At 48.7% G+C, this 70892-nt stretch overlaps 1 protein-coding gene and 1 long non-coding RNA gene across 11 annotated transcripts in view; both read right to left on the reverse strand.

Moving 5' to 3' along the window:
• Positions 1 to 9400: 9400 nt before the first annotated feature.
• On the reverse strand, positions 9401 to 32118 carry LOC117087364 (uncharacterized protein C22orf42-like). Of its 9 annotated transcripts, XR_004438782.1 has the most exons (10): positions 31729 to 32118; positions 30190 to 30341; positions 28820 to 29024; positions 27283 to 27434; positions 26227 to 26431; positions 23638 to 23780; positions 21044 to 21186; positions 19507 to 19658; positions 18453 to 18657; positions 17827 to 17974 (listed from the first exon to the last, which is right to left on the reverse strand). XR_004438782.1 is itself a non-coding variant. In XM_033217461.1 (4 exons), the coding sequence occupies exons 1-3, from the start codon at positions 19718 to 19720 to the stop codon at positions 12440 to 12442; spliced, it is 312 nt and encodes a 103-aa protein (XP_033073352.1). In that variant the 5' UTR covers positions 19721 to 19729; the 3' UTR covers positions 9401 to 9848; positions 12422 to 12439. The 9 variants fall into 9 exon arrangements, 1 of the variants encoding a protein (XP_033073352.1); XR_004438785.1 differs by lacking the exon at positions 18453 to 18657; XR_004438779.1 differs by having other exon boundaries at positions 17827 to 18657.
• A 32874-nt stretch (positions 32119 to 64992) lies between these two features.
• Positions 64993 to 70892, reverse strand: part of LOC117087387 — a 6789-nt gene continuing 889 nt past the window's right edge. The window contains exons 2-3 of one of the 2 annotated variants that reach the window (XR_004438797.1): positions 70048 to 70139; positions 64993 to 65031 (exon numbers count right to left, since the gene is read on the reverse strand). This is a non-coding gene — a long non-coding RNA (uncharacterized LOC117087387). Of the gene's footprint in view, positions 65035 to 70047; positions 70140 to 70892 lie in introns of both variants that reach the window. The other variant, XR_004438796.1, reaches the window with a different exon arrangement.

A 70892-nucleotide genomic window follows, 5' to 3' on the forward strand; every position in this document is an offset into this window, starting at 1 on the left:
CTACAGAAGTGTTCAAACATGAAATGTCTGGAGGAATGAGGCAGACATGTAGCAATGGCTGCCTCTAGAGAGGAAGCTTGGATGGCTACAAGTCATGCAATGTGGAAGGTCAGTTTCCAGCCTTTATATGGGCAGGATGCCTTATAGCCTTTCAAGAGGATCTGCTGTCATCTCGTGACCCTCACATGAGCCCTGTGGGGTGGGTAGAGCTGGGCTGTAACTTACATTTTACAGTTGAGGGCACTGAAATTTGGAGGGGTGAAGTGACTTTCCCAGAGCCACAAAACTGAGGAGGGATGGGCCTGAGCTCAGAATGTATTTGATTTCCTGGAGATAGAGATCCCCAAGCCTAGAGTCCTCTAGATCATTCCCTGATCCCCCGAACCAGGGCTTGTCTCACTCCATTTCCCAAATCCTCTTGCCCTAAGATTGCTTTGGGGAAAGGTGATGTCCTGCAGGAGGTGTCTGGCCCAGGTTTCTGCCTCAGTATTTTAATCTCTTGCCCAAAATATGATGCAACTGACCCCAAACAAAGGTCCCTTGAAGAACCAGGCTGTCTAAATCTGTGTCACTCCTCCCCCAGCACCTTCACACCGTGAGCTGCCTCAAGGTGAGGTTTCCAGTGCTCCAGCGACTACCCTGAGTGACTAGTGGCCTGCTTGACTCCCAGCTGGCTCAGAGATCAGGACTCACAAGCCAGACACACCCACAGGACACAGCCTCACAAAGAATAGCTTCACTGCAACTGACAAAGTTATGAGCTGTGAAGGTGAATTAACTGGGGAAGAGGCCTACTGGGCTGGTGCTTGGGTGACTCAGTGACAGAAACCTACAGGCTCTCAAGATTTTATGGACTAAAGGTCTGAGCAGCTGTCTGAGCAGCCCGGACTCGGGCCTGGCTGAAAAGGTATGGTAATGGCTGCTCCAACACAGAGCGGGCGCCTTCCTGCTCACGTCCTTCCTCACCAAAGCTCAGTCTCTACAAACTCCTCTTTCCTACCTAGACCCTGTGGGTGCAGGGGCAGAGTTCATCTCCTCTTAGAGGGATCTGTCCATTGCCATAGCCTAGAGACCCCCACCCCAGGATCCTTCCTGAGGACTACCCAGGGCTGCCTCCTATCTGTCACCAAATGTACACTCCACGAACCCAGTGGCACTGTCCCTCCTCACCGCTCACCCCAGGAGCACCTAAACAGCCAGTGGTCCTGTCCTCATCAACCCCATGCACATTCCACCATGAGATTTCAGTTGCTTGCTCTTCCAGACATCTCTGAATCGAGACTCTGCTGAAGATTGGCATCAGATTTTGGTAGACACACTCAGGAGCCTTTGGCCTGAGGTTCATTCCCCTTCCCCGCAGTGTTCATTGCTGAGGTGGTGTCAAGAGTCTCTTGATCTGTTAAAGGCAGCGTGGATGAGTCCCCGGACATCTACCCTCTGGAAGAGTATGTAGGAGACCTGGCATTCTTTCTACCTCAAACATTGGGTAGAAATCAGAGGAAAGCAACCTGTGCCTAAAGTTGGCTTTGTGGCAAAAAAAAATTTTTGTTCTTGCTATATTTTGTCTTTAAATCGGTGCTGATTTTACCTACGGTACGGTGCACAGATAGGAAGTGTACAGCCTTATGACTTCTATAAACATGTCTGTTGCTAACTCCCAGTTCAACACACAGAATGTCAGCAGCACCCTAGCAGTGTGCTGTGGGTGGGGATGGGAATCACACCTCACATCAGGTTTTAAGAAAGAAACTAGTTACTCCATGTATGTTCTGAGCACAAGACACATGATTAGCACAGAATGAGTGGGGCAGTATCCTCAGAAGGTGGGGGGCAGAGCAGGACAGCTGGGAGAAGCCAACAGAGGTGCGGGGTACTTTCCATAAGGAAGTCTGAGGACAGGGCCAGGAAGCCAGGAGAAACTTACCGGGATCCCTGGGCTTCTACGGAAGGACACACGACCACCGCACCAAGTGTAGTGCCCAGAACAGTCCATCAAGGCCTGCCTTTGTTTAGGCTGCTTTTTATATTTATATATTTTTTATATAAAATGTTGTAAAATAAAGCTACTAGTAGATAAAGCCTCCAGCATTAAAAATAAATGTTTCTAAACACAATCCCAAATCTACCGCCTTTATCTTCCCACTTCCCCGTTTCTATTGGATAACAGCTCTCACCTCCAGTCTCATTAACCTGAAATTCCAACTTTGATGCACAGGCTTCTTAATTAGATGAGTTCAGTGAAGAGACCCCATTCCAGCAGCTTCCCAAGAGTGCGTTCTGTGCAACTGGAAATGCTCTCTCTTTGCTGTTGAATATGGTGGCCAGCGGCACATAACTCTCTGGGGCACCGGAAATGTGGCCAGTGTGACTGATGAATGGAATGTCTCATTTTATTTTAATGAACTGCACTAATTAGTTATAAACAGCACCTCCAGGTAGGGACACTCCCATGCTGGATAGTGCAGCTCTAGAGATACAAAGATGAGGAAGACATGACTCCCCTCCCCAGGTATTTCCTTGCAGAAAAGTTGGCGGTTCTGATCCAATCATTCATGTATGGGCGCTTTCTGGGCCCCTGCACAAGGGCCAGGCACTGTGTGAGGCCTGGCGACACAACAGTGAAGACAGCATGAGGGCCCAGAGGGATCCAGTGGGGGTAAGGGAGTGCACCTGCACACAGAGGGGAGGAGCAGACCCTGTCTAGACCGGATCAAAGCAGAGGCACACCCCTCACCTCCCCTGACCTGGGTCAGACCCTGGGAAAATACCTCTCCCAGTGTGAGGTCTCACAGTCTGGACAGGGTGAGGAGGGAACCTTTGCCCACTCAAGCTTGACTAGAGCCCAGCTAAAGGGTGTGTTCATGAGACCTTCATGGGGCCTAAGACGGGCTGCCCAGGGCCGAGTGCTATGATGAGAGGAAATGCAAGGGCACAGTTCCTGCCCTCACACTGACCAGCCGTGGCCAGAATTCCTCTCCCCATAAGTGGCAGGACACAGTTTGGGCCTGAGGACTCCAAGACCATTTCAGAGAAACTCTTAAATGCATGTCCTCTGGGCCGTAAAAGGGAGGAACAGAGATGACCTGAGGTTCTGGGATCAGCCTCCCTCACTTTGCTGAGCCGGCCCTGCATGGGAGCTGGTGCCCACCCCCCTGCCCAACAGCTATAGTGAGTGCAGACGCCGTGGCCAGGTGGTGCCACACAGCCTTCAGTTTTAATGTGCTTCTGAGCTGGACAATCCTTGGCTAGCACTGTCTACACAAGGGCAGTTGACAGGCAACTTCCGGAAGCAGGTGAAAGAATGTGATCCCTGCCCAGGCCCAGGGAGATCCGGCCTGGGAACCTCTCTGTGTCTGGGCTGACCTTGAGGTTGTCCCTGCTGACCTATGTCCTCCCAGTCTGGCTCAGAGGACTGGAAACCTGATTCCTGCTCTCTGCCCCTCATTAGCTTCCAGGATGGGAAAAGCCTGGTTTGTCACAAAGGAGGATGAAGACCCCAGCCCCCAGCTCCTGTCACAGAGCTTCAGCAGGAAGGAACCCCCTCTCCTGAGAAGTTTCAGAGATGTCCATGCTGAGCTCACTCAAGCCACAACAGCCACTCCTTGCTCTTTCCCACTTAGAAGGAGCAGAGAAATCACTGGACTCAGGATGATGATGTGATAATTATCCCGAGATTAAAATCCTGGGATTCATCTTCCCCCATCCTCATCCTTGCCTGGCCCAGGCAGTGTGTGACATCCATCTGCCACTCTGTATTTTCTCCTCTAAAGGTCGAGCCCGGAGCCCTGAGCCCTGCATTCTCCCGCAGAGCTCACTGGGTGACTGTCTCTGGGTTCTTGGAGCCCTTGGTCTTGGTGTCACTCATTTTAGCATTTGGTCTCTCACCTCAGGTTTTTTTTCTCAAGCACCGCTGGGAAACTGTGTTCTAGAGAAGAAAAATTTCTAGGAGAATCTTGATATGAGAAGCATGTTTCTGTGGAAAAAGTTACCCTTTTGCAATTGAGCGGTCTCATCTTTTTGTTTTGTGGGGAAAAATATTAAGAGCTCAATTGTAGGGCAATGGAATTCTATGAAAATACAAAGCATTTCACATGGTGTTTATGATCCCAAAGGTTCCTCAAGCCATAATTTGCCTCATTTTACCTTTGCTGAAGCCAGAATCCTGTTTCCTTGCAAAGGCCCTCAGAAGCCAGCAGGAACCTATTTCACCCAGAAGGTTTGGCAGAAACTGGAGTAAGGAGTCTTCTGTTGCACGGCCGTGTTTATCTTTCCCCACCTTGCAGTGCACAACCTACCATGTCCTCCTCCTCAGGAGGGAAGCCATGTGCCCACCCTGATGCTCTATCCCTGAAGAAGCCCCTTGTCACTTTACATAGTGTGTGTTGCCCTGCCACACAGAAGCCATGGCTGCCATAGTTGATGGGAGGCAGATTTTCCACATGGGCATGCGATTTCATATTCCTGGCAACATTTTCTTCAGTGAAACATTAGACCTCAATTGAGAAGCTAAAGGAAAATGTACCTGACTCTAGAGGCCTGGAGACCCCTGCTTTCCCAGTTTCCTGCTGGAACTCGTGGTGGTGGATGACTGCACTCGGGGCTCCCTGAAAAAGGAAGGAGCCCTGGCTAGGACTCGTTGCTTTTAACATGGGGTGAAAATTGATTTTGAGGCTTCCCGTAATAATAATGCTTTGGGGAATACGGAGAGAGGTACAGGAGTGAAGCATCCATTTGGAAAATATCCCTTGAAATGCTAAAAGTTATCTGAGGGGACAGGGGCTCTGAGATTCCTCCAGTCTCTGTCCTGGAAAGTGCCCTAGGCCAGGAAACTCAGGAACAAGGATTAAAAATCCGAATGGATGCCAAACTCATAGTAGAAGTCTAGGATCTCTCCCAGGAAGTAAAGGTGGGAAGAAAGTGCATGGGATTGGGAATCACAGGGTGAATCTAAAAGGGACTCCCTTTCCATTTGCTGGATGCGCAACTCTGCATAAGTTGTCCACATTCTCAAGCCTCTTTTTTCTCATAAGTCACCTAAGGAGTTACGGATTCTCTTCTACGATCAATCAAACTTCCACAAGAAACAGTCAGGGCCTACTTGGAAGTGAAATTATTATGAATGGAAGTTGTTGAGCCAGTAATAGGAATCCTGGCACACAGCTTTTCTTCTAGAACGGTGTGAACATTTTCCTGGATGGTGACAGTATTTTTTTCCCTTGTTTATTGATGTATACTTGTGTCAACGACAAGAGTCTCACTCTGTAAAATATTCAAGGAAGTTTATTCTGAGCCAAATATGAGTGACCAAGGCCCATGACACAGCCCGAGGAGGTCCTGAGAACGTGTATCCAAGATGGTTGGGTTATAGCTTTATTTTATTCATTTTAGGAGGATAGAAGTTATAGGCAGATATCAAATCAATACCCGTAAGGTATACATTGATTTGGTCCAGAAAGGCAGGACAGCTCAAAGTAGGGGCTTCCACCTTATAGATGGATTCAGAGGTTTTCTCATTGGCAATTGGTTGAAAGAGCTATTATCTAAAGACCTGGAATCCATAGAAAGGAATGTCGGGGTTAACATAAGGGCTCATGGAGATCATGATTATTGTGCTGCTGAAGCCTCCAGATAGCAGGCTTCAGAGAGAATAGATGATAAACGTGTCTGATCAAACTTAAAAAGGTGCAACACTCTTAAACTCTTCTGGGTTAGGAAAAGACCTGGAAAGGGAAGGGGAGTCTCTATAGGATGTAGATTTTCCCTGCAAGAGACGGCTTTGCCAGGGCCGTTTTTAAATATGTCAGATAAATACACTTTGGAATACTTAGATTGCTTTCAGCACCTGCTGTCTGTCATGTGATGCTATAGTAGTGTCAGGTTGGAATTTAGTATCTTATTGCTACAAAGAGGCTGTTTTTCAGTCTTAAGATTTATGTTTTAATAGTAATGCCGGTCAGTTGTGCCTGATTCCAAAGGGAGGAGGGTAAAATGAGGCACCTCTGACCCCCATCCCCAATCCCATCATGTGTCCGGAGCCCTGAGGCCCGGAATTAGCCGACCTCAGTTGCCTGATCTCCGCAAAGCGGAGACAAGATGGCACATTTCCGGGTTCTTCATTAACAGCCTTTCCCGCGCGCGCCTAAACCTTTCCCGCGCGCGGCTAAACTTTTCCCGCGCGCACCTAAACTGTTCTGCGCGCGCCAACCTTTCCCGCGCGCGCGCCAACTTTTTCCGCGCCCAGGAAGATATGCAGCCTACAGCGCAGGCGCAATTCCGTGCCCGGGAAAAAAAAAAAAAAATTAACAGCGCATGCGCAATTGTAATTTGAGAAAACCCGGCCCTCCGTCACCGCCCCGGCCCAACCGCTTCCCCTGCCAGCCTATATAAGGCATTGCACCGCCACCATTAAACGAGACTTGATCAGGCTATTTGTCTTGTCTCCGTTTCTCCGGTTTTCTTGTCTCCTCCATTCCCACTCCCCCTTCCAGGGTCCGTGTCGACTGTCCTGCAGGTCGGGACAATCATGTCTTGAATTAATTTTTCAGGTTTACTGTTGAATGTCCTTGGCCAAGAAGGGGAATCTCTTCAGTCAGTTGAGAGGCTTAGAATTTTATTTTTGCTTTATACTTGACATACAATAAACTGCACATACTTAAAAGTGTACAATTTGATAAATTTTGTCATACATCCTGAAGTGTAATAATGAATATAGCCAGTCTGTGTCTTCAGTTCTTGTCACAAGATTTTGAAACCCCTTGAAATTTCCTGCATAAGATTGCCTTTGTTATGCCAATGAGGGGGCTCAGTGTGGGCCCTGGACAGCTTATGGATGAGAGTGAAAGACCAACCACGTTATGAGAGGGTTGTTTGGGCCAACCAACCTCCAGGAAGGTGGGGGTGGGGACTAGAGACTGACTTCAGTCATATAGCCAAGTCTTTAATCAATCATGTCTACTTACAATGAAACTCCAATAAAAACCCTGAACACCAAAGCTCAGTGGAACTCCCAGGTTTGTGAACAATTGATGGGCTGAAGGGAAGACACCCTGTGACTCCCAGGAGAAAGGGTGTGGAAGCTATGCTTCTAGGACCCTGCTCCCCACCACCTTCCCCCCATACACCTTGCCCTAGGTGGGTCCTTTATAAGCAAATAGTAAATGTAGTGCTTTCCTAAGTTCTGTGAGGTATTTCTAGTGAATTATTGAGTCTTAGGGTGGCAGTGTTGGTAATCTCTGAAGTCATAGTGGCCTGCACATCAGTAAAGTGCAGCTGGTGTCTCAAGTAAGGGCAGTCAGGTGGAAGGTTTTGTCCTGGACTTGTGGGATCAGATATAGACTGTGTGGTGATCATCAGAACTGAATTGTAGTACACCCAGCTAGAAGACAGATATGCCCAAGGGAGCAATGGTGAAGGGATTATTAATGGAGGAAGCTGACACTTGCAGGTTTGCTGTGTAAGGGAGATATAACTCTAGGGGAAACACAGACATGCACACAATCACACCACTTAAATTCACATATAGACACACCCCACTGTCCATGCACACAAACATGGCATCGAGAGGGAACACAACTGCTTGTCAAAACATGAACATAGTGCTGTGCCTAGAAAATATTTTTTTCCTGTCACACCACCAATCCTCATTCCCCTCAGAAAACTAGAGTCAGGGTGGCTCTCTAGACTAAAGTCAGAAAGAAAGACCCCTCAAGCATATCATCTAGATTTTCCTCAGCAAAATCTGGTCCAGTGACTTTACCAGAATACGCATGATTTTTCTTTTTTGTGTGTGTGTTTTCTTTTTTCTTCTGAGACTACCTGCAATTACAGGAAAACAAACACTGTGAGAATCAGCTCATACTCTGTACTGTTTGTGCAGGCCTTCTTGGTGGCTTTGTAAAAACAAGATGGGAAACGGTGGTCAAGTCAAGGGAATATAAAAGCAAGAGCAGAGAAAACCTACCTGTGCCAAAGGACACACACTTTTTCTGGGGGATGTTTCTCTCACATCTATTTTGGTTGGCAAATGCAAAAATCTTAACCCAAGGGGGAAAAATTGCAACTGAGGAAAAGGCCCCCTATCAACAGCTTAGAACCTGACACTCCCAGATGTAAGTGTCCTCTTGCATCAGGGATCAGTTGGTAAGAGACTCTCCTTCCAGCCCCAAGAGGAAACTGTCACTAACATCTGTAATGTACATGATTGAGTTTTCATATCTGAATTCAACTGATAAAGAAAAAAAGATAAAGCAACACTGCTGTCTCAGACAAAGAAAGGCAATCTTAACTTGGCATTACATGAAAAGTCATGCTGAACTTTAGTAAACCTTTCTGTTTAAGAAACCCTTTGCAGGTTTGATGCTGAACATCAAACACTGTGACACAGGCTCACGGACTGTTGAAATGATGGAATCCTTGGAGGGACACAGGGCATTGGCTCGGCAGAGTGTCCACACCCCTGCCTGCCCTTCTCTAGCTGAGATGGGAGAGTTGCCCTCACACACGTAATGACAGGACATCTGGAAATGCAGAGGCCCAAGGAAGTTCGTGTCTGGATCAGATTTTCCCTTTGACTGTGGCCTAGGAATGGGAATGGGCTCCTGGGAGGGCGTTTGCTTCCCTAAGGAGTGGCATGGAAAGGAACAGGAATTCTCTACACTACAGGGTTATTGTAACCCTGATCTCTTGGTGTGACCACAAAGTAAGAGCAGGGAGGCATCCTCAGGTGTCCCCAATGCCCCAGAGAAGGGGCAGCTTGTCCCAGAGTCTCAGCAGCCATGGGAAGGTCCAATCTGGCCACAACACAGCTCCAGGGTTCTCCCTTCCATCCTCCCTGGTGTTGTCTTAGTTTGGGATGGGTCTCGCCAGCTGTTAGTAAGAAAGTCCAGCCTCAACCTCCAAGGAGAAGTTGGAAGCAAACTCCTATCGCCCTCTCTGGGTCTCGTGTCCCTTTTGGGTGTGTTCGGGGTGTCTGACTCAAAAGGGCTGTGCGAGTAGCAGCCCAAGTGTGATCTCTAAATCCCACTTGCCACTTTAAGAAACCAGTCCACTTGGGGTTAATGACCAACTTCAGGCATGAAGCAGGAGAAAGATGCGCCCAGGACAGAATGTGAACAGAGTGCAGAAAGCCAGGTCTACTGGGTTCTCTCAGGAGGATCCTGGGGCCACCAGAAGAGGCACGGTGGGTCACTGTCATCAGAATCGGGGGCGGGGTGGGGGGGGATTGCAAGATCTGCCTGGCCTGAGCAAGATGCCATGTGGGGCTCCAGGCTACAGTGGAGTATGGAGGGAAGGGGTGACCAGGTGAGGAAGGGCCTCTTTGGATGATGCCTCAGATAGATGAGAGCCTCTCCTGGAGGTTGCAAATTGAACATGAGATAAAAAATAATGAGATGGAACAGGATTTCTAATTGACAATATTTATTGAGGGTTACTTGGATGCAGGGAGAGGGGCTGGATGCCTTGGAATGAGAGAGGAGACCCCTGCCCTGGGATCCTGCAGCTCCAGGACCCTATGGATGGGGTGAGGGTCAGGGGCCTGAGCACATTTTGCAGGGGTCTCTGTCAACTTCACAGTGCTCCTTTTATGCGTGACCTGGCTGCTGTAGCTTCTGTGGGACCTCCACTGGTCAGGCTCAGGTAGCTGCTGCCTGCATACTGCTTGTTGTTCTATTTGGAGGGTTTTGTAGTTTCCATGCCCTGGGTGATGGGGGTGCCGTCTGCCTTCCAGGCCACCATCACAGCACCTGAGGAGAAGTCACTGATGAGACACACCAGTGTGACCTTGTTGTCTTGGAGCTCCTCAGAGGAGGGCAGAAACAGAGTGACTGTGTGGGTGGCCTTCGGCTATCCTGTGGGGCGTAGGAGGGACAGGACATGAGAGGCTGAGCTTCCATGGAGGGAGCCCTGACCTCGGTGTGTGGCAGGGGTCAGGTCCCCGGTTCCAGTGCAGGACACTTCAGATGTGGGTCACAATGTCCCTGAGGAGGGTGCCTCAGAGTGTTCCTGAAACCAATCTGCCAGTCCTGAGAACGCCAGAGCCTGGCCCCTGCCTGCTTTGAGACCCTCCTAGGCCTTGACCTGTCACACACACAGGGGACCTTCAGTCGTCTGCCCCTGCCACCTCCTCACATCCTGGCAGGGAATCTGGGATCCCTTTGCCCCCCGATCTCCTAGATCCTCTGCTGTGGTCTCTGCTGGGCATATTTGTGACCTGACTCCTCCGTTCTGAGGGATTCAGGCCTTTGCCCTTCAGGTCTCTTTTACCCAAATCAGGTCCCGGAGCCTCCCTATGGAGTAAAGGCCTTGGAGCACCAGAGAGTTTGTCCTGGACTTCTCTTACTCTACAGGGTCTTTTCTGCTGTCCTCTCCCTGCTGCCCTCCAGCTACCTGGTCATAGGACAGGGGTCTACACTATGTACCCTGCCCCTTGTCCCCTCTGGGATTCTCATGTGCAAGGGAGCGTGTCCTGCAGACTCAGGAGCCCTGTCCTTAGATGACCCTTCCTGTAGCCTCCTGGAGTCCAGGGCCTTCCCCTCCCTCCTCCCTTCTGCAGGGTTCCTGGCTCAAGGCCTTGTCACATGGGGGCGCTGAGCCACATGAGTGAGGGAGGGAGTAGGGCCTGGTGAGTTGGGGTCTAGGGTAGCCGAGTCTCGTGAAAGCCTGTTCTTGCCTGTAGCCCTCAAGTCACATTCACCCTGCCTTGACCTAGTGTGACCTGGCCCCAATTCCTAACGGAATAGGATTCTGACACAGCCTCCATCAGACCACCAATGGATGCCCATTCTGTGATGGGGATGGCACCTTTCTCATTCGACCCAGTCCACCTGAGTCCTAACTTCACACAGGCTGGCCATGATGGCTCCAGCCATAACCATACACTAACTGTACCCTGCACCCTGTCTTTAGAATTGGATACTCTTCAAGGTTAAAATCTCAGCCCCATGCTCTGTCCCTGGCCTGGCTGGTGTCAACCCTGAGCCTGATCCATTTAATCACAGTGGATCACCTGTGTGCCTTAGCCTCACCCCGCATCCCAGCACTAGCGACATGAACACTAGTGTCTCGAAGGAGCATTCTAGGGCTTGCTAAGTTGGTTGGGACAGTGAATAGAATTACTGACTTTAAAGGTTATATAAAATTAACTGTTTTCCAACTGCAGGACTTGCCAGTAGCTTTTATAGCTAATGCGCATTTTAAAACTGAAAACTACATGGAAGTGTTCCCTTTTCCAGCCTTTTCATGCCCCTTGGTGATGGCATAACCATGGACCCCTCACCGAATAAATGGTCCTCTAACCGAGTTCATGGATGCGACTGGGAGGTTCAGCCCTGTTCCTGGTCTGCTTATGGCCTGGGCTCAAGGGTTTTCTGCCTCTAGCCCACAGCAGGGTTCCTGGAACCCTCCTCATTTTTCCCTGATGCCCCTCTCAGGGCCACTATTGTATCCTCACTAGACTCCACATCCTTCCCAGGTGAGCAAGAACCGCACCCCAGGACCCACTGTCCAGGGAAAACTCCCTACTGCTCAGGCATCAGGCTCAGTTAGCTGTTGGCTGGGTACTTCTCTGACACGTCATCCCACTCTGAACCTTCCCTCCTCCTCAGCAGCCTCCACCTCCTCGGTGGCCTCTCCCGGGGCCAGCACCTCTGTGACTCCCCATACATCTGCTCCTCCACCTCGATTGCCTTTGCTGGGGCCACTGTGGGGCCCTGCTGTGCCTCCAGGCCACAGACCATATCTAAAATAGTCAAGGACAGAAGAAAGAGGCAAAGGTCAGGGAACAGGCAGGCCACGGCACAGGAGGGAAGCCCTTGTAGGGACTCATATCTCATCCTCCTCCAGTGCAGTATGAAGACCCACAGGCTCCCTCCTAATACAAAGGGACAGTCCTCAGCGCCTGGCTAGGGAATGCCTCCAACCCTCCTCAGAAAAACAACAGAGAGTGGGGTGAGGGGCATGGGGAGCACCATGGGATCAGTATGGAGCCGCTGAGCCCTCAAGTGGGTGATGGGAGGTGGTGTCACAGCTGCACAGGCCTCCCTGGGGAGCTGCAGCAATGCCACCCTCGCCTGTCTCCATAGGTCCAGGGCAGGTGGTCGCTGATCCTCTGAGCATGTCCCCTGCATCCCCTTGATCAGGAGGATGGAAGCAGCCCCTTCAGTCGTGGAAATAAACACCACTCTTTTTGGCAACATCTTGGGGAATGTCTTCTCAAGGCAGCTCCCAGTTTCACAGCCTGGTCCGTAGTAAGGCTCGCCCTGGAACCTCACATGCACATTCCTGGGGCGGTCCAGGAGAAAAGCACAGGAAGGTCTCCATCACTTCTCTAGGCCACGTTAGGGAAAATGCTTCACTGTGGGGCTTGAACATTCCTGAGATGTCCCTGTAGCACATGCTGGCCTGCCCGTTGGGGCCTGCTCACCTTGGGTCAGCACTCTGGTCAACTCCTAGAAATGGTTTCCCCTGGATGAGGAGGGGACAACCCCTTTGTTCAGCGTTTTTCAGTTCACCCACACCCTTGTCTCCGTTCTCAAAAGCCCATTTTATCACACCATTATCAGCTTCTGGGACCTAAGAGGCTGCTGGTGGGAGTGGGGCAGCGGGGAGCCGGTCTGGAAAAGGCAACTGGTCATTCAACTGCAGCCCAAAGGCACAACTGCCACCCCAGACAGCCAAGGCTGGACAAGGGCAGTGGGACAGCCAGTAGCTAGGAGCTCACACTGTGGAGGGAGCCTGCTTGTGTTGAGACCCCAGCTCCACCCTGACTGTTTATCTACAGAGCCTGGACAAGTTAACTGCTCAGTGTCTGTTTCCCTAGCTCTAAAATGGGGATAGTAACCGTAATTGTGCCTATCATAAATGGGTGTGGATTTGTCAGTGTTTAGTGCATTATACTGAGAGCAAGTGCCTTGCCCATTGTGGGTACCCAGCGAGCCAATTTACACCCCCTCAGAGGAGAGCCATCAACAGGCATCCGAGGGACCCTGGAGCCCTGCATCCTGCAGGTGCCTGAGGTCCTGTACCTAGGAGAAGCCACTCCCCAACCCCACAGCAGTCTATAGAGCACTGTCTGGCCAGACTACACTTCTTTGTGCAGGTGTCAGGAGGGAGCTCGGGGCCTCCCTGGGCTCTGTCCTTCCCAGGCTGGACTGTCGAGAGCCCGGGACCCTGCCTTCCTTTCAGCCAGGCCCTTTTTTCCCTCCCTACCCCAAACTCACAGCCTCCTCATCACTCTCTGCCTCAGATTCCGGACTAATCTCATATGTCCTTTATCCCTGTTTACATCAGGGGCTGCAAGAAGCTCAGGGCACCCACCCACTAAACTGGAATTATTTGCTTAAGTGAACTTAATGATTTAATTTCCACACTACCTTTATTTCCTGCACAACAAATTCTACTCCATTTCCATAGTTTTGTGGTCCAGTGCTTGGGACGGATAGCCAAACCTGCAAGGTAGAGCAGACTTCTTATAGATTCTCGGAAATGTATTATAATAAAGACAGTGCTTGACATGTTGCTGGCAGAGGACAGCAGAAAAATTAGTAAAAACTTATTCCCAGATGAAACTTTTGATCCCAGTTTTTACCGTCAGTTTTTCAAGTCTACCTGAATTAGATTTGGGTTCTAGGAGGATTTTGCAAGGTTCATTGCACTTAAAATGGACTGTTTGTGCAGGCAGATACCTTTATTTAGATGAGACAATATAGAAAAGCAGCAGATCCAAGTCACCAAGAATGGCCTGGATTCAAATCCTACTTAGAATCTGCACATACCTGGGAGAGTGAAATGAACCCCTCTGTGCCTCAGTTCCCTATTCTGAGATGTGGGAATGTTAGTAGATCTATGCTATAGACCTACTAAGATCTATTGGGCTAAAAACAATGAGATACAGATAAAGGCTTAAGAAGACTCATGCTTTGCAAATGCCCAGAAGTGTTCAATCATTCAATGTCTGGAAGAATAGTCCAGATACTTGGTAGTGGTTGGATACACAGAGGGAGCGTGTATGGCTCCCAGGCAGGGGAGGGTGGAAAGTGACTTCACTGTTTCCATGGGCATGATGCTTTCCAGCTCATGAAAGAGATCTGTCATTTCCTTGATCCCCAAATTATCCCCGAGGGACGGGCAGAGCAGTGGCTACAAGCCGTGTTTTCCAAGTCAATGAATTAAAACTTAAGACGTTTTGAGTGACTTGCCCAGAGTTACCACAGTGAGACATGAGGATCTGGGGCAAAAATGTAATTGTTTCCCTGGGGACAGAGGTCCCTCAACACCTGAGTCCTCTAGATCATGCCTTGGACCCTGAACTGAGAGCTCTTCTCACAAGGTTTGTCAAATCCTGCTGCCCCAATATTTCTTTGGGATGGTTGATGCCCTGGAGAGGTGGCAGGTGGCTTACTGCATTTACTCACCTGCTCTATTATCCCTGTGTTGTCACTTTGATTAGTGTTATGACCCATCAGACAAACACATACATTCTCTCAGTTGCGATGCACAGTCTGAGATTTTGCCTAAATCCACTCTTTCCACCCATCAGGTGATTCTCATCTGCTGGCCTGGAGGTGGCCTGCCAGGTAAGAGGACACCCAGCATACCATGGAGCTGCTGCGTGCCCCAGTCCTGTGCACACTCACACCTTGCTTCTGCTTTCCCAGCTCTGACAATCCCAATTCTGGCTTCCAAAGCAATCCTGTACTTCCCTCTCAGTTCTCAGACTTCCCTGAACTGTTCTACGTTTGAATCAATGTTATAGTGACCATGACTGAGCTGTGACATTTGACATATCATAGTATATTGTTATCCATTGATAGATTTAACAGCATGTAACTTCATTTTTCAGACTTTTAGGAACATTTGTGGGCTAGGTGTGCTGGCTCATGGCTGTAATCCTGACATTTTTGGAGGCTAAGGCAGGAGGATTGCTTGAGGTCAGAAGTTTGAGGCCAGCCTGGGCAACATCGTGAGGCCTCTTCTCTACAAAATGTATTTTAAAAATTCGCCAGGTGTGGTGGTGAGCTCTTGTGTACCTAGCTCCATGGAAGAATGATGTGGGAGGATCATTTGAGCCAAGGAGTTTGAGGCTGCGGTGAGCTATGATCATGCTACTGCACTCTAGCCTGGGTGACAAAGCAAGACCCTGTCTCTTAAAAATAAAAAGCATTACTGAGTTACAAGTATCTCCATTTTATTTCTCATTATCTAATGTTACTGTTTTAATCCTGAGGCTTAACTACTTTAATAAACTAAAGGAAAGTTTTTTTTTTTAAAGGTAGTATCCAAAGCAGCCCATATGCACCTTTTAATAAATCCTAGTTTTATATGCCCTATGTCTAGAATTTACATTCTTGATCTGACTCTTATTTTTTCAAACTTCAAAAAACTCAATTTATACTTAGAACCAGACTTCTCATGTAACACAAGTAAAATTCCCATATTACACCTAACTTAAATCATTGAGAGGATCAAATAATATGTAAGAGCAGTCTATATACTACATAATGCACAATCAATTACAAAGTAAAGCTTTCTCAAATTAACTCAAAGGTCAAAAGTAAACAGTTAACATCCTTTAGAAAACCACAACAAAATAATATTTTGAGAAAATATGCACTTCAGCTACCCACTGAAGTTAAGGAGAGCACAGTCCCATCATCAAGAATTCCCCAGCGTTGTTTTTTTGTTTGTTTTAATACTCACACATTATTCCCCCTGCTTTCTTTTGTGTATATTACTGCATGTTCTCCCTTTTTCCTTTTCTGTGGAACCTATCTTGGGAATCACTCGGTAGCAGTAAAAAGACATCTTGCCCTTGTTTACAGCTCCGTAGTTCTCCTTTAGGGGGAAGTACCAGTTAATTTTAATAGGCCCTTACTAGACATTTCAGTTATTTCCCATATAGAGCTACGGAAAACAGTGCGACAAGGACTTTCTGCATAGGTTGTTTCATATTTAGGAGCATACCTTCAGGATAAAACGCCTCCAAGTAGGGTTTCCGGTTTAAATGTATTTGCAAGGTTGTGAGATTGTGCCAAATTCCCCTTCATGGAGTCGAGCCATTTTGCATTTTCACCACCACTATATGAATGCAACTTCCCTTGCAGCCAAACCAGAGAATGTATGGCTGTGTTTTTGGAATTTCCCTCAATAGGAGAGACACTGCAGTATAGTTGACATTTGCCTTTCTCTTATGTGTGAAGATGTGTTTAAGGATCATCTGCATTTCTTTTGCGGCGACTTGTCTATTTACCACTTTATTATCTATCAGATTCACTTGAATGTAAAGATTCTCAAGTCAGCCTATTTCAGGTCATTATTATTTGTCTCTTCACTGTTGACTCTCACCTGAACTACCCAACCAGCCTCCTAGCTGGTCTCCCTGCTTCCACCCTTGCCTGCATTACAGTATATTCTCACAGAGCCGCTGGTCTTTTTCTTGGAGAATTAACTGTGATCCCCAGGCTACAATCCTGCAGTGGTTTCCCATCTCAACTAAAGTCCATATTCTTTGTCAACGCTCACTGTGTGCACAAGGCCTTAACCCATCATATTCATTTCACTCTGCTACACCCAAACTAGTGTGGCTGCTAGAGCGGTGCAGTCCATTTCACCCTTGTGTCTCTCTGTTCTTTGCCCAAAATGAATTTGTTCCCATTTCAGGAATTCCATGGAAGATATTCCTCTCTGAAAGCCTCTCCCATCATCCTCACAAGACTCCCCCTCACATTTTTGCTTATTTTTAAAAACAAATAAGATGGGCTCTCTCTCTTGTCTGTGAAGGTGGGGATCTTCTGTCTTATTTCAAAAACAAAGGGATGCAACAAGCTCCAAGGGACAAATAAACAGTCATGAGAGGGTACTCAGAGCTTCTCATTCCACTGCCAGCTACCGACTGAAGGTTGCTGGCCGTGGCTGATGCTTAGTAGCCACAAAGCATCCTATGTCTCCTGGTTACCAGGAAGCAACCAAGTCAGGCTACTGGTTCACGATGCCCCCTCCGCAGACCCACCCAAGGGCCCACAATGCCCATCCCTGCTGCTGCCTACCTTGTGGCCATTCTGCCCGTCTATGGTGACTGCACTATTTGTCCTGGGCTGCCTGAGCTTTCCAGTCCTGAGAAAAGTGCAGCGGAGGGGGGGAGGGGTTGTTATTGGAAGTCACCCTGGGCAATGCACTCGATAGAAAACCCTGGTTACTGAAGTCAGTTCCATTAGCATCTCCGTTGTTCTGAGGCTGGCAGCTTCCATTTGCTTTGGGTAAAACCAAAAACAAAACAACTTTACGGCTCTGGCAGTAACATGTCATAACTTTTGCAGTCATCTGAAGCATGTCCCCTAATTTTTTTTCCTTCTTTTTCAAATTACAATTGGAAGAAACAAAGCAGCTTCTGACAATGTGACTTACTATTAAGAATACCATGTAATCTCTTCCATCGCACACTCTATTTTGAATTTCAGAATTCTCCACATATTTGAGTCTGAATTACCCCAGTTATTAGCTTACCTTAAGGAATGGGAGAAAAAGAACTGGGCCCTTAACTGGCTCGTTCACTTAGGGCCCAGACCAGCTGCATAGGTAAGGATAGAGAATGGCATGGGGACTCCAAAACTGGAGGATTTGAAATTTTACTGAGAAAAGGGAGGGACTAGACCAAAAAGGCCTCCACAGAGAAGGCTCAACAACAAAGACAGAGGCAGAACCAGCCTTTGTCCCTCATGCCGAGCCCTGGGAAAGCCGGCTATGGGCAGGAGGGAGCTGGAAGCTGAGGCAAAGGGGTGGGGGCCAGAGAGATGCCAGAGAGCAAATGGCACCCATGGCTTCTTTACCTTTGGGAATCTTTGGGTTGCTGTGGTAGTGCACGGGATGGACCTCCGTGGCTCCCAAATCCAATTTGGCAGCCTCTGCAGCGGTGGATGCTGGCGCCGCGGCTGCCACAGCCTCAGGAGTCTCAGATTCATCGCAGGGTCCCACGTTCAGCCTGCAGAAGTCACAGATGAGGCCACCGCAGGGGCCCATGGGAGAAGTCCGTTTGTTCTCCATGGGGCACCTTCACTCCACTTCACTCCCACCTGAGCCTTCAATCAGATGGACTGCACTGCCCTAGCAGCCACATTAGTCTTGCAGAAGTGGTGTGACCCCAGGCGTGCCTGGAGCCTCAGCCCATACTCTGCCACCCTCTCAAAGTCGCTGTTGTATGGAGTTGGGGAATTTCCCTGCTATTTAAAAAAAAAACGCTAAGAAGCACAAAAACTGCAGACAGTTGCAATCGGAGCTCCTCCTCCTTCCACTCCAAGCTACCGACTGAAGGCTGCTGGCCCTGGCTGATGCTTTGTACCCACAAAGCCTCCTATGTCACCTGGTTACCAGGAAGCAACCAAGTCAGGCTACTGGCTCACGATGCCCCACCCCGCAGACCCACCCAATGGCTCACAATGCCCATCCCTGCTGCTGCCTACCTTGTGGCCACTCTGCCCGTCTATGGTGACTGCACTATTTGTCCTGGGCTGCCTGAGCTTTCCAGTCCTGAGAAAAGTGCAGCGGAGCGGGAGAGCGGGTTGTTATCGGAAGTCACCCTGGGCAATGAACTCCATAGAAAACCCTGGTTACTGAAGTCAGTTCCATTAGCATCTCCGTTTTTCTGAGTCTGGCAGCTTTCATTTGCTCACCAAATGAAGTTCTATATACATTTCTGACTGCTTTTGTAAGGAAATGCTTCTCTCCTGTCTTACAAGTGTTAGTTTTTGTCTTTAACTTGACCATAGCCACTCCCAGAGCCCTGGTCTCACTGTCAGTAAACAGTGATGACTGTGACTTGCATGAAAGCCTACGACACATCACACTTTCCGTTCCTTGTCTATAAAATAGGGACTAAACTGTAGCAGGGTTGAAAAGACATTCATGTCAAAGTGGGAATTTCACAGTAATCAGAGCTCCATGGCTAAACTCCTTTGGGTAAAACCAAAACATAAACAACTTCTTTAGGGCTCTGGCCGTAACATGTCATAAGTTTTGCAGTCATTTGAAGAATGTCCCCCAATGTTTTTTCTTGTAGTTCCTGTTAATGTGACTTAAAACCGTCTATTAAGAATACCATATAATGTCTTCATGACAAACTCTATTTTGAATTTCAGAATTCTCCACATATTTGAGTCTGAATTACCCCAGTTATTAGCTTACCTTAAGGAATGGGAGAAAAGAAACAATTGGGCCCTTAACTGGCTCGTTCACTTAGGGCCCAGACCAGCTGCATAGGTAAGGATAGAGAATGGCATGGGGACTCCAAAACTGGAGGATTTGAAATTTTACTGAGAAAAGGGAGGGACTAGGCCAAAAAGCCTCCACAGAGAAGGCTCAGCAACAAAGACAGAGACAGAACCAGCCTTTGTCCCCCATGCTGAGCCCTGGGAAAGCCGGCTATGGGCAGGAGGGAGCTGGAAGCTGAGGCAAAGGGGTGGGGGCGTGGGGGCCAGAGAGATGCCAGAGAGCAAATGGCACCCATGGCTTCTTTACCTTTGGGAATCTTTGGGTTGCTGTGGTAGTGCACGGGATGGACCTCCGTGGCTCCCAAATCCAATTTGGCAGCCTCTGCAGCGGTGGATGCTGGCGCCGCGGCTGCCACAGCCTCAGGAGTCTCAGATTCATCGCAGGGTCCCACGTTCAGCCTGCAGAAGTCACAGATGAGGCCACCGCAGGGGCCCATGGGAGAAGTCCGTTTGTTCTCCATGGGGCACCTTCACTCCGCTTCACTCCCACCTGAGCCTTCAATCAGATGGACTGCACTGCCCTAGCAGCCACATTAGTCTTGCAGAAGTGGTGTGACCCCAGGCGTGCCTGGAGCCTCAGCCCATACTCTGCCACCCTCTGAAAGTTGCTGTTGTATGAAGTTGGGGAATTTCCCTGCTATTTAAAGAAAAAACGCTAAGAAGCACAAAAACTGCAGACAGTTGCAGTCAGAGCTCCTCCTCCTTCCACTCCCAGCTACCGACTGAAGGCTGCTGGCCCTGGCTGATGCTTTGTACCCACAAAGCCTCCTATGTCACCTGGTTACCAGGAAGCAACCAAGTCAGGCTACTGGCTCACGATGCCCCACCCCGCAGACCCACCCAATGGCTCACAATGCCCATCCCTGCTGCTGCCCACCTTGTGGCCACCCTGCCCGTCTATGGGCAGTTACTGACTTTCTCTAATACGGGGCACTGGATGAATAAACTGAATTATTTGCTTACATGAACTTAGTGACTTAATTTCCACACTACCTTTATTTTCTATAGGCCAAATGTTCTTCCGTCTGCGTATATTTGTTGCCCAGCACTTGGGATAGGCGGCCAAACCTGGTAGGGTTTGGTAGGTAGGCCTACCCTACCAGCCTCCCAGCTGGTCTCCCTGCTTCCACCCTTGCCTGCATTACAGTATATTCTCACAGAGTCGCTGGTGTTTTTCTTGGAGAATTAACTGTGATCCCCAGGCTACAATCCTCCAGTGGTTTCCCATCTCAACTAAAGTCCATATTCTTTATCAATGTTCACTGTGTGCACAAGGCCTTAACCCATCGTATTCATTTCACTCTGCTACACCCAAACTAGTGTGGCTGTTAGAGCGGTGCACTCCATTTCACCCTTGTATCTCTCTGTTCTTTGCCCAAAACGAGTTTGTTCCCATTTCAGGAATTCCATGGAGATATTCTTTTCTGGAAGCCCCTCCCATCATCCTCACAAGACTCCCCCTCACATTTTTGCTTATTTTTAAAAACAAATAAGATGGGCTCTCTCTCTTGTCTGTGAAGGTGGGGTTCTTCTGTCTTATTTCAAAAACAAAGGGACGCAACAAGCTCCAAGGGAAAATAACAGTCATGAGAGGGTACTCAGAGCTTCTCATTCCACTACCAGCTACCGACCGAAGGTTGCTGGCCCTGGCTGATGCTTTGTACCCACAAAGCCTCCTATGTCTCCTGGTTACCCGGAAGCAACCAAGTCAGGCTACTGGCTCACGATGCCCCCTCCGCAGACCCACCCAAGGGCCCACAATGCCCATCCCTGCTGCTGCCTACCTTGTGGCCACTCTGCCCGTCTATGGTGACTGCACTATTTGTCCTGGGCTGCCTGAGCTTTCCAGTCCTGAGAAAAGTGCAGCGGAGGGGGGGAGCGGGTTGTTATCGGAAGTCACCCTGGGCAATGAACTCCATAGAAAACCCTGGTTACTGAAGTCAGTTCCATTAGCATCTCCGTTTTTTGAGTCTGGCAGCTTTCATTTGCTCACCAAATGTAGTTCTATATACATTTCTGACTGCTTTTGTAAGGAAATGCTTCTCTCCTGTCTTACAAGTGTTAGTTTTTGTCTTTAACTTGACCATAGCCACTCCCAGAGCCCTGGTCTCACTGTCAGTAAACAGTGATGACTGTGACTTGCATGAAAGCCTACGACACATCACACTTTCCGTTCCTTGTCTATAAAATAGGGACTAAACTGTCTCAGGGTTGAAAAGACATTCATGTCAAAGTGGGAATTTCACAGTAATCAGAGCTCCATGGCTAAACTCCTTTGGGTAAAACCAAAACATAAACAACTTCTTTAGGGCTCTGGCCGTAACATGTCATAAGTTTTGCAGTCATTTGAAGAATGTCCCCCAATGTTTTTTCTTGTAGTTCCTGTTAATGTGACTTAAAACCGTCTATTAAGAATACCATATAATGTCTTCCATGACAAACTCTATTTTGAATTTCAGAATTCTCCACATATTTGAGTCTGAATTACCCCAGTTATTAGCTTACCTTAAGGAATGGGAGAAAAGAAACAATTGGGCCCTTAACTGGCTCGTTCACTTAGGGCCCAGACCAGCTGCATAGGTAAGGATAGAGAATGGCATGGGGACTCCAAAACTGGAGGATTTGAAATTTTACTGAGAAAAGGGAGGGACTAGGCCAAAAAGGCCTCCACAGAGAAGGCTCAGCAACAAAGACAGAGACAGAACCAGCCTTTGTCCCCCATGCTGAGCCCTGGGAAAGCCGGCTATGGGCAGGAGGGAGCTGGAAGCTGAGGCAAAGGGGTGGGGGCGGTGGGGGCCAGAGAGATGCCAGAGAGCAAATGGCACCCATGGCTTCTTACCTTTGGGAATCTTTGGGTTGCTGTGGTAGTGCACGGGATGGACCTCCGTGGCTCCCAAATCCAATTTGGCAGCCTCTGCAGCGGTGGATGCTGGCGCCGCGGCTGCCACAGCCTCAGGAGTCTCAGATTCATCGCAGGGTCCCACGTTCAGCCTGCAGAAGTCACAGATGAGGCCACCGCAGGGGCCCATGGGAGAAGTCCGTTTGTTCTCCATGGGGCACCTTCACTCCGCTTCACTCCCACCTGAGCCTTCAATCAGATGGACTGCACTGCCCTAGCAGCCACATTAGTCTTGCAGAAGTGGTGTGACCCCAGGCGTGCCTGGAGCCTCAGCCCATACTCTGCCACCCTCTGAAAGTTGCTGTTGTATGAAGTTGGGGAATTTCCCTGCTATTTAAAGAAAAAACGCTAAGAAGCACAAAAACTGCAGACAGTTGCAGTCAGAGCTCCTCCTCCTTCCACTCCCAGCTACCGACTGAAGGCTGCTGGCCCTGGCTGATGCTTTGTACCCACAAAGCCTCCTATGTCACCTGGTTACCAGGAAGCAACCAAGTCAGGCTACTGGCTCACGATGCCCCACCCCGCAGACCCACCCAATGGCTCACAATGCCCATCCCTGCTGCTGCCCACCTTGTGGCCACCCTGCCCGTCTATGGGCAGTTACTGACTTTCTCTAATACGGGGCACTGGATGAATAAACTGGAATTATTTGCTTACATGAACTTAGTGACTTAATTTCCACACTACCTTTATTTTCTATAGGCCAAATGTTCTTCCGTCTGCGTATATTTGTTGCCCAGCACTTGGGATAGGCGGCCAAACCTGGTAGGGTTTGGTAGGTAGGCCTACCCTACCAGCCTCCCAGCTGGTCTCCCTGCTTCCACCCTTGCCTGCATTACAGTATATTCTCACAGAGTCGCTGGTGTTTTTCTTGGAGAATTAACTGTGATCCCCAGGCTACAATCCTCCAGTGGTTTCCCATCTCAACTAAAGTCCATATTCTTTATCAATGTTCACTGTGTGCACAAGGCCTTAACCCATCGTATTCATTTCACTCTGCTACACCCAAACTAGTGTGGCTGTTAGAGCGGTGCACTCCATTTCACCCTTGTATCTCTCTGTTCTTTGCCCAAAACGAGTTTGTTCCCATTTCAGGAATTCCATGGAAGATATTCTTTTCTGGAAGCCCCTCCCATCATCCTCACAAGACTCCCCCTCACATTTTTGCTTATTTTTAAAAACAAATAAGATGGGCTCTCTCTCTTGTCTGTGAAGGTGGGTTTCTTCTGTCTTATTTCAAAAACAAAGGGACGCAACAAGCTCCAAGGGAAAATAAACAGTCATGAGAGGGTACTCAGAGCTTCTCATTCCACTACCAGCTACCGACCGAAGGTTGCTGGCCCTGGCTGATGCTTTGTACCCACAAAGCCTCCTATGTCTCCTGGTTACCCGGAAGCAACAAGTCAGGCTACTGGCTCACGATGCCCCCTCCGCAGACCCACCCAAGGGCCCACAATGCCCATCCCTGCTGCTGCCTACCTTGTGGCCACTCTGCCCGTCTATGGTGACTGCACTATTTGTCCTGGGCTGCCTGAGCTTTCCAGTCCTGAGAAAAGTGCAGCGGAGGGGGGGAGCGGGTTGTTATCGGAAGTCACCCTGGGCAATGAACTCCATAGAAAACCCTGGTTACTGAAGTCCATTAGCATCTCCGTTTTTTTCTGAGTCTGGCAGCTTTCATTTGCTCACCAAATGTAGTTCTATATACATTTCTGACTGCTTTTGTAAGGAAATGCTTCTCTCCTGTCTTACAAGTGTTAGTTTTTGTCTTTAACTTGACCATAGCCACTCCCAGAGCCCTGGTCTCACTGTCAGTAAACAGTGATGACTGTGACTTGCATGAAAGCCTACGACACATCACACTTTCCGTTCCTTGTCTATAAAATAGGGACTAAACTGTCTCAGGGTTGAAAAGACATTCATGTCAAAGTGGGAATTTCACAGTAATCAGAGCTCCATGGCTAAACTCCTTTGGGTAAAACCAAAACATAAACAACTTCTTTAGGCTCTGGCCGTAACATGTCATAAGTTTTGCAGTCATTTGAAGAATGCCCCCAATGTTTTTTCTTGTAGTTCCTGTTAATGTGACTTAAAACCGTCTATTAAGAATACCATATAATGTCTTCCATGACAAACTCTATTTTGAATTTCAGAATTCTCCACATATTTGAGTCTGAATTACCCCAGTTATTAGCTTACCTTAAGGAATGGGAGAAAAGAAACAATTGGGCCCTTAACTGGCTCGTTCACTTAGGGCCCAGACCAGCTGCATAGGTAAGGATAGAGAATGGCATGGGGACTCCAAAACTGGAGGATTTGAAATTTTACTGAGAAAAGGGAGGGACTAGGCCAAAAAGGCCTCCACAGAGAAGGCTCAGCAACAAAGACAGAGACAGAACCAGCCTTTGTCCCCCATGCTGAGCCCTGGGAAAGCCGGCTATGGGCAGGAGGAGCTGGAAGCTGAGGCAAAGGGGTGGGGGCGGTGGGGGCCAGAGAGATGCCAGAGAGCAAATGGCACCCATGGCTTCTTTACCTTTGGGAATCTTTGGGTTGCTGTGGTAGTGCACGGGATGGACCTCCGTGGCTCCCAAATCCAATTTGGCAGCCTCTGCAGCGGTGGATGCTGGCGCCGCGGCTGCCACAGCCTCAGGAGTCTCAGATTCATCGCAGGGTCCCACGTTCAGCCTGCAGAAGTCACAGATGAGGCCACCGCAGGGGCCCATGGGAGAAGTCCGTTTGTTCTCCATGGGGCACCTTCACTCCGCTTCACTCCCACCTGAGCCTTCAATCAGATGGACTGCACTGCCCTAGCAGCCACATTAGTCTTGCAGAAGTGGTGTGACCCCAGGCGTGCCTGGAGCCTCAGCCCATACTCTGCCACCCTCTGAAAGTTGCTGTTGTATGAAGTTGGGGAATTTCCCTGCTATTTAAAGAAAAAACGCTAAGAAGCACAAAAACTGCAGACAGTTGCAGTCAGAGCTCCTCCTCCTTCCACTCCCAGCTACCGACTGAAGGCTGCTGGCCCTGGCTGATGCTTTGTACCCACAAGCCTCCTATGTCACCTGGTTACCAGGAAGCAACCAAGTCAGGCTACTGGCTCACGATGCCCCACCCCGCAGACCCACCCAATGGCTCACAATGCCCATCCCTGCTGCTGCCCACCTTGTGGCCACCCTGCCCGTCTATGGGCAGTTACTGACTTTCTCTAATACGGGGCACTGGATGAATAAACTGGAATTATTTGCTTACATGAACTTAGTGACTTAATTTCCACACTACCTTTATTTTCTATAGGCCAAATGTTCTTCCGTCTGCGTATATTTGTTGCCCAGCACTTGGGATAGGCGGCCAAACCTGGTAGGGTTTGGTAGGTAGGCCTACCCTACCAGCCTCCCAGCTGGTCTCCCTGCTTCCACCCTTGCCTGCATTACAGTATATTCTCACAGAGTCGCTGGTGTTTTTCTTGGAGAATTAACTGTGATCCCCAGGCTACAATCCTCCAGTGGTTTCCCATCTCAACTAAAGTCCATATTCTTTATCAATGTTCACTGTGTGCACAAGGCCTTAACCCATCGTATTCATTTCACTCTGCTACACCCAAACTAGTGTGGCTGTTAGAGCAGTGCACTCCATTTCACCCTTGTATCTCTCTGTTCTTTGCCCAAAACGAGTTTGTTCCCATTTCAGGAATTCCATGGAAGATATTCTTTTCTGGAAGCCCCTCCCATCATCCTCACAAGACTCCCCCTCACATTTTTGCTTATTTTTAAAAACAAATAAGATGGGCTCTCTCTCTTGTCTGTGAAGGTGGGGTTCTTCTGTCTTATTTCAAAAACAAAGGGACGCAACAAGCTCCAAGGGAAAATAAACAGTCATGAGAGGGTACTCAGAGCTTCTCATTCCACTACCAGCTACCGACCGAAGGTTGCTGGCCCTGGCTGATGCTTTGTACCCACAAAGCCTCCTATGTCTCCTGTTACCCGGAAGCAACCAAGTCAGGCTACTGGCTCACGATGCCCCCTCCGCAGACCCACCCAAGGGCCCACAATGCCCATCCCTGCTGCTGCCTACCTTGTGGCCACTCTGCCCGTCTATGGTGACTGCACTATTTGTCCTGGGCTGCCTGAGCTTTCCAGTCCTGAGAAAAGTGCAGCGGAGCGGGGGAGCGGGTTGTTATCGGAAGTCACCCTGGGCAATGAACTCCATAGAAAACCCTGGTTACTGAAGTCAGTTCCATTAGCATCTCCGTTTTTCTGAGTCTGGCAGCTTTCATTTGCTCACCAAATGTAGTTCTATATACATTTCTGACTGCTTTTGTAAGGAAATGCTTCTCTCCTGTCTTACAAGTGTTAGTTTTTGTCTTTAACTTGACCATAGCCACTCCCAGAGCCCTGGTCTCACTGTCAGTAAACAGTGATGACTGTGACTTGCATGAAAGCCTACGACACATCACACTTTCCGTTCCTTGTCTATAAAATAGGGACTAAACTGTCTCAGGGTTGAAAAGACATTCATGTCAAAGTGGGAATTTCACAGTAATCAGAGCTCCATGGCTAAACTCCTTTGGGTAAAACCAAAACATAAACAACTTCTTTAGGGCTCTGGCCGTAACATGTCATAAGTTTTGCAGTCATTTGAAGAATGTCCCCCAATGTTTTTTCTTGTAGTTCCTGTTAATGTGACTTAAAACCGTCTATTAAGAATACCATATAATGTCTTCCATGACAAACTCTATTTTGAATTTCAGAATTCTCCACATATTTGAGTCTGAATTACCCCAGTTATTAGCTTACCTTAAGGAATGGGAGAAAAGAAACAATTGGGCCCTTAACTGGCTCGTTCACTTAGGGCCCAGACCAGCTGCATAGGTAAGGATAGAGAATGGCATGGGGACTCCAAAACTGGAGGATTTGAAATTTTACTGAGAAAAGGGAGGGACTAGGCCAAAAAGGCCTCCACAGAGAAGGCTCAGCAACAAAGACAGAGACAGAACAGCCTTTGTCCCCCATGCTGAGCCCTGGGAAAGCCGGCTATGGGCAGGAGGGAGCTGGAAGCTGAGGCAAAGGGGTGGGGGCGGTGGGGGCCAGAGAGATGCCAGAGAGCAAATGGCACCCATGGCTTCTTTACCTTTGGGAATCTTTGGGTTGCTGTGGTAGTGCACGGGATGGACCTCCGTGGCTCCCAAATCCAATTTGGCAGCCTCTGCAGCGGTGGATGCTGGCGCCGCGGCTGCCACAGCCTCAGGAGTCTCAGATTCATCGCAGGGTCCCACGTTCAGCCTGCAGAAGTCACAGATGAGGCCACCGCAGGGGCCCATGGGAGAAGTCCGTTTGTTCTCCATGGGGCACCTTCACTCCGCTTCACTCCCACCTGAGCCTTCAATCAGATGGACTGCACTGCCCTAGCAGCCACATTAGTCTTGCAGAAGTGGTGTGACCCCAGGCGTGCCTGGAGCCTCAGCCCATACTCTGCCACCCTCTGAAAGTTGCTGTTGTATGAAGTTGGGGAATTTCCCTGCTATTTAAAGAAAAAACGCTAAGAAGCACAAAAACTGCAGACAGTTGCAGTCAGAGCTCCTCCTCCTTCCACTCCAAGCTACCGACTGAAGGCTGCTGGCCCTGGCTGATGCTTTGTACCCACAAAGCCTCCTATGTCACCTGGTTACCAGGAAGCAACCAAGTCAGGCTACTGGCTCACGATGCCCCACCCCGCAGACCCACCCAATGGCTCACAATGCCCATCCCTGCTGCTGCCCACCTTGTGGCCACCCTGCCCGTCTATGGGCAGTTACTGACTTTCTCTAATACGGGGCACTGGATGAATAAACTGGAATTATTTGCTTACATGAACTTAGTGACTTAATTTCCACACTACCTTTATTTTCTATAGGCCAAATGTTCTTCCGTCTGCGTATATTTGTTGCCCAGCACTTGGGATAGGCGCCAAACCTGGTAGGGTTTGGTAGGTAGCCTACCCTACCAGCCTCCCAGCTGGTCTCCCTGCTTCCACCCTTGCCTGCATTACAGTATATTCTCACAGAGTCGCTGGTGTTTTTCTTGGAGAATTAACTGTGATCCCCAGGCTACAATCCTCCAGTGGTTTCCCATCTCAACTAAAGTCCATATTCTTTATCAATGTTCACTGTGTGCACAAGGCCTTAACCCATCGTATTCATTTCACTCTGCTACACCCAAACTAGTGTGGCTGTTAGAGCGGTGCACTCCATTTCACCCTTGTATCTCTCTGTTCTTTGCCCAAAACGAGTTTGTTCCCATTTCAGGAATTCCATGGAAGATATTCTTTTCTGGAAGCCCCTCCCATCATCCTCACAAGACTCCCCCTCACATTTTTGCTTATTTTTAAAAACAAATAAGATGGGCTCTCTCTCTTGTCTGTGAAGGTGGGGTTCTTCTGTCTTATTTCAAAAACAAAGGGACGCAACAAGCTCCAAGGGAAAATAAACAGTCATGAGAGGGTACTCAGAGCTTCTCATTCCACTACCAGCTACCGACCGAAGGTTGCTGGCCCTGGCTGATGCTTTGTACCCACAAAGCCTCCTATGTCTCCTGGTTACCCGAAGCAACCAAGTCAGGCTACTGGCTCACGATGCCCCCTCCGCAGACCCACCCAAGGGCCCACAATGCCCATCCCTGCTGCTGCCTACCTTGTGGCCACTCTGCCCGTCTATGGTGACTGCACTATTTGTCCTGGGCTGCCTGAGCTTTCCAGTCCTGAGAAAAGTGCAGCGGAGCGGGGGAGCGGGTTGTTATCGGAAGTCACCCTGGGCAATGAACTCCATAGAAAACCCTGGTTACTGAAGTCAGTTCCATTAGCATCTCCGTTTTTCTGAGTCTGGCAGCTTTCATTTGCTCACCAAATGTAGTTCTATATACATTTCTGACTGCTTTTGTAAGGAAATGCTTCTCTCCTGTCTTACAAGTGTTAGTTTTTGTCTTTAACTTGACCATAGCCACTCCCAGAGCCCTGGTCTCACTGTCAGTAAACAGTGATGACTGTGACTTGCATGAAAGCCTACGACACATCACACTTTCCGTTCCTTGTCTATAAAATAGGGACTAAACTGTCTCAGGGTTGAAAAGACATTCATGTCAAAGTGGGAATTTCACAGTAATCAGAGCTCCATGGCTAAACTCCTTTGGGTAAAACCAAAACATAAACAACTTCTTTAGGGCTCTGGCCGTAACATGTCATAAGTTTTGCAGTCATTTGAAGAATGTCCCCCAATGTTTTTTCTTGTAGTTCCTGTTAATGTGACTTAAAACCGTCTATTAAGAATACCAGGCCGGGCGTGGTGGCTCAAGCCTGTAATCCCAGCACTTTGGGAGGCCGAGACGGGCGGATCACGAGGTCAGGAGATCGAGACCATCCTGGCTAACACGGTGAACCCCGTCTCTACTAAAAAAATACAAAAAATTAGCCGGGCGACATGGCGGGCGCCTGTAGTCCCAGCTACTCGGGAGGCTGAGGCGAGAGAATGGCGTAAACCCGGGAGGCGGAGCTGCAGTGAGCTGAGATTCGGCCACTGCACTCCAGCCTGGGCGACAGAGCGAGACTCCGTCTCAACAAAAAAAAAAAAAAAAAAAAAAAAGAATACCATATAATCTCTTCCATGACAAACTCTATTTTGAATTTCAGAATTCTCCACATATTTGAGTCTGAATTACCCCAGTTATTAGCTTACCTTAAGGAATGGAGAAAGAAACAATGGGCCCTTAACTGGCTCGTTCACTTAGGGCCCAGACCAGCTGCATAGGTAAGGATAGAGAATGGCATGGGGACTCCAAAACTGGAGGATTTGAAATTTTACTGAGAAAAGGGAGGGACTAGGCCAAAAAGGCCTCCACAGAGAAGGCTCAGCAACAAAGACAGAGACAGAACCAGCCTTTGTCCCCCATGCTGAGCCCTGGGAAAGCCGGCTATGGGCAGGAGGGAGCTGGAAGCTGAGGCAAAGGGGTGGGGGCGGTGGGGGCCAGAGAGATGCCAGAGAGCAAATGGCACCCATGGCTTCTTTACCTTTGGGAATCTTTGGGTTGCTGTGGTAGTGCACGGGATGGACCTCCGTGGCTCCCAAATCCAATTTGGCAGCCTCTGCAGCGGTGGATGCTGGCGCCGCGGCTGCCACAGCCTCAGGAGTCTCAGATTCATCGCAGGGTCCCACGTTCAGCCTGCAGAAGTCACAGATGAGGCCACCGCAGGGGCCCATGGGAGAAGTCCGTTTGTTCTCCATGGGGCACCTTCACTCCGCTTCACTCCCACCTGAGCCTTCAATCAGATGGACTGCACTGCCCTAGCAGCCACATTAGTCTTGCAGAAGTGGTGTGACCCCAGGCGTGCCTGGAGCCTCAGCCCATACTCTGCCACCCTCTGAAAGTTGCTGTTGTATGAAGTTGGGGAATTTCCCTGCTATTTAAAGAAAAAACGCTAAGAAGCACAAAAACTGCAGACAGTTGCAGTCAGAGCTCCTCCTCCTTCCACTCCCAGCTACCGACTGAAGGCTGCTGGCCCTGGCTGATGCTTTGTACCCACAAAGCCTCCTATGTCACCTGGTTACCAGGAAGCAACCAAGTCAGGCTACTGGCTCACGATGCCCCACCCCGCAGACCCACCCAATGGCTCACAATGCCCATCCCTGCTGCTGCCCACCTTGTGGCCACCCTGCCCGTCTATGGGCAGTTACTGACTTTCTCTAATACGGGGCACTGGATGAATAAACTGGAATTATTTGCTTACATGAACTTAGTGACTTAATTTCCACACTACCTTTATTTTCTATAGGCCAAATGTTCTTCCGTCTGCGTATATTTGTTGCCCAGCACTTGGGATAGGCGGCCAAACCTGGTAGGGTTTGGTAGGTAGGCCTACCCTACCAGCCTCCCAGCTGGTCTCCCTGCTTCCACCCTTGCCTGCATTACAGTATATTCTCACAGAGTCGCTGGTGTTTTTCTTGGAGAATTAACTGTGATCCCCAGGCTACAATCCTCCAGTGGTTTCCCATCTCAACTAAAGTCCATATTCTTTATCAATGTTCACTGTGTGCACAAGGCCTTAACCCATCGTATTCATTTCACTCTGCTACACCCAAACTAGTGTGGCTGTTAGAGCGTGCACTCCATTTCACCCTTGTATCTCTCTGTTCTTTGCCCAAAACGAGTTTGTTCCCATTTCAGGAATTCCATGGAAGATATTCTTTTCTGGAAGCCCCTCCCATCATCCTCACAAGACTCCCCCTCACATTTTTGCTTATTTTTAAAAACAAATAAGATGGGCTCTCTCTCTTGTCTGTGAAGGTGGGGTTCTTCTGTCTTATTTCAAAAACAAAGGGACGCAACAAGCTCCAAGGGAAAATAAACAGTCATGAGAGGGTACTCAGAGCTTCTCATTCCACTACCAGCTACCGACCGAAGGTTGCTGGCCCTGGCTGATGCTTTGTACCCACAAAGCCTCCTATGTCTCCTGGTTACCCGGAAGCAACCAAGTCAGGCTACTGGCTCACGATGCCCCCTCCGCAGACCCACCCAAGGGCCCACAATGCCCATCCCTGCTGCTGCCTACCTTGTGGCCACTCTGCCCGTCTATGGTGACTGCACTATTTGTCCTGGGCTGCCTGAGCTTTCCAGTCCTGAGAAAAGTGCAGCGGAGGGGGGGAGCGGGTTGTTATCGGAAGTCACCCTGGGCAATGAACTCCATAGAAAACCCTGGTTACTGAAGTCAGTTCCATTAGCATCTCCGTTTTTCTGAGTCTGGCAGCTTTCATTTGCTCACCAAATGTAGTTCTATATACATTTCTGACTGCTTTTGTAAGGAAATGCTTCTCTCCTGTCTTACAAGTGTTAGTTTTTGTCTTTAACTTGACCATAGCCACTCCCAGAGCCCTGGTCTCACTGTCAGTAAACAGTGATGACTGTGACTTGCATGAAAGCCTACGACACATCACACTTTCCGTTCCTTGTCTATAAAATAGGGACTAAACTGTCTCAGGGTTGAAAAGACATTCATGTCAAAGTGGGAATTTCACAGTAATCAGAGCTCCATGGCTAAACTCCTTTGGGTAAAACCAAAACATAAACAACTTCTTTAGGGCTCTGGCCATAACATGTCATAAGTTTTGCAGTCATTTGAAGAATGTCCCCCAATGTTTTTTCTTGTAGTTCCTGTTAATGTGACTTAAAACCGTCTATTAAGAATACCATATAATGTCTTCCATGACAAACTCTATTTTGAATTTCAGAATTCTCCACATATTTGAGTCTGAATTACCCCAGTTATTAGCTTACCTTAAGGAATGGGAGAAAAGAAACAATTGGGCCCTTAACTGGCTCGTTCACTTAGGGCCCAGACCAGCTGCATAGGTAAGGATAGAGAATGGCATGGGGACTCCAAAACTGGAGGATTTGAAATTTTACTGAGAAAAGGGAGGGACTAGGCCAAAAAGGCCTCCACAGAGAAGGCTCAGCAACAAAGACAGAGACAGAACCAGCCTTTGTCCCCCATGCTGAGCCCTGGGAAAGCCGGCTATGGGCAGGAGGGAGCTGGAAGCTGAGGCAAAGGGGTGGGGGCGGTGGGGGCCAGAGAGATGCCAGAGAGCAAATGGCACCCATGGCTTCTTTACCTTTGGGAATCTTTGGGTTGCTGTGGTAGTGCACGGGATGGACCTCCGTGGCTCCCAAATCCAATTTGGCAGCCTCTGCAGCGGTGGATGCTGGCGCCGCGGCTGCCACAGCCTCAGGAGTCTCAGATTCATCGCAGGGTCCCACGTTCAGCCTGCAGAAGTCACAGATGAGGCCACCGCAGGGGCCCATGGGAGAAGTCCGTTTGTTCTCCATGGGGCACCTTCACTCCGCTTCACTCCCACCTGAGCCTTCAATCAGATGGACTGCACTGCCCTAGCAGCCACATTAGTCTTGCAGAAGTGGTGTGACCCCAGGCGTGCCTGGAGCCTCAGCCCATACTCTGCCACCCTCTGAAAGCGCTGTTGTATGAAGTTGGGGATTTCCCTGCTATTTAAAGAAAAATCGCTAAGAAGCACAAAAACTGCAGACAGTTGCAGTCGGAGCTCCTCCTCCTTCCACTCCCAGCTACCGACTGAAGGCTGCTGGCCCTGGCTGATGCTTTGTACCCACAAAGCCTCCTATGTCACCTGGTTACCAGGCAGCAACCAAGTCAGGCTACTGGCTCACGATGCCCCACCCCGCAGACCCACCCAATGGCTCACAATGCCCATCCCTGCTGCTGCCCACCTTGTGGCCACCCTGCCCGTCTATGGGCAGTTACTGACTTTCTCTAATACGGGGCACTGGATGAATAAACTGGAATTATTTGCTTACATGAACTTAGTGACTTAATTTCCACACTACCTTTATTTTCTATAGGCCAAATGTTCTTCCGTCTGCGTATATTTGTTGCCCAGCACTTGGGATAGGCGGCCAAACCCGGTAGGGTTTGCTAGGTAGGCCTACCCTACCAGCCTCCCAGCTGGTCTCCCTGCTTCCACCCTTGCCTGCATTACAGTATATTCTCACAGAGCCGCTGGTGTTTTTCTTGGAGAATTAACTGTGATCCCCAGGCTACAATCCTCCAGTGGTTTCCCATCTCAACTAAAGTCCATATTCTTTATCAATGTTCACTGTGTGCACAAGGCCTTAACCCATCGTATTCATTTCACTCTGCTACACCCAAACTAGTGTGGCTGTTAGAGCAGTGCACTCCATTTCACCCTTGTATCTCTCTGTTCTTTGCCCAAAACGAGTTTGTTCCCATTTCAGGAATTCCATGGAAGATATTCTTTTCTGGAAGCCCCTCCCATCATCCTCACAAGACTCCCCCTCACATTTTTGCTTATTTTTAAAAACAATAAGATGGGCTCTCTCTCTTGTCTGTGAAGGTGGGGTTCTTCTGTCTTATTTCAAAAACAAAGGGACGCAACAAGCTCCAAGGGAAAATAAACAGTCATGAGAGGGTACTCAGAGCTTCTCATTCCACTACCAGCTACCGACCGAAGGTTGCTGGCCCTGGCTGATGCTTTGTACCCACAAAGCCTCCTATGTCTCCTGGTTACCCGGAAGCAACCAAGTCAGGCTACTGGCTCACGATGCCCCCTCCGCAGACCCACCCAAGGGCCCACAATGCCCATCCCTGCTGCTGCCTACCTTGTGGCCACTCTGCCCGTCTATGGTGACTGCACTATTTGTCCTGGGCTGCCTGAGCTTTCCAGTCCTGAGAAAAGTGCAGCGGAGGGGGGAACGGGTTGTTATCGGAAGTCACCCTGGGCAATGAACTCCATAGAAAACCCTGGTTACTGAAGTCAGTTCCATTAGCATCTCCGTTTTTCTGAGTCTGGCAGCTTTTATTTGCTCACCAAATGTAGTTCTATATACATTTCTGACTGCTTTTGTAAGGAAATGCTTCTCTCCTGTCTTACAAGTGTTAGTTTTTGTCTTTAACTTGACCATAGCCACTCCCAGAGCCCTGGTCTCACTGTCAGTAAACAGTGATGACTGTGACTTGCATGAAAGCCTACGACACATCACACTTTCCGTTCCTTGTCTATAAAATAGGGACTAAACTGTCTCAGGGTTGAAAAGACATTCATGTCAAAGTGGGAATTTCACAGTAATCAGAGCTCCATGGCTAAACTCCTTTGGGTAAAACCAAAACAAAAACAACTTCTTTAGGGCTCTGGCCGTAACACGTCATAAGTTTTGCAGTCATTTGAAGAATGTCCCCCAATGTTTTTTCTTGTAGTTCCTGTTAATGTGACTTAAAACCGTCTATTAAGAATACCATATAATCTCTTCCATGACAAACTCTATTTTGAATTTCAGAATTCTCCACATATTTGAGTCTGAATTATCCCAGTTATTAGCTTACCTTAAGGAATGGGAGAAAAGAAACAATTGGGCCCTTAACTGGCTCGTTCACTTAGGGCCCAGACCAGCTGCATAGGTAAGGATAGAGAATGGCATGGGGACTCCAAAACTGGAGGATTTGAAATTTTACTGAGAAAAGGGAGGGACTAGGCCAAAAAGGCCTCCACAGAGAAGGCTCAGCAACAAAGACAGAGACAGAACCAGCCTTTGTCCCCCATGCTGAGCCCTGGGAAAGCCGGCTATGGGCAGGAGGGAGCTGGAAGCTGAGGCAAAGGGGTGGGGGCGGTGGGGGCCAGAGAGATGCCAGAGAGCAAATGGCACCCATGGCTTCTTTACCTTTGGGAATCTTTGGGTTGCTGTGGTAGTGCACGGGATGGACCTCCGTGGCTCCCAAATCCAATTTGGCAGCCTCTGCAGCGGTGGATGCTGGCGCCGCGGCTGCCACAGCCTCAGGAGTCTCAGATTCATCGCAGGGTCCCACGTTCACCCTGCGGCAGTCACAGGTGAGGCCACCGGAATATTCATCCCACCATTCACCCCAGCAGATCCCTTTAAACCAGGAGCGCACAGTGAGGACAGAAACATGAACGTGCACTAAGAAGTCCTGAAAGTTCAGAGGGTCGATTTCACAATGGCACACAGCAGAACTGATTCTCTAGGTTCCAAGAAATGCCTGTGAGATAGCCGTGTCCCCCAGATTCCCTTCATCACAGATGACACCCAGTGCTTAAGCCTACACCCTTGTGCACAATCCCTAGGAGTGCTGACTAATCCAAACCAAAGGCTCTGATGTTCCACAGGCAGAAAAGAGCAGGTGGACTGCAAAGAGAATCTCTGATGAACGGGGCACCCCCAAAGCCCATAGAGACAGTTCTTACCATGATGCCAAGAAACTGAAAACAATAAGCCAGACCTCACACATATTTCCATTTTCCTTCTGATTTCATACTCCCTCCTTCAGCCCCTCCTCACAAGTAGCAGGGATAACCTGGAGGCTCCTGGGAACCTTTTCCCATTGGATTTCTCCTGGCAGGTAGCTCCCTACCTGGATCAGTCTCCTCCTCACTACTAGTCTCCAGCGTCAAGTCTTTAGAAAGAAAAACACCAGGATAAGTCATTAGACAGAGTGACTCACCCACTCCTCCTACTTTAGCTGAAGCTGAAGGATGGGCTATTCTCCCACCCCACGCTGCTTCATACATGGTCCCCTAATCTGTCTTCTGGGTTGACAAACCTCCCTACAGCTTCTCGGGCCAGAGTTCTACACCGGCAAAATCACTTTCTTCAGAACCCCGAGCCTCTTTCCCAGCAGGAACCCAGAATCAGGTTTCTATACACTGAAGCCAGCAAGCTTTTCCCTCAGGAATTGAGTTATTTCATGGTACATACCACTTTCTTTCCAAGCTGTTCCCTGCCATTATATAAAAGAAAACATCGTGAGAATCAGATTCTGCTGTGCGCTTCACACAGATCTGTTATTCTCTGGACAACGATAAAAATCCAGAAGGTGGTACAGCGATTGAACCATAGATCAAAGTCCCCAAAGCCTAGCACAGAGGATAGCTATAGAAAAATAATACCTTAATTCACAGAATTTACCTTTAATTTTATATTCAAATCCACAATGCTTAATCCAAGGAGGAAAAGTGGTATTGTGGAAAATGCCTCAGTATTCCAGTTGATACTAGATGGTGTCATTGAAAAGCACGCTAGTGGACCACATATAAGGTGGGAAGACACTCCTACTGAATTCCAGCCCCACAAAGAGAATAGTGTACAGTGTACATAATGCGCATTGCCAGATTTTCATATCCAAATTAATTGAGAAGTTAAGCAATCAGGAAAACAACATTGCTGTAAAAGACAAAAAAGGGTAGTCTTAGGTGGGCATCATTATTATCATCATCATCTTCTCCAAAGAAGAATATTCACGCTGGGCTCACTGGTAAAACTCCAGTCTCCTTTGAAGAAGGCTTCTTTTTCTTCATGTCTCCAGGGCCAGAGTAAGTACCTGTCAAGAGAGCAAGACACTGTAGCTGGGATCCAGAAAGAGCACCTGAAGGATCTTTGGGAGATGAGTGAAGGGAAGGGTTAGGTGGCAGGGGATGAAGCAGAGTTCAGGTTTCCTGAGAGCCTAAAACGGTGACTTCAGCAATAGGGGATTCGGGTATTTATCGTCAGCAGCATTTGAGAAGAACTGATTGTACAAACGACGTGTGATCACACAGAGAGCAGAGCTCCCTAGCAGTGGGTGTGTTCACCAAGAGGCAGCCCAGTTACAATCACCCTTATTCATGGAATTATTCATCTGACAGCTGAGAGAAATTAGGACATAGCATGTATCAAGGTTTCAGCATGGGTTTAGCAAGACTTTTCTTGATTTTTGGGGGCGCAAGACACAGAAATGAGGACTGCAGAATGTGGAAGTTGGGAGCAATTTTCAGTAGGTTTCATTGTAGGACCTGAGGGGGCAGATGTTCCCCAGTGTGGGCAGTCACAGGGCTGTGCCTTTGTCATTCTCCCATTTAACATTCTGACTAATGCTTTAGGACGAGAAAGAAAATCTGATTGTGCAATGGCAATGGCATTAACTGAGAGAGATGGTGAATATGAGTGACAACAGACTCACCACACAGGATGCCTTCAACAGGCTGCAACATCAGAACATGGTCAAAGGTTAAATGTTTCAATCCTATTCAGAGGCCTCCAAATTAAACAGTTTATAAGTAATGTTAGAGAGATGTGGCTTGTTGTTCATTTGAAGGGTCAGCAACAACATCCCCATAGAAAACAAACCTAGGGCTCTTGGAGAACCACGAGCTTCCTGTAAGCCAAAGGGGTGATGCGGCTGCTAGCAAAATGTGGGTAAATCTGGACTATAAACACAGTGGGGCCAGCCGTCCAGAGGTCTGAGCACAGAGGGGCGGCCCTACTCTACATGCTTCCTGGCCCAGGTGGAGAGTTTCGTGGTTGGTTCTGGGTAATGTTTTTGAGGAGAGCCATGAGCAGACTCTGGACTCATGGCCAGGGGAAGTATGGGGGCATTTGTCCCACACAGGAAGACTTGGCTAGAGGTGAAGAGTGAGGAGGGTGCCTAGGAACTGTCTGTGGGAAAGAACTGCCATGGGTGGGAGGGAGCACTATGGACTCCTGCTACAGGTTAAAGCCGGGTAAAAACTATAGGAAGACTGACTGGTGGAGCCTAAGAAAAAAAATGTGTGAAAACCTCATGAATCAAGTCATGAAGTGGGAACCTCAGCAGGCACTGATCTTGTCATCTTTAGCAGTAATATAATTATCACATGCCTAATAAGTACCCAGTACTGTGTTAGGAACTTTATATGCATTATCTTACTTAACGAGGGAGATAATTACATATAAAATGTTTAAAACAGTGTCTGGCACAGGTGAATGTGCACTATGCGTTAGCTGTTGTCATTATTGAATCTTCATAATAACCCTATGAAAGAGGAGCCATTATTGTCCCCATTTTACAGATGGAGAAAGTGAAGCTCAGGAAGTTAAGTGACTTACTTAAAGTTGCACCACTAATACTTAGTAAGCCAGAACTTGAGGCCAGGGCTGCCCGACTCCAAAGCGCACCACTGTCCCTAAAGGGTAAAGAAGGACTCATATGTTTGGAGAGGATAGGAACAGAGGCTTCCTAAGCCTGTTGTTCATCTAAGGCTCTGTTCTAAAACTGTGCCTCTTGTCCATCCTGGTCCCCTTTGTTAATAATCTGATTGTTTTTGAAGCCTCTAAATGAGAGGGGATTTTATCCCTGTTGCCAGTCTGTGTTTTTCTGGAGATCACCCAATTACAAGCGAAATGTCCCCTCTGTGATCATTCAGGACCTGTCCCACTGACCTGAATCAGTCTTCCACAGTTCTCAAACCACATGAGGAGTATGGATAGAGGAGGCTCCGGGTTCTGCTGGACTGCCCTAGGCTTGCCGTTGACTCTTGAAGGATTTAGTCACAGACTCTCCAGGCCAGACACTCTCCTCCCTGATAAACCAAAAGATCCAGATTCTCTTTAATCCAGTGGAGTGCCCTGGCCAGCTCATTTCACTTCTTGCTGGTCTGGACCTTCAGCAATGTTCTTTGCCTCATTAAGGCTGTCTGTTCAGTTCTATAAAGGCATCGTCAAGGAAAGGCAAGTGGAGTAGAGACAAATGCAGGAATTTGGGGTCAGACAGGACTGGGTTTGGGCCACCTCACTGCCTCTGCCAAGTATCATTAGGTACACCATTTCATCAAGCTGGACCTTAGTCTCTTAATTTGCAGAACTACAACCTCCACGCCTGCCAGGTTCAAGCAATTCTCCTGCCTCAGCCTCCTGAATAGCTGGAACTACAGGTGAGTGCCACCACGCCTGGCTAATTTTTTGTATTTTTAGTAGAGATGGGGTTTCACCATGCTAGTCAGGCTGGTCTCAAACTCCTGACCTCGTGAGCTGCCTGCCTCGGCCTCCCAAAGTGCTGCGATTATAGGCATGAGTCACCGCGCCCAGCCAGTTATTTTGATACTTATACCACATTTGGCCAGTAAGAGTTCCTCAAACTGGATTCTGTGTAAAGGATGGAGTATGATCCCATCATTTTGTTGAGCTATTTCTTAAATTCTGGCCTAACAAAATGTTTCAGACTCATCTTGTACCAGCCCTGCTCCAGCCCTGGAGTCATCTGTTTTTCTGGGACAGCCCTGGCTCCTTTAGTGGGGAACGGTATTAGAAACAAAAATCTAGGTGCTAAGTGTGCTTATTGGGTTGACTTTTTTTCTTGACTCTTTTAGCTGACGGAATTAGGAAATAAATGCATACATACACACATGTAAATGCACACACAGAAATAGATATATTCATACACACACATACATATACTTTCTAGGCAGCTATACACACACATATACAGTTTAGAAATCATGAGTTCACACGAATACCTCCAATTCCAATCCAGCTTTATAGAGTATTTTATTGCCTTCTGCAATTCTATATTTACATGTTCCTTCTTCCACAATTGAGAATCCTGGCCCTCCAAGCCATCAATATATATATATATACACACACACACACACCAGATATATATATACACACACACACATACACATCTACACACACACACACACACACACACACATATATATATAGTTTGTTTGCTCAATCCTATAATGCATCAAAAATGGTTTCAGAAATGCTTCAGGACATTGTCCTGAGCAAAGATTTTTTTGGATAAGACCTCAAAACCACAGATAGCAAAAGCATAAATTGACAAAAGACCTCAAGTGATCCACCCACTTTGGCCTCCCAAAATGCTGGGATTACAGGCATCAGCCACTGTGCCTGGCCGAAACAAAAATAAGTAAATATTTTTAACAAGAAAATTATTTCCGAATTGCCTCACCCATACTGTTACAAACAAACAAACACTAAAAATGAATTCGGAACTTATTTGCAGTCGTTCTCCATCCCACCAGAAGACTAGTGTATCATCAAACATGGTGTTCCTCACTTCACCAAATTTTTTTGCCTTTTCTAGAGGTTTCTCCTGGGTGTAGGTCCCTGTTCTGAAAGGCAGCTTTGGCTGTTGGTTTTGAGAGCTTGTTTGACCCAGACTACTCTGAACCCTTTTGGAATTTACCAAGTAGCATTTATAGTTGCCCACTGGTTATTAAAGCAAAACCTCTTCTATGCTCTGCTATAGTTCTGAAATTGTCCCACTGTGCTTCTCAGCGGTCACCTGGTGGCTCTGTGGGGATGTCGAAGTTTCTTCAGATAAGCTACTGTTTCTCTCTGCCTCCTTCCAGATCTTGCTGTCATGCAGGTCTTGTGGTTGAGGTTGATTTGCACCTGCCGTCTTGCCTTTTGGGCTTCATGGAAATACCCGGTCATCTAATTTTGTTGGTTTTGCCATCAACTTGCTCTAATGTAGAGAGTCATGGAAGTTCACAAACCATGCTACCACATTCACCATCTTCCTAGAATAATTTGTCTATACTTCTCTAAGTGTTCCCCACATATTTCACTAAGTAAAATTCCATGATAGCAGTATAACAAAGTGCTTAACCATGTAAGCTTCTGAGTCACACCACATGGGTTTAAATCCTGAGCTTACCACTTTCTATCTGGTTGATCCAGGACAAATTCCCTAAGCCTCCGTTTTCTCAGATGCAAAATGATGACAATAATGCCTACCTGACAGGTAGTTTGGGGACATGGAGAAGGGTAAGGGTGGATTCTGTCAAGGTTTCAAGGAAGAGATGAAGAACTTAAGTTTTTCCAGAACAGAGAAAAAATGTTACCCAATTCATCTCTCTGTTGAACATCTCTTCTCTCTTTTTTTTGGCCGGGGAGTAGGGGACAGAGTCTTGCTTCATTGTCCAGGCTGGAGTGCAGTGGCATGATCATGGCTCACTGCAGCCCCAACCTCTGGGGCTCAAGTGATCCTCCCACCTCAGCCTCTTGAGTAGCTGAGAGTACAGGTGTGCACACCACCACACATGGCTAATGTTTAGATTTTTATAAAATAAATAGAACATTATTGAATGCAGATAACAGCTTGGAGCGAAAACCACTTCTGTGGTTATGTCTTCCTACGAATTTCTGATGAATTTTGATGATTTCCCTTTTTTCTTGATAAATCTCACTAATGACTTTTGTATTAGACTTTTCTCCAAAACAACTGTTGGCTTTGTTACTTCTCCCTAATATTGTCCTTATTTTCTATTTCATCAATTTCTCTTCTCATCTGTTATCCTTCCATTACATTATCTGCGTTTGTTCTGATGTTACTTTTTTCTAACTTGAGTTGTATGCTTAATTAACTTTCGGCCTTTCTGAGTTTCCAGTGTAAATAACTAAGCTTATAGATTGCTCTCCCATAATGCTCTTTGCTGCATCTCACAATTTTCAGTTTGCACACATTTTATTATTTATCCATAAGTATTATCTAATTGCATTATAATTTTTAGAAGTATGCTCTGCATTTTCTAGTGTTGCAACCAATAGTCTTGTGCACGAGTCTTTTCAGTTTTTGCCAGTCTCCTTTAGGAGAGATTTTGAGGTGTAGGATTGTAGGTCGAAGTGACTGCTTTGCAGCTTTGCTAAATTTTGCCAGATTCCCCTCCACAAGTGCCTAATGGGACTTTCTTAGCAAGAATGTGTGCATAGCCGAGCTGACATAGTTACATGTGAAACTTCTAAAATTTTGTCTCTAAAGTGGTTATTAAGGTGATTTTAAAATTTTTTTCAATGAGATTAAAAGCCATTTGGTTTTCTTCGTTTATATTGTTTGTTCATGTCTCCAACATGCTTACATGTGATTGTTGGCAGTCTTCTTCCCTACATTTAGAGACTTGTTACATTTTAAGTATATTACAACTTTTGTGATATGCCTGGTCGTATTTTTTTTCCTGTTTACCATGTATCTTTTGTACTTTTTAAATTGAACTTCATGTCACACTGAGGTTTTCTATTTTTATGTAATAAAACATTGTAATTTCATTGTGTTCTCAGGGGCTACCACTTTCAAGGCTGCTGTTGACTTTCTACAGTAACATGTGCTGCATTGATGAGGAGCAGCCAGTGTCTCCCAGGTTTTGTAATAATTGTTCTTTGTTTGTTTCAGATAACCCTGAGAAATATATTGGCTGTCTCCACAGGTTTATGATTTCTTCTCAGGTTTGAAAAATGCCCCCAGCTGAGCAACACGGGACTGACACATTGAGGGAGCAGCTGCAGGACACACCCAAGAAGCCTCCTGGAGGACTCGGGGGATATTTACGGCTGGAAGCTTCATCTATGGCTGGCGTTTTCATCTACGGCTGCGGGCTTTATCCATGGGCTGGAGACTTTATCCACTACTAGGGGCTTCATCTATGTCTGGGGGCTTCATCTATGGCTGGCGGTTCATCCATGGCTGGAGGCTTCATCTGTGGCTGGCGTTTTCATCTACGGCTGCGGGCTTTATCCATGGGCTGGAGGCTTTATCCACTACTGGGGGCTTCATCTATGGCTGGCGGCTTCATCTATGGCTGGAAGCTTCATCTATGGCTGGCGTTTTCATCTACGGCTGCGGGCTTGATCCATGGGATGGAGACTTTATCCATTACCGGGGGCTTCATCTATGGCTGGGGGTTCATCTATGGCTGGAGGCTTTGTCTATGGCTGGCGGCTTCGTCTATGGCTGGAGGCTTCCTCTATGGCTGGCGGCTTCGTCTATGGCTGGAAGCTTCATCTATGGCTGGCGTTTTCATCTACGGCTGCGGGCTTGATCCATGGGATGGAGACTTTATCCATTACTGGGGGCTTCATCTATGTCTGGGGGCTTCATCTATGGCTGGGGGTTCATCTATGGCTGGCGGCTTCGTCTATGGCTGGTGGCTTCGTCTATGGCTGCGGGCTTTATCCATGGACTGTGGGCTTCATTCACGACTGGGGGCTTTATCTATGGGCTGGAGACTTTATCCACCACTGGGGGCTTCATCTATGGCTGGGGGCTTCATCTATGGCTGGGGGCTTCCTCCACGGGCTGGGGGCCTCATCCATGGCTGGTTTGCCGGATCTCTTTCTGAGCCACAGAAACAGATTATTAAACAGATAATTTTATTGAGTTCCACTTTTATAGTTTTTTAATGCTTTTTGTTTCAAAAGTTGTTTGTTGATAATTGTATGAAATAACGAAACCAGAATTACCCCTTTTAATGATTTCCTTGTGTCGATATAGAAAGAGTGGATTTCAGGAAACACTGAGATGCCCGTCTGTGTTTGTGAACAGGTGTGTTGGGTCTAAAGCCTTTGTCTGGTAGCTTTCCAGAAGATCGCCCCGCCTTACACTTGCTTTCTGCGGGTTCCAGAGGCTTCCATTTGAAAGGAGCCTCTCCCTACTCTGCCTCACCCCACACCAGCTCACCTGCAACCCACTGACTTTGTAAATGCTTTCTTCCACCTTCACCTCATTGAATTCAGAACTTTGGAAAATAAAAAATTCTAAAAACGTGGGAGTGGGTATGATCTGGAAATCCCTGCTGTAATATTTTTAATGGAATCTACTAGAAACTATTAGTTTATGTTTTAAATAAAACCATCCCTTAGCACTAGAATATCAAGCCATTCATTTTTTAGCAGAACTTTTAGATATAATTCAAATACCATAAATTTCACCCCATATAGTATACAATTCAATGGTTTCTAATATGTTCACAGAGGTCTGCAAAAATTACCACAATTGAATTTGAGACATTAGTATCATTTGTTGACATCCTTACATGCATACATTTGTAGATATATGTAATTCTAATATCTTGAATATTATCATATTTACCATTGTACTATAATAATATCTGTGTCTTTATATTGCTGTTTTGTTATTCTGAATGACGATGATCTCCAGGTACCTTTATACAGGTTTAAAATACACCTTTTTACAACTCAAGAAATTAAATTGTTTCTAGTAAATCACATAAGAAACACATATGCTATTGTTATAAAAATGCAAATACTGCTTAGGTCTGTAGAATGAAATGTATCACCACCAGCGCCCAGCCCACTCAGTCATCCACATCCACTTACACACAGATAGACATGCCCATGTTTTTACATAATGTAATCCTGCTTTGTGTGTTGTTCCCTGACTGGCTTTTCCACATAAAATAGAATTTGGTGATCATTGCTTATCAGCACATATAGGTCTCTCTCATTTATAGTTGCATCATTATTCGACAGGGTATTTTACCATAATTTGGTCATTTTTCACTGTGGAATTTTTATGTTGGATTCAGTTATCTGTTACCATTACCTACACTATCATGGGCACACCTGTATATTCATCTTTTTGGTATCTTAGTTAAGTGGGTTTTTTCTTTTATGATTGATTTCTAAAAAAATACGGAGGCAAAGTATGAATATTGAATATTTTGATAAAAAATTAAAAATCTATGTTTCAAAAAAATGTAATGTCTTACACTCCCATCATCAGTATATGAGAGTTCCTATTTCCACACACCCTTGATTAATTACAGAGGAAATGACCAATCCTAATGTTGGCCAATTTTGTAAGAAATATTTCCACTTTTAATTTGGCTCTCTCCACTTATTGGAGAGATTGTGCATTTTTGTGTATATTTATTGGCCATTTGTATTTCTCTCTGAGAATTTCATAATGATATGTTTTACTAGTTTTCTAATTCATGTAATGAGATTTTTAATATATTCTGCAAATGTATTTCATATAATTAGCAAGTTTCTTAAGGTCTGTGTCATAACTTTTGCATTTGTTTTGAAGAAACTTTCACTTTTACATAGTTAAATTGCTCAATATTTTTCCTATGATGTCTGGATTTTGTAACTTGTTTTCAACAATATGTCCTTTTAGGGCTTTATTGATTTGTTTAAAGAACGTACTCAACTCCTACATTATTTAGTAATTTACTTTCTCCCATTATAGTACATGGACATCACTAATTCCAACTAATGTAGATCAAATGTATCATTTGAATTTCTGTGTAGTAATGCTCATTATAGATATGTTCTGATTTCTTTATTCCCTATTAGATGGATATTAAGGTTGTTTTTAAAAATTCCCACCACTAATGACTTTTCAATAATCATCAATATACATGGATCCCACTGATGTTTTTGTTTATTTGTTTATATTTCTTCTTTTCTGTAGTATAGGATTCTCAAAGTGGTATAACTGACCTATGATACATTTTAATTATAATTTTAATTATACTGGCAGATTACCTTCCAAAAAATTGATCAGTTAACACTGTTATCAACTACATAAGTAAGTCTCTTTCTATGTAGGCTAAATAACTAAAAGATTTTTTTAAAATAAAAATCCTAATTTGACTGGTGAAAAATCCCACAGGTGCTTTAATCACTTTTTTTTTTCAATGAGTTGCCTATTCATAGCCTGTGTGTATATGTGTGTGTGTTTCTATTTGGCAGTTTATGGTTGGAAACACTCTTAAAAAAGGAAATCTAAGAAACACACAAAATACAAAAATATATTTGATTAGTAAGAAATTTCTGCATATCCAAAAAATTGCTAAAAATATTAAAATTGTAGTCAAAATAGCAGCTCATGAAACAAAGCAAACAAAAATGCTAAACAAAAGAAACAGGTCAGGTGCAGTGGTTCATGCCTGTAATCCCGGCATTTTGGGAGGCTAAGGCAGGCATATATCACCTGAGGTAAGGAGTTCAAGACCAGCCTGGCCAACATGGTGAAATCCCATCTCTACTAAAAACACACAAAAATTAGCTGAGCATGGTGGCAGGTGTCTGTAATCTCAGCTACTCGGGAGGCTCAGGCAGGAGAATCGCTTGAACTCAGGAGGCAGAGGTTGCAGTGAGCTGAAATCACACCAGTGCACACCAGCCTGGGTGACAGAAGCAGCCTGTCTCAGAAAGAAAAGAAACAATAACAAAAAAACTCCCACAGGATTTCCAAGGAGTAAATACAAAAAAAAGACAACTTTGATTTTCAAATTTCATGTGGATGGAGAAGACTTCATAAGAAATAAAAATAGCAAGTTGGAAAGAACAGACGGGCTTTCCTGAATGTGCTGTAGCTATTGTAAACCAGCATATTCCTTGCAGGGACCTGAGTGAGATAAGCTCACCAGCCATTCCAAGAGACTACATCATTGGATGAAGGAAGTTTGATTTCTTCCTGGTTTACATGGAACAACTCATATAAAACCGTTAGGGTGATTTATCATTTGTTTTTAATTTTTTATAGTTGTTAGCAAGTTTTAAGAATTTCCGTTTGATTTCTAATTTGTTGAGATTCTTAAAATTACAAGCAAATGTTGAATTTTTATCAAATGGTTTTTTGTGTCTTAAAAACATCACAGGACTACTGTAAGAAAATCATGAAAATTTGTCTCTGCCTTATCCCAAATGCAAAAATGATTTGACTCACACTTTTCATATAAAATGAAAAAGTATAAAGATTCTAAAAAAATACGAAATAGCATCTTTATATCCTAAATGACACATATATGATATATATATATTTATATAGTGTGTGAGTGTGTGTGTGTATAGTTGTTTTAGGACACAAAAATACTAATCTTGAGAAAAAAACATTGGTCTACATAATTATTGAAACTAGCTGGCATAGCAAAAGTCCCCTTTAAGAAAATGACTTACAAAGCACAGAATGACGGAAAATGCTCACAGTGTGTACATGTGAAGAACGTGTGATGTTGGTCCCGGCTGTCAACACTGCCAATGTTGCTGCCGTCCTCACTGCAGACAACTGTGGCTTTTGTTCAGAACCCTCAGATGCTGAGGGTGGCTGAGCTGACCCTGCCTGGGGCACAGACCCTAAACAGGACAGAGGGTAGGGACTGTGGGTCAGAATCACAGGCCACTGAGGAGAGGGGGTGTATGGAGCAGAGCCAAGTGTGGATCCCCCGTCCCCAGGTGAGGTTCCCCCTCTCCTGTACAGTGAATGAGGAGGGTCAGGACAGGAGCCCAGGGTATGGTTCAGATGTTCAGATGTGACTCTGCTTCCTGATGCTCTGCTGTGGAGCCTGGGCTCCCTGAAGCCTCCTTCCATCTCCCAAAACTTCATGGGAGCAGAGCCACTGTCTTCAAATAAGAGCTTGCCACCTGTCTGCTCCTTGGCCTTTCTGCCCTGGGTTCTCACAGCTGACCCAGTGGGTGGGAGGTGTGTCCTGGTAGGTCAGCATTGCCACCCAACCTACCCAGCGGGCACCCTGATGGCCGAACTCCCATGGAGACTCTGAGTCATTTCCCAACTGGAAGGGGCCATCTCAGGAGTGTCTGCCACTGTCCCACACAGTCCTCAGACTCCAAAGCTGTCCTGCCTCTCTGACACACCTGAGCACCTCAGGTGGAGGCCCCTGACCATCCTGATCTTCTTCTTTTTTTTTTTTTTTTTTGAGTCGCAGTCTTGCTTTGTCACCCAGGCTGGAGTGCAGTGGTACAATCTTGGCTCACTGCAAGCTCTGCCTCCTGGGTTCAGGCCATTCTCCTGCCTCAGCCTCCTGAGTAACTGGGACTACAGGCGTCCGCCACCACGCCCGGCTAATTTTTTTGTATTTTTAGTAGAGATGGGGTTTCACTGTGTTAGCCAGGGTGGTCTCGATCTCCTGACGTTGTGATCCGCCCGTTTTGGCCTCCCAAAGTGCTGGGATTACAGGCGTGAGCCACGGCGCCCGGCCCTGATCCTCCTTTCTAAAGCTGTTCACGATGTTAGAGAGGGAACAGGGAACAGGGCTGCCGGGAATCCTAAACAAAGAGGGTGTGGGTTGAAGGGAGGTCCCTCTGGCTGAAGAGGCTGCAGCCGCTTGCCCTTCAGCGATGCCAGCAGAGCGCGTGTGGCATTTTCTGTCGGTGTTTCCTGGGACCCAGACGCACGGAGTTTACTCACACTTATTAACCCTCTCATCCTCAGCTGCCTAAAGGCCTCTCTTTTGTATTTTTTTCTTTTTTCTTTTTTTTTTTTGAGACGGAGTCTCCCTCTGTCGCCCAGGCTGGAGTGCAGTGGCCGGATCTCAGCTCACTGCAAGCTCCGCCTCCCGGGTCTATGCCATTCTCCTGCCTCAGCCTCCCGACTGGAACTACAGGCGCCCGCCACCTCGCGCGGACCGGCTAGCTTTTTGTATTTTTTTTTTTTTTTTGAGACGGAGTCTCGCTCTGTCACCCAGGCTGGAGTGCAGTGGCGCGATCTCGGCTCACTGCAAGCTCCTCTTCTTGGGTTCACGCCATTCTCCTGCCTCAGCCTCCTGAGTAGCTGGGACTACAGGCGCCCGCCACCGCGCCTGGCTAATTTTTTTGTATTTTTACTAGAGACGGGGTTTCACCGTGGTCTCGATCTCTTGACCCCTGTGATCCGCCCGCCTCGGCCTCCCAAAGTGCTGGGATTACAGACGTGAGCCACCGCGCCCGGCCAGCTTTTTGTATTTTTTAGTAGAGACGGGGCTTCACTGTGTTAGCCAGGATGGTCTCAATCTCCTGACCTCGTGATCCGCCCGTCTCGGCCTCCCAAAGTGCTGGGATTACAGGCTTGAGCCACCGCACCCAGCTTGTTTATAACCATTTCACATCATGTTTCCCTCCGTCTCTCTGAGTCATCAACTCAAGAGTAAATAATGTGGTTTCACTCTGACTTCCAAATCATCTCTACAGATACTTAAAGAATTCCTAGTCTGTTTGCATTTTTTAAGTAAATAATTTTTCCTCTTTGGGCCTCATCTGGTTTTTTATTTTTTGTCAGGCTTAAACATTTAATTTTGTCCATGTGTGCATATGAACCCCTTCCATTACTTCCAACAGGTCAGCATTGTTTGAACTATACTTTAGTTATAAACCCTGGTGCTGAGCAGCCAGGTTGCTGCCGATACAATGTTACCAGTGAGGACTTCCTCCTGTATATTTCCCTCCATCTCTGAGCCAGAGTGGACTTGCTGCGTGGGGGGGTGCACACTTAATGTTCCGTGTGCTGAGGCACTTCCCTCCGGATGGCTGACCCTGTTAATACTCCAGTTGTGAGCGAGCGCTTCTGAGGCTGCACAGCTTAACTGAAAATTTGTTTTTATTTTTTAAAATTGCGACACTTGTCAGCTCAACACTCACTGGTTTCATGCCTCACTCAGAAGTAACTGCACGATTCTAGGGCATCCAGAGGAACCTACAGGTTTTGCCTGCCTCTGCCCTGGCTGGCTGATCTCCAAAACCTCTCCCTGGCTCCATACACCCCCCTCTCCCCAGTGGCCTGTGATTCTGACCCACAGTCCCTCCCTGCTCTGTCCCGTTTAGGGTCTGTGGCCCAGGCAGGGCCAGCTCAGCCACCCTCAGCATCTGAGGGTTCTGAACAAAAGCCGCAGTTGTCTGCAGTGAGGACAGCAGCAACACTGGCAGCGTTGACAGCCAGGGCCAACATTGCACATTCTGTGCTTTGTAAGGCATTTTCTTAAAGGGGACTTTTGCTATGCCAGCTAGTTTCAATATTTATGTAGACCAATGTTTTTTTCTCAAGATTAGTATTTTTGTGTCCTAAAACAACTATACACACACACACACACTACATATATTTAGGATATAAAGATATTATTTTATATTTTCCTAGAATCTTCATACCTTTCATCTTATATGAAGAGTGTAATTCAAATCATTTTTGCATTTGGGATAAGGCAGGGACCAATTTTCACTATTTTCATACAGTAGTCCTGTGATACTGGAGTGCAGTGGCACAATCTCAGCTCACTGCAACCTCCGCCTCCTGGGTTCAAGCGATTCTCCTGCCTCAGGCTCCTGAGTAGCTGGGACTATACATGCTCACCAACACGCCTGGCTAATTTTTGAATTTTTTTAGTAGAGACGGGTTTCACCATGTTGGCCAGGCTGGTCTCAAACTCCTGATCCCGGGTGATCCGCCTTCCTCGGCCTCCCAAGGTACTGGGATTACAGATGTGAGCCACAACACCCAGCCTCCATCTCATATTTTAAATAGAAATAACTTCAATTTTTTATGTACAGGAACACATACTGCTCTCTTTTAACTGGGAAAATCATGATAGCAAATTGTGTAAAAGACATGTCAAAAAAACATGAATTAAAAGCCAAAGTCTTCTGAATACTGTTGCCGAAATCCAACACAATACACTAGCAATCTTGATTCCCAGGTTTTTTGGGATACATGTGCAGAATGTGTGGGTTTGTTACATAGGTATACATGTGCCATGGTGGTTTGCTACACCTATCAGCCCGTCATCTAGGTTTTCAGCCCTGCTTGCATTAGGTATTTGTCCTAACGCTCTCCCTCTCCTTGCCCGCAACCCCGACAGGCTCTGGTGTGTGATGTTCCCCTCCCTGTGTCCATGTGTTCTCACTGTTCAACCCCCACTTATGAGTGAGAACATGAGGTGTTTGATTTTCTCTTCCTGGGTTAGTTTGCTGAGGATGATGGCTCCCAGCTTCATCCATGTTCCTGCAAACCACACGAACTCACCATTTTTTTATGGCTGCACAGTATTCCATGGTGTATGTGCCACATTTTGGTTTTTTAAAGGAAAGACTGGAGTTTTTGATGTGGATATAAATGCGGTGGGATGAGGACAGGACCCCTACTGTTTATGGTGCTGCTGGGGAGGGTGGTGAGAAGGGACAGGGCCATCAGGTTAGTGGAATGAACATTTGGGGAAAGAGGGGAGGAGGACTTGTGTGGTCCTCAGGGGCAGTCCTGCGGTGGGGTCTCCAGGCTGTAGCTCTGGGGGAGTCCCTCTAAGAGGAGAAGGGACTTGACTCTGTGCCTTGTCCCTGCAGGGCCCAGGGATGAAATAGGAGTCTGAAGACACTGATCTTTGGTTTGGAAGAAATGAACACTCTGTGCCGGCGCAGCCGCTGCCCGTCCTCAGCTAGGCCTTAGTCCAGGTGCACAGACAGTGGCTCAGATCAATACTGAGTGAAGCGGGAAGCTTTATAAACTGAGTCCATTAAGCTCCCACTCCAGGCCAGGTGCCACTTATCAGTTAAAGGTCATTAACTGCTCACCCAGGGTTGGTCAACTGGAGGGAAGCTAAGCGGTTACGTGACAGTTTGGGATGTTGCTGTCTAATACAGTTGGGTATTAGAAAATCTAATAAAATTAGGTGTCCGTTGGCTGCAGGGGTCTGTTGCAGACAACTGATCACTGGGAACATGTAGGCCACGGCAGCTGACTGTGAGCCTGCTAGGAAACGATTGCCCTGTTTTGAATCACCCTCGTGCTTCAAAGGGGCTTCATTTGAGGCAAACCACATCCTGTTTTGGGTCTGGGATGGAAAGGAAGAGACAGAGGCCAAGTCATGTGTCCAAGCTCTTTTCCAGGCTCAGGCACCTATTCCAGGGCATTGGCCTTCCCTGAAACCTTGGGTCAGGATGTCTTGAGACAGTCAGGGCAGTTCACGTTTTGGGGGTTCCAGAGCACGATCTGGAGGTCTCAAGGGTAAAGACATCTCTGGCCCCAAGGCCTCAGGTGCATCACACACCAGTGCGGTGACTGGGAAGTTGCATGACCCCCTTAAAGAGAATGTCTTTAACTGTAAAGTGCAGGCCACAGCTCCCGCTCTGCCTGCCCACAGGGCTGACGTGGGGCTCACAGGAGACGATGGCACGTATTGTCCATGAGTTGTAAAGCCTCCCACACAGGCAAATGAAGAAAAGCCAGCCTCCATCCTCCCCTGCCCTGGAGCATCCACGTCCCCTCTCTGGTCACCTGCTAGCAAGTGTGTAGTTTTTCTCTCAGGCATTTAATGATGGAGAGATCGTGGAGCATTGAAGAATCAGCCAGTTTTTCTAAAGCTTTAACTCTGTTCAATGATGTTCAGCCTCATAATGCTAACAAGTTGACCCTAGTAAAGTGTTTAGACAGCAGTGCAGAGAACCGGAGGCTGTGGGGGTTGCAGGACTGTCTTGGGTCCATGTGGCTCTAAGTGGAATTGAGCCCAGGCCCTCAGGCCCCAGCCCCCATGCTCAGTCACTCTGCTCAGCTGCCTTTCTGGACCATTTCATCTACATAAAGGCATTTTCCACACAACTTTTCTCTTAGGTGTTTTTAGTGCACACGGAAACACAAGATCTTCCTGAAGCCCAGTGTTGGCTCAGAGGCTCTGTCAGGGAGTCAGTGAACAGTGGGATCAACCATTTGAGCTCTGCATAAATTATGGTCCATTTTCTCTGGTCTTCTGCCAACAAGATGTCAGCAGCTCTCTTTACTGTGAGTGCGTTTCCCAGGATCTTAGCTGATGAATTTGAGGAGAAAAACATTTTCCTTCTTCAAGAATCTATACAGCCTGAGTCCAGCAGCAGGTCAAGAAAGGGCCCCCGACCAAGCACAGGTGCACCTGCAGATGGTGAGCTGCCGGCACTGTGGGTACTCAACGCTTACGTTGATTCAAGAATAATGATTGCAGGTTTGTTCCAAAGTTGCATCTTTAAAATAAATCAATAAAAATGCTGAGCCATATTGTTATTCATGTAAGAAAATTTTAATTTACTATTCAATCAGTAGTGCTTCAACCACATAAAGATACATTCACAGCTCAGCTTCGGTTCACATTTAATAGCAAAATGCATCTGAAGTTCATGTGTAGACATTAACTGATTGTTAAACATTTGCTGAAATAGATCTGCCCCTACAATAGCATTGCCAAATGACTCTTTAATAGACATTATTATTTGGATAAGTTTTACATTAGCAAAAATATAGAGCAGATACTGAAGTTAGCAGGTGCCCCGCCCATTTCCTCCACTTCCCCCATCATTGACATATTAGTATGGTGCATTTGTTATGGTTAATGAACATATATTTACACGTTATTAATTACATTCCTTTTTTTTTGAGACGAAGTCTAACTCCATCACTCAGGCTGGAGCGCAGTGGCGCGATCTTGGCTCACTGCAAGCTCCGCCTCCCGGGTTCACACCATTCTCCTGCCTCAGCCTCCCAAAGTGCTGGGTTTACAGGCATGAGCCACTGTGCCTGGCCTATTAACTAAATTTCTTAATTGGCATTATGGATTTCTCTATTGTGCATTTTCAGGTTTTTTTTGTTTTTGTTTTTTTTAATTTGCAATGTCTTGCTCCACCTTGCATGCACTCAGGGGGAATCGTTCTGCTGCTGAGAACCCCCTGTGCTTCACCTGTTACTCCTCCTCTCTTTTCCTGCTGAGTTTTTGCTTTTCTCTTTTTTTAAAAAAAAAATTTATTTATTTATTTTTGAGACGGTGTCTTGCTCTGTCACCCAGGCTGGAGTGCAGTGGGGTGATCTCAGCTGACTGCAAGCTTAACCTCCTGGGTTTACACCATTCTCCTGCCTCAGCCTCCCCAGTAGCTGGGACTACAGGTGCCCGCCACCTCACCCAGCTAATTTTTTGTATTTTTAGTAGAGACGGGATTTCACCATGTTAGCCAGGATGGTCTTGATCTCCTGATCTTGTGATCCACCTGCCTTGGCCTCCCAAAGTGCTGGGATTACAGGGGTGAGCCACCACGCCCAGCCTTCTTTCTCTCTCTCTCTCTCTCTCTCTCTCTCTCTCTCTCTCTCTCTCTCTCTCTTTCTTTCCTTAGACCAGTCTCACTCTGTCACCCAGACTGGAGTGAAGTGGTGTGATCTTGGCTCACTGCAACCTCTGCCTCCCAGGTTCATGCCATTCTCATGCCTCAGCCTCCCAAGTAGCTGGGATTACAGGTTCCTGCCACCACATCTGGCTAATTTTTGTATTTTTAATATAGACGGGATTTCACCATATTGGCCAGGCTGGTCTCAAACTCCCGACCTCAAGTGATCCGCCCACCTCGGCCTCCCAAAGTGCTGGGATTACAGGCGTGAGCCATTGCACCCCACTGGAAACAGCTGATTTTTTAAATTGTCTCTAGAATTTGCCTTTTTACAAAATGACACATGGTTTGAATCATAGAGTACGTAGCTTCCTCAATAGACATTAAAGGTCATGCCATGTAGGTCCATGGTGCCAGCACCTTGCTCGTGAACGTCCCAGCCTCCAGAACTGTGAGAAGGAAAAATCTGCTGTTTAAACCACCTAGCCCACGGTATTGGGTTTTTTGTTGTTGTTTTTGTTTTTATTTTTTTTTCCTGGAGACAGGGTCTCGCTGTGTTGCCCAGGAAATCAGTCTGTAATCTGGGATCACTGACTTGCTGCTGAAAAATCCAGATGGAAAGAAAGGCAGGGCTTTCCTGCAGGCTTCAGTCTGGAGATCTGACTCCAGCTTCCTGCTGGGCACGAGGCAGGCGTGGTGAGAGGAGTGGTTTTTGCAGGTACAGAACCGTGGCCTCATTGTACAGTCCTTGGAGCAGCCATGTCCCTCTAGGTGGGTGGGTTTGTGTGCATGGGGCTCTGGGGGTCTGCGGGTGTCGTGTGGTGTGACTGTGAATGTGAGTTGGAGTGTGTGGGCGGGAGTGTGTCTCCTCAGGGGATGTGTCCCACCTACAGAGCACAGGTGCCGCGTCAACATTCTCCAAGGGAACCCCACCGCCACTGTGTGCTTTCTACACATTGACCGTTCATGGCTCACCACAGCCTTGCCCAGGGGTTCGCTTTCCAGCTGCATAAAATGAGGCAAAGAGAATGACCCACGCTCCTGAGCTTCTCTTCAAAAGAGCTGCAGGGTGAGTGGTGGGGGGCTCATGTGGAAGCTCAGGACGACTGGGTGGCATTCATCACTCAGCAGTGGGCTCACTGGCCACAGTGCAGGGGTGATCCACCCCCATGCCTGTGCCTGAAAATACTTGGGCATGCGGAGTTCCAAGACACCACCTGGTTAAAAGGCGGCCCCTGTGCTCACATAGCCCAGGCCTCTGTCCATATATCACAGATTTGCACCCAGCCATTAGCCTAAAAAGCCCAAGTCATGGAAACAATAGAAGGGTGGCGTCAGAGAGTGAAAAAAATGAGGAAGATGGTGAAAGGGCACAAAGTTTCGGTGATGCGATGAGTACATTCTGGAGACCTGGCACACAGGATGGTGACCACAGTTCATAGTGATGAACTGCATGCTCGAGATCTGTGAGAAGGTGCACCTCGAGTATCCTCACCACACATACAAATGGCAACAATGTGAAGTGATGGGCACATTCATTAGCTTGATGGTGTCATCATTTCACATTGTTTGCATATATCAACACTTCACATTGTACACTTTATATATACACATTTTTAAATTTTTCTATTATGCCTCAATAAAGCCAGGAAAAAATCCTCAGAAATATTCGAATTCTGTGAGCTACCCATGAACACTGATGAATTAGAACCGGCAGGACCCCTGGTGGTCAGTGAGGCCCATCAGCCTGGTTGAAGCTCCCTGGTGTAGCTGAGTTAGAGCAGCAGCTCCCAGCCCACACCTCCCTCTGGAAGGAGCTGCCCTTCCTGCCTGTGTGAGCAGGAGTGCCCCTGACCAAGGAGCACACACGTGGGATGGAAACGCAAGCCTGCGAGCAGAGCTATCGCATGGGAAACACCGGATATTTTTAAATGACCTGACATTGCATTTTCAAAATATCTTAACTGATTATCTTGAAGAAATAGGCTTAGTGAATAAATATAATACAATGTTTTCTGGGGAATTAGACCCAGGCCCCCAAAGTAAGATTGCTTTCCATCAATCACAAAACCTTATGTGACAAAGGAGAAATGCACTGGTGGCATATGCAGGTCCCTGGAGGCTGAGGTGGTCTAGCGAGATGTCAGGGAGATACTGGCAATTCAGCAGCAGTTCAATGTGGCGGGAGAGGTGAGGGGCGCTCTTGTTGCATCACAGTGTAGAGATGGGCACAGGGGAGATTGAGCATTTCTTGTTTTTTTTTTTTGGATGGAGTCTTGCTCTCTCGCCCAGGCTGGAGTGCAGTGGTACCATCTCCACTCACTGCAAGCTCCACCTCCCGGGTTCACGCCATTCTCCTGCCTCAGCCTCCCCAGTAGCTGGGACTACAGGCATCCGCCACCATGTCTGGCTAATTTTTTGTATTTTTAGTAGAGACGGGGTTTCACTGTGTTAGTCAGGATGGTCTCGATCTCCTTACCTCATGATCCCCCCACCTCGGCCTCCCAAAGTGCTGGGATTACAGGCTTGAGCCTCCACTCCTGGCCCATTTCCTGTTGCTTTAGGTGGCCTCTAGCTCCATAGCTGAGGACTCTGAGCCTCATCCCAGTCCTACTCCTCTTTTCTAAGCCTCTTCCACCCAGGAGGATGGCCCAGCAGCAGCGGAGCCCATGCAGCAAACCCACCACGCCCATGCACGCCAGTGCTGCGTCCATCTCAGGCTAGGGCCCCGAGTCATCCAGAAGCAACACTGTCTGTCAATACACTGCCAGCCAGCCACTCTGTCCTCCTGGCCTGCTGAGAGGCTGCTGGAGGAAGAGTCCCACCTCACAGCAAGGAAAGATTGCCCGTTTTTGTCCAAAATAGACATGACACTTGGTTGTTTTATTTCATTTCCAATTGATGCATGTATGAAAATCAGGCAATATACACAACATGTGATACCTACTGTTTCCTGACAAGACAGAATCAATCACGAATGGCAGCCTCAGCTAATAAACAAACTGCCTGGGAGAGGGCCTGTCCTCAGCACCTGTACTCCTTTCTTCTGGGACTGAGAATTTTCCAGTTGCCGCCAAAACAGACTTGGGAGACCCATCCTCCAGGGAAAGCTCCTGCATGTCCTACGGGTGTCCTCACACTCACTGCGGGGTTTTGACCCAACCACAATTTCCCATCTGTTTTTCTAAAGCAACCAAGAGAACAAAAGACCTTTTCCGACAGCACACAGCAGCACCTGAGCCTCCGTTTGCTGTTCTGTGATTATGACACAGAAGTGATGAGAAGGGAAGAACGTGATCCCTTTAAATGATATGGAACAGGGGAAGGAAAGTGCTGGGGAGAGGAGGGTGAGGTCCCTGGCTAGGGCTCCACCCCTACAGACCTAGATGAGGACAGGCACTCCTGCTTTTGTGCCCAAATGTTGCATTTCCCAAGACCACCCTGGCCTGCGACGTCCCCATCCTGTGCCTAGAAAAACCCCGAGACTCTAGCAGGCACACACACACAAGCGGCTAGATGTCAAGAAGAGCAGATCAGGCAAAAGAAGACACAGAGGCAGCTGGACGCTGAGAGAAGCATATTGGTGGAGGAACACACAGGTGGCTGGACGTCGAGAGGAATACACTGTCAGGCACCAGCACATGGGCAGGCCACCTACAGAAGCAGAATGATGCAGAGTCTGGCCAGGATGGTTGAAGAAGAGTCCCACCACTGGAGAAGAGTCAGGCTGCCAATAGCCTGACTCCAGGGGAAAACCACCTCCCTTCTGGCTGCCCAATCTGCTGAGAGCTACTTCCACTCAGTAAAAGCTTGCACTCATACTCCAAGCCGATGTGTGATCCAATTCTTCCGGTACACCAAGGCAAGAGACCCCGGGATACAGAAAACCCTCTGTCCTTGTGACAAGGTAGAGGGTCTAACAGAGCTGTTTAACGTAAGTTGCCTATAGACGTCAAACTAAAAGAGTAAACAGTAGCACACGCCAACTGGGGCTTCAGCAGTAAACATCCACCCCTAGACACTGTTGCGGGGTCAGAGCCCCTCAACCTGCCCATCTCTATGCTCCCCTAGAGGTTTGAGCAGCCGGGCACTAGAGAGGCAAACTGCACCCCCATCAGACACCCTGCGAGGGGGACAAGGGAACCTTTCCCATTTCAATTACAGATCATCCCAAGAGTGAGTGAAAATGGGGCATGTTCTGGAATCACTCACTTGCTGAGAAAAAGTCAAGGTGACATGGAAAGTGGAACTTTCCTTTTGGCTTTAGTTGGAAAAGCCTCCTTGATTTTGGGTTACTGTTGGGGGTGAGGATCAGGGAAGTGGTAATGGAAGTTGATTTTCCAGATAAAGAGTGATGGCCATGTTTCAGGGAACAGCTGTACTCCCCTTCGGATGGTGGGAGGCTGGCGTACGGGGCAGGTGCTCTGTGTGTGAATGTGTCCGCTGTTCTGAGTGTGCCTGTGTAGTAGTCCCTGGATTCATTTCCCCTCTAGCAGCACAGCCACTACTGTCAGTTTCGAAATGAAAAACTCCAATCTCCATGATTGGAAGTATATACATATTAGGAGATATATTTAACATTTATCCAATCTTACACTTCTTTTTTTTTTCTTTTTCTTTTTTTTTTTTTTGAGATGAAGTCTCACTCTGTTGCCCAGGCTGGAGGGCAGTGGCGTGATCTTGGCTCACTGCAAGCTCCGCCTCCCGGTTCACGCCATTCTCCTGCCTCTGCCTCCCAAGTAGCTGGGACTACAGGCGCCTGCCACCGCACCCGGCTAATTTTTTTGTATTTTTAGTAGAGACGGGGTTTCACCGTGTTAGCCAGGATGGTCTCGATCTCCTGAACCTGTGATCCGCCCGCCTCAGCCTCCCAAAGTGCTGGGATTACAGGCATGAGCCACAGCACCCGGCCCCAATTTTACACTTCTTATGTGTGCAGTTCATGACACTCCAGGCTGTGGCACAGGGCCAGGGGAGACGAGGGTGGGCTCCTGGGGACAGCGAGGTGTTCCCTCCCCTCTGCTGCAGCTTCCCTAATTTTCCAGCATAGGGTTTGCAGGGCCATGCTCTTCACTCTGCTTACAAGTTGCCCCCAGCTGTGAACCCCTCTAGGACCTGGATGTGACCCACTGTTTAGCCCCCACTAGGGCCTCACAAAATGACCTATACTTGCGCCTGTGCACAGGAAGTGCCTATTAGATGAAAGGTAACACTTGTCCATTGATAGCTACTCTGCAAGGAAAAACCAGGGGAGGGGAGGTGATGTCGCCCGCATCTCTGGATCCCCAGCGCTATGCTCTCCAGGGTGGAACTCATTAGCCAGGGGTGTCTATTTAATTTTTTTTAATGTAATATCTAGTCCCTCATCATACTAGGCACATTTCCAGTGCCCAGTAGCCCTGCACCCAATGCAGAGAGAACATTCCCATCCGCACAGAACAGTCTTGCAGCAACAGCTCTGACCTGGCACAGGGTCTGTTTATTGGATCACGGACCTGAAGCCTGCCCATTGCGGCTGTAGCCCCACATTGATAAGGCTGGTGGTGAGAGCTGTAATGATCCGGAGGACAGGGGAGTGGCAGGTTGAAAGGGGGTCCTCTCTAGATGTGAAAGTTTGCACATGTGAGCAGTGACTTGGTGAAGGCCTCTGACTCCAGAGAGCTCAGGTAAGTTCTGAGAAGGTAGAGGATGGAGCAGGGAGTTGCTGTGGGAGCCAGCGTGGCCTCTCCTGCAGCAGGGAGGCCGGGTGAGCTCCTCTGGGTAACACCTTTCTTGCTGCTTTGTGTCTCCAGAGTTTGGCCACAGGAGACATGATTCCAGCAGTGACAATGAAGACACTCCAGGTAGATGTGCACACTGGAGAGAGGGCGCCACGAAGAGGCTTCCCAGGGGCAACCCAGCCAGGCCTGCTGCTTCAGAGATGAAGAAGGAAGAGGGGGATGAAATCAGAAAAGAAGGAAATATGTGTAATTTGTAAAATGTTAATGATACAATTTAAAAAGCGATTATGCTTGTGGCTTCTGAGTGTCATGTTTGTCATCCTTTCTTGCTTTGCTTCTCAAACATTATCTTTCCCACATGACCTGCTCTTTTGTGCCTCTGCCACCACCAAATATCAAACACTAGGGTTTTGTTGGCTATCATCTCTTGAGAACTGAGCATAGAGAGATTGGGCTGGGTTTGGTGCTGGCCTGCACTGCAAGATATCCATGGGCACAGTTCTCTCTCAGACACTAGAACCCGGGGACCCAGCTCTCCCAGTGCGCTTCAGGTGGGGGTTGGACGTGGACCTCTCCCATCTGCACTCCCAGGTCTTGTAGCAGCAACTTGGTGTTTCAGTCCCCCCTGCTTACTTCTGGTTTAACAACACTCCTGTGGTCGTGGAACTTCAAGAATCAGCCTCAGTGTGGAGCTGTTATAGCAAACTCAGCCCCTTCTATGATGACCTCTGGAGCTGGGCCAGCCCCTCCAAGTCCTGAAGTGGGTGGGGGGCTCGGCCTTCATCACTGCACACAACTCGGTCATGGAATGCAGGCTGTTTCTGGAAGAGCAATTGTGAGTGACCCCAATCCAATTGTAAGAACCATAAGGCATCTCAAATGACACTGGTTGACCAGTAATATTCAGGCATTTGGGAAAGCATGTTCAGCTCTGAAGAACCATTGTGATGGACACCGTCACATCCACTAATGTCCACTCCTTGCACTGCCTAGACACACTCATTTCATGGAGTAGTTTCTCCAGGAATCTCTTTGGCCTTTTTTCTCAGAAAAAAAAAAAAAAAATTGTCAAGAGGTTGTCAGTGGAAGGAGTCACAGGCCCTGCTGGTCTCCAGCTGTAACTGACGCTCACTGCCCTCCTCCCCCACTGCCCTTCAAGCTGCCCCTGCCAGACACTGAATGTGCATCCACAAAGCCATGTGTGGATATCCTAACCCCCAGTGTGATGGCCTCAGGAAGCACAGCCTCTGTGCAGTGATTAGATCATAAGGGCTGAGCCCTCAAAGAGCCTCCCGTAGCTTCTCCCATGCCCACTCTGCAAGGACACAGCAGAAAGACAGCGGCCCATGAAGGAGGAAGCTGTCCTCATCCGGCATGGCCTCACCCGGTGCCTCCATGTTGGACTTCCCAGTGTAAGTAAATTTCTGTTGTGTGTGCGCCACCTAGTTTACGGAATTTTACTACAGCACCGTGCATGGACCATCTACGTCACTGTGGAGAGACTCGCTGTGTCGCGGAGCACAGTAACACCCGGCCTCCTGCTTGGGCTGGGCCGCGTGATGAGAAGGCAGCCTTGTTGCCAAGCAGGCAGCCTAAAATCAGACAGGGACCCCTGGGCCCCGGTTGCTGGTGTCACCTATGAGACCCTGGGCTAATAGATTAGACTGGGCTTCTGTTGGACGCAGTGGGCAGAGCGGCTGGTGATGATGGCCCCAGCACTGCAGCCACAGGGGACTGTGACCGGCCCTCCAGGAGCTGTGGATAGTGATGCTTCCTGAGTCACCACAGCCTGGGAGGCGGCTCCTGAAAACAGATGCGAGACCAAAAGGTCAGGAGAGGAGACGGGACGGGAAGGCTCAGTGTTGTCTGCCCTCACCCAGCGCAGAAGCTCCCTTGAGCTGCGCAGGCAGCCAGGACCATGAGAAGGAGAGGAGCCCGGCCATGGCGTAGATGGCCCAGTACAGTGCTGTTCTAGACCTGCTCCCGCAGGGCCATCCCCAGCTCCCGGGGTCACACCAGGTCCCTGCAGGATAGGAGCTTCCAGACAGAGGGCCCGCACAGGTGGGAGAGATGAGTGACAGCCAAGCTCAGTGGCTGGCTGGGAGGCAGGTGCATCCTGGGTGAGTTTATCAGGGCAGCATGGCAGGTGCTGGATGACAGCTATGCAGTTGGAGGGGTGGGAGACAGAGCACAAGTCACTTCTACAGGTTTGGGCTGAAAGGGGCAGTAAAGAGTGAAACTTTTATTTTTTAAAAATCTGGTTTTCTTAGAATACAATTGAACATTTAGAAAACTCCAAAAAGTATAAACAAACTACTTCTTTTCATCCTTGTTTTGAATAATCCATATTTTCCTGTCATAAGTAAGCTTTGTTTGGAAACTGGAAGCCACTGGCGTGTGCGGTCTGTCCTCACATCAAGCAGACACCTGATTTGTGCTGAGGTCAGAGAAGCAGCACCTACTGACCCCAAGTTCCACATGAACCCCAAGTTCCATTCTGAAGAGCAAACCCCAAGTTCTGTCTTCAGAATGGTGACACTACATCAAGGTTCTCTGACATTTTAAGGAATTGGGTACTGACAGCTTTTACTTAATGGCTTTTTACTACATAAAAAGCACTTTTTTGCTAGCTTAATCATCCAATACTATCAAAAGGTTTTAAAATTATTTCACTGATGAGAATTGAGAGGTTCATATCGGCGGATGATTTGCTCATCTCCACAGTGGGGAGGTGGCAGCTCATAGGTGTTCCTTCTATTGGTTAGCCTGCAGATTCATGAAAATTGGAGGGGAGTAGAATTTATTTGTGAATTCCCTAGTACACATTTTATCATGACCACTCTGAAGTAGAACTGACATTTTATTGTGGAGTGGCGTGCTTCACACTGCACCTCCTGTGGCATGTATGATGAAGTGATTATGTATGAGAGTGTACCTCTGTGGATGGAGCCAAAAAATATCTGCTGAGTCAGCCCAGAGGAACCAAACCATGGCCTGGACTTTGACAGTGTTTGAGCTTTTCTTTGCTTTTCTTCTCCCTCCCTCCCTCCCTCCCTCCCTTCCTTCCTCCCTCCCTCTCTTTTTTTTTTTTTACAGGGTCTGGCTCTGTCACCTAGGCTGGAGTGCAATGGCACATTCTCAGCTCACTGCAACCTCCGCTTCCCGGGCTCAGGCCATCCTTCCACTTCAATCTCTTGAGTAGCTAGGACTACAGACGCACGCCAGCATATCCGGTTAATTTTTTGTGTATTTTTAGTAGAGATGGCGGGGGTCTCACTATGTTGTCCAGCTGGTCTTGAACTCCTGAGCTCAAGCAATCCACTGGGCTTGACCTCCCAAAGTACTGGGATTGCAGGCGTGAGCCACCACACCTGGCCAAGTTTTAATCTCATTGAGCCTAAAGTTATGCTATTTATTCAGCCGGAGCACAAACTTTGTATACAGGGATAGTAAATCATTTAGGCCTCGCCATATGGTGTCCGCTGCATTCATTCAACCCAGCCCCGGGAGCCTGGAGAGCGGCTGAAGCGGAAGGCGGCGCAGAGAGAGGCACAGCCACAAGGCCACAGTCACAGGCCCCCAGCTGCTCCCGGGCCTGGGCGCGCAGGGCAGCTGCGGAGACACGAGAGTTCCAGGCCGGCCAGGCTCGGCCCAGCGCGGTCGCCCGGGGTCTGCAGGGGCGGCAGGAGCTTGGCAGCCGGTAAGCCTGCGTCGGCGGGCAGGGAAGAGTGCGCTGCAGCAGCGGGATTCTAGGGGCGCCTCCTGCTCCCGAGGAGGCGGCCTCTTCCTCGGGGGACAGGGGACTGTCCCAGAGCCAAGGTTGGGGCTGGGATGTGCAGTGCGACGCCGCCACCCTCGCCACCTCCCATGCAGCGGCCCCCGGGGTCTCCGCCAGAAGGGCTCTCCCCAGGGTGCGTGTCTGCCGCCTCCAAATTTAGCAGAGGCGCCCCAGGGGGCTTGGTGAGGCCATTCAGCCCAGGACGAGTCGGAGTCGGGAGCCCGGACTCAAGATTCCTTGCAGACTAAACGTCTCCGGCCAGTGAAGGAGCCGCAGCGGCGTCCTGGGCTCCTGGAGACGCGGTTCCACTCGGGCTCGTCTGTGCCCGGTCCGTTTCGCCGCGGCCCTACTGGGCAGGCAGGGAGGAGGAAGCAGCCCTGGGACGGCTCCGGGCAAGGCCGCGTCGGATTGAACCCTGCGCCCCTCGGCTGCCGGGGACACCTAGAAGCGAGGTGCGCGGGCTGAGGGCCAAGCTGGCGGGTTTCCCTGAGTGTTCTGGCAGAAATGGGGACGTCTTTTTAGAGGCTGGGGCTCCTGGTTCCCGCCTCCCGAGCGCCTGCGGGAGAAACGGAGTCTTCCTCTTGTCCAGGGCCTGACGGATCCGCTTCCCGAGGATCGCCTGGGCTGGGGCGTCCCGGGGTAGGCGCGCAAGTGAGGAAACCTCGCTCACAGACAAAGCTGCGCGGCTGCCGGCATGGGGCGTGCCCCTTTCCTTCTTCTGCTTCCTTCCCCAAACTTTAAGGCGCCCGGGTTCCAACCCAACTCAGAAACCTGAGAGGACTCTGCGCGCCCTCTCTGGCCTTCTCCAGACCCACAGGCCCTAGCTGCCTGCACCCCCCTCCCCGCCCCCCGCCAGTGGAGTGGCTTCTACTTAGCAATGTGGGGCGGGGACACTCCAGGAGAGGCCATCGCCACTGCCACAGCTGCCAGAGGCCCTGGTGGCGGCAGGGGCGCGTTCACGCCCTCACCGCCCATTCTGCCCGCCGGCGCCAGGGGTCCCCGCTCCGCCCGGGCCAGAAATGGAGGCGTGCCCCACCTGGGGACTGCTGCCCTCGCCCTGAGCACCTGAGCCGCTCAGAGGCCACAAGGGTTCCTCCTGGCCCGCCCTTCCCAGCGGCCAAAGCCCGAACCACAGGCCTGGACGGGGGTGGGTTCATCTGGGTACCTGGATCTTGATGGGACTTGTAACAGAAGATTTTCAAGGCCAACTTTACCTTCACCTAAGTCAGTAGTTCTCAAATTTCGGCGCGCATCCGAATCCAGATGGCTTGTGAAAACTGGTGGCAGGCTCTTCATAAGATTGTAGCCGGACACGGTGGCTCATGTCTGTAATCCCAGCACCTTGGGAGGCTGAGGCCTGCGGATCACAAGGTCAGGAGATCCAGACCATCCTGGCTAACGCGGTGAAATCCCATCTCTACTGAAAATTCAAAAAATTAGTCAGGCTTGGTGGCACACGCCTGTAGTCCCAGCTATTCCGGAGGCTGAGGCAGGAGAATTGCTTGAACCAGGGAGGCAGAAGTTGCAGTGAGCCAAGATCGTGCCATTGTGCTTCAGCTTGGCAACAGAGTGAGACTCCATCTCAAAAGAAGAAACAAATTAGCTGGGCATGGTGGCTCAAGCCTCTAATCTCAGGTACTTAGGAGGCTGAGGCAGGAGAATCTCTGGAACCCGAGAGGTGAAGTTGCAGTAAGCCGAAGTTGTGCCCCTGCACTCCAGCCTGGGCAACAGAGCCAGACTCCGTCTCAAAAAAAAAAAAAAAGAAGAAGAAGAAAACATCGGATTCCTTTACACAATAACGCCCTGCTCCTGGGCAGAGCTCTCACACCAGTCCCCTCCCGAGATGGAGTCACCCTATAAACAAGCTCCCTTTGGGGCCAGCACCTTCTTCTTGTGCCAGGATGGTGAGAAGGCACAGGCTGCTTTCTTAGAGAGCCTGTGGGCATGGGACTCACTCAAGTCACACCACTGGGAGCTCCTAAGTCAATAGAGGAGAAACAGATGCCTGAAAAGGCAGGGGGAGCTTTCCTAGGGGCACCTGTGAAGGCCGGCAGTGATGCAGGTCTCTGCAGCACATGCTCTGTGCACCCTGGAGAGGACTTGCTTGTTTGCCTGTTTCCTTGGACCTGATCCAAATGTTTGGGTTAAGCCTACAAAAGCCGAATTAACAGACCAATCTGGTTTAAGGAAGACAGATAACATACACAACATACCGCCAGGATGTCTTTTGTCACAATGGCTCCTGGCTGACATTTGCTAAGATATCACCTAATGTACTTTATTTTATTTCTTATTTTTTATTATCATTATTTATTATTTAATTTATTGAGATGGAGTCTGGCTCTGTCGCCTAGGCTGGAGTACAGTAGTGCAATCTCGGCTCACTGCAACCTCCTCCTGCTGAGTTCAAGCGATTCTCCTGCCTCAGCTTCCTGAGTAGCTGGGATTACAGACACACGCCACTGTGCTGGGCTAATTTTTCTATTTTTAGTAGAGATGGGGTTTCACCATGTTGGCCAGGCTGGTCTCAAACTCCTGACCTCAAGTGATTCGGCCTCCCGAAGTGCTAGGATTACAGGTGTGAGCCACCGTGCCCAGCCACTAATGTACTTTAACAACAACAAATAGATGAAGTCTTGCTATGTTGTGCAGGCTGGAATGCAGTGGCTATTCATGGGTGCAATCATAGCTCACTGGCCTCAAACTCCTAGGCTCAAATGATCCTCCCGGCTCAGCCTCCCAAGTAGCTGGGACTAAAGGTAAGTGCTAACACGTCCAGCTACCTAATATAGTTTTGCTGTCCTAGATCCCATGCAGATCCCACGTGACACTGAGTCATCAGGCTGCTCCTGGCTGCGAGAGTTTCTTAGGCTTTCCTTGTATTTGATGACCTGGATAGTTTAACGAGGACTGGTCAGGAATTCTGTAGATGCCCCTTGACTGCACTGTCTGATGTTTTTCTCAGAGGTAGACTGAGGTTTTGTGGAGGAAGATTGCAGAAGTAAGGGCCCTTCTCATCTCATCTTACAAGGCGACATGCCATCAGCATGACTCCTCACTGCTGGTGTTGACCTTGGTCACCTGGCTGAGGTGTGCTTGTCAGTTTCTCCACTGCAGTGTTCTCCTTCCCATTCTGTACTCTTCGGAAGGAAGTTGGGACAGCGACCTTGGTGCATTTAAAATTTTTGGCCAGGCGCAGTGGCTCACACCTGTAATCCCAGCACTTTGGGAGGCCGAGGCGGGTGGATCACAAGGTCAGGACATCAAGACCATCCTGGCTAATACGATGAAACCCCATCTCTACGAAAAATACAAAAAAATTAGCTGGGTGTGGTGGCAGGCACCTGTAGTCCCAGCTACTCAGGAGGCTGAGGCAGGAGAATGGTGTGAACTCGGAAGGCGGAGCTGGCAGTGAGCCGAGATCACGCCACTGCACTCTAGCCTGGGTGACAGAGCGAGACTCCGTCTCAAAAAAAGAAAAAAAAAAATTATATATAGGCTGGGCACAGTGGCTCACGCCTGTAATCCTAGCACTTTAGGAGGCCGAGGCGGACGGATCACCTGATGTCAGGAGTTCAAGACCACCCTGGCCAAAATGGCAAAACCCCATCTCTACTAAAAATACAAAAATTATAGGCATGGTGGCAGGCGCCTGGTAATCCCAGCTACTCGGGAGGCTGAAGCAGGAGAACTGCTTGAACCCGGGAGGCAGAGGTTGTCGTGAGCCAAGATCAAGCCACTGCACTCCAACCTGGGTGACAGAGCAATACTCCATCTCAATCGATCAATCAATAAAATTGTTACCTATATAAAACACCATTAAAAATTGACATTATTCTATGCAGCCAATAGTTACTTAGATTTACCCACGTATTTAAACATTTACTATCTTAGCCATTTTGAGGCAACAAGAAGTACATCCTCATGGCTGGGATGCTGATACAGTGTGGATGTTGTCCTCTCCAAATCTCAGGTTGAAATTTGATCCACAGTGTTGGAGGTGGGGCCTGGTGCCAGGTGTTTGCATGATGGGGGTGGACCCCTTATGAATGGCTTGGTGCTTGCGTTAACAGTCAGTTCTGCCTTTATTAGTTTCGATGAGAGCTGGTTGTTAAAGAGAGCCTAGCACCTTCTTTCCCTGCTCCTCCTTCCTTTCTCTCTCCATGGGATGCCTGCTCCCTTTTCCCTTCTGCTGTGAGTGGAAGCCTCCTGAGGCCTCACGGAAAGCAGATTCTGGCGCCACGCTTCTTTGTACCAGCCTGAAGAACTATGAGCCAAATAACCATCTTTTCTTTTTCTTTCTTTCTTTTTTTTTTTTTTTCAGAGACGGAGTCTCACTCTTGTTGCCCAGGCTGGAGTTCAATGGCAGGAACGATCTCGGCTCACTGCAACCTCCGCCTCCCAGGTTCAAGCGATTCTCCTGCCTCAGCCTCCCGAGTAGCTGGGATTACAGGTGTGCACCACCATGCCTGGCTAATTTTGTATTTTTAGTGGAGATGGGGTTTCTCCGGTGTTGGTCAGGCTGGTCTCGAACTCCTGACCTCAGGTGATCCACCTGCCTTGGCCTCCCAAAGTGCTGGGATTACAGGCATGAGCCACCACGCCCGGCCACCATCTTTTCTTTATAAATTACCCAGCCTCTGGTATTCCTTTCTAGCAATGCAGGAAATTAAGACAGATACCAGCCCCACCATCCATCTCCAGGACTGTCCTGGGCAGAACCTGTGGTCCCCTCTGCTGGCCTCGTCATTGGCACCTGCACAGTGGGTCCTGGATTGATGTTACTCATTCCCTTTAGCTTCTCCTCTTGGAAGGAAAGGCACCAAGGGCCCTCCCCACTCTCTGCTCAGCATCCTCCAGATAACTGGCCTCCAGGCCACCCACCCGGGGACTGACCTCCGGTCACCTGGGGCCCTGCTGCACCCCCAGGCTCCTCCTCTGAGGTCAGGTGGTTTTCACTTCTCTGGCCTGAGTCAGGGGCTGGTGGGTGGGGGCAGTGGCTCCGCACTGGGTTCATCTGTTAAAGGGCAGGGGTGGGGTAGCTCCCTAAAAGGAGGGGCAACAAGGATGGGCACACAGCAAAGTTGTGGGCGTGTCTGTCACAGGCCAGTGTCCCTGGATGCCTTGTCTTGGGCGGGGTGGGGCTGAGGCAGGAAGCCTGGCAGGCCACAATGCCTGAGGCCCTGGCCCTGGGCTTGTGTCCCTAGGGATGCAGTGAGCACAGACCTCACTCTAGGGGGGCCTGGCCCACCAGAAGCCCAGCCCTGGCCCCTGCCACCAGCCTGTCCTTCCTCAGCCCCTAGCTCCAGCCAGATCCCCAGAGATCAGCAACCCTTATGACCAGCAAGGCCAGCCCCGCCCTCCTTCATCTCCCTCCTCTTGCCCGCACAGCCTGGACAAGGAGTGAGGTGTGAGGGTAGCTGTGACACAGTCAGCTCCCCTGGGCCAAAGCCCCAGAAACCCTGCTTCAGGGCCCAGGCAGTTCCAGGGGCACAGCCCTCAGCACAGAAGGGCCCAGGCTGTAGGTGTGGCCTGCGGCGGAGGGTGGAGGCCTGGGAAGGGCTTGAGGGACTCAGAGGTTGGGTGGAGGCCTGTTGAGAGCCAGCCGGTGACCACCTGCTCCCGAGCCAGCCCTCGGGCCCTGTTCTGCAATGGGTTCAGCTGCCCTGTGTTAGCCTTCCGGGCCCCAGCCCAGGTGGGAGGATCCTGGCACACCTGCTGGCCGCAGGCTGCCCTTCCTCCTCCTCAGGCAGAGGAGATGCCCACTATGCACTGTGCAGCCAGGAGCCAGGGTGAGCTGAGCCCCCACCTGCTGCCCCAGGGGGACCCTGCCACATCTCTCTTAGCCTAACTTAGCTGTGCATTAAGCTCCCCCCTACCCTGCACTGGGCTCACTGGGGCCCCCTTGTGGCTGCTCATGGCCTTGGCCCCACAAGTGGGGTCCTGATTTCCACACCGCCTGCTTTTGTCCTCTGTGGGCTTTTGTCCTCTGTGGGCTTTTGTCCTCTGTGCCACCTCCTTGGGTGGCAGCCACCACTTGCTGTGCTGAGCTACTTCTAAACCCCATGGGGGGCCGGGTGCGGTGACTCACACCTGTAATCCCAGCACTTTGGGAGGCTGAGGTGGGCGGATCACCTGAGGTCAGGAATTCGAGACCAGCCTGGCCAACATGTTGAAATTCTGTCTCTACTAAAAACACAAAAAATTAGCCGGGCATGGTGGCGGGCACCTGTAATCCCAGCTACTCGGGAGGCTGAGGCAGGAGAATCACTTGAACCTGGGAAGTGGAGGTTGCAGTGAGCCGAGATTGCAACACTATACTCCAACCTGGGCAACAGAGCGAGACTCTGTCTCAAAAAGAAGAAAAACAAACAAACAAACAAAAACTAAACCCCATGGGGGAAAATACATTTTTTCATTTATAGGGTCTTACTGTTTCACGTGCGGAGCATCGCAGGACACATCTGTTCTGACATGAAGGGCCCCAGGTCACTGGAGGCAAGAAGAGGGATCCTGAGAGGCCACCTGGGAAAGAGAACCGAAAGACAGTGACAGTGGTGACAACGATGACAGCAGTGATGATGACGGCTCACACCTCCTGTGTGCTGGGCACCGTTCTGGGCACTTTATACAAACATACAAACCAGTGAAGAGAGCAACTGTCAGTGTCAGAGGAGCTCTGGGGACATAGAGATGTCTCACAGTGGGGCTCCTTCCTCCACCTCCCCACAAAGCCTTCGGGTGCGTTTGTGTGGGAGTAGAGTGTGGGGCATGCAGGCCTGAGAGCAGGGGCAAAGCCTGTCCCTTTGGGGGTCACTTCACATTCACAGGGACGCTGGGGCAGGCCTGGGATCCCCCATCACATGAAGGGAATGACCAGGGCTCCCAGAGCTGGAGCACAGTGCCCGGGCCATGGCCGCAGCATGACCTGGGCTGGCTGGCTTGGACTGGTCACCCCGTACCCACTGCACCTGGGTGAAGCACAGGCCCTGTGGGCACAGCTGCCCTCCCTGGGGCCCTGGGTGGTGCTGGAGGGTGGATATCGTGGCCTTGATGGTGATGCTGGAGTGTCTGCATTTGCCCTGAGCACACAGATCACCCTCAGATTTGCCCCTGTCCCCTAGAGCCCATACTGGTGTTTGGGAGGGCGGGAAGCAGCTCAGCCTCCATCCTAGCTCCCATGTTGTACCCCAGCCCCTGAGGCTGCCCGGGCAGGCTGCCTTCCTGAGCCCCAGCTTGGCCTGCAGCAATGGTGCCTGCATGGGACGGTGGTTCTTC

Source organism: Trachypithecus francoisi, unplaced genomic scaffold (assembly GCF_009764315.1).
Source record: "Trachypithecus francoisi isolate TF-2019V2 unplaced genomic scaffold, Tfra_2.0 Contig00648, whole genome shotgun sequence".
Classification (NCBI taxonomy): Eukaryota; Metazoa; Chordata; class Mammalia; order Primates; family Cercopithecidae; genus Trachypithecus; species Trachypithecus francoisi.

Bases quoted from the DNA above. Each gene is read 5' to 3' on its own strand.
- LOC117087364 (XM_033217461.1), bottom strand. From the start codon at position 19,720: ATGGAGAACAAACGGACTTCTCCCATGGGCCCCTGCGGTGGCCTCATC. The intron at 13,446-19,506 runs GTAAAGAAGCCA...TCTACCTTGCAG, and splicing joins CAACCCAAAGATTCCCAAAG to GTTTGGCTATCCGTCCCAAG. The intron at 12,463-13,370 runs GTAGTGTGGAAA...CTCCTCATCCAG, and splicing joins TTGTTGTGCAGGAAATAAAG to GGGAAACCATTTCTAGGAGT.